Raw genomic sequence first — 72,089 nt, 5'->3', positions numbered from 1 at the left:
CCAAATTTGTGAGAGGGTTAAGGGGTAGCCAAGAATTAAATAACGATGTTATGAGTACCCCTTTCAAAAATCAAAACTAAATGGGAAAATCAGCTACTGTACTTGGTTCATAGATCAGTGTGTGTGTGTGTGTGTGTGTGTGTGTGTGTGTGTGTGTGTGTGTGTGTGTGTGTGTGTGTGTTGTACCCTCGGGGCGATCTTTTTTGTTTATATTGCTATGTTATTGACAGATGGCATCAAGCAAGTATAATAGGATGTATTACTCTCTCTATAGCCAGACGCGTTAATTCGGTGAGGGGTGGCCAACAAATTTCCTTCATGTCGCCCTGTCCCCTGTCAGTTCGCCACCCCCTCCCCCCCAAAAAAAAAAAAAAAAAAAAAAACTTACACCTCCCTCTCTCATATTCCTCTACTTCATCCCTCTATCTCCTCCTCGATCTCCTCCTACCTCTAGCCTTCACCTCACTCACATACACTCGCCTAGTTAGTCTCTTACTCTCCACCTTCTCCACATGACCAAACCACCTTGGTGTATTTCTCCTAACGCTTTCCATGAAGGATACTGACGAATAATAGCCACGTCTGAAGATAGATTTATGCTGTATGCGAATCGTCACAGTTGCTGTCATTATGAAGCTGGGATGAAGTAGTGAGGGATATGAGGGAGGGGGTGTTAGCTGGAGGGAGGGCAGCGAAATGGTAGGGGGACAGGGCGACATCAAGGCAATGTGTTTGAGGTCATCCCTTACGGGATTAACGACTCTGGCTATAGATAGATTGACAGACAGATAGATAAAAAAATAGAGTTATATCCTGCAAATAACTTTCGAGTGCTAATGAACTCCATTGGAAGAAACGGCATTTTTCAAAACCAAAACACCACAGTAGTATTAAACATTACTACTACTACTAGTACTACTACTACTACTACTTCTACTGCTGCTACTACTACTACTTCTACTACTACTACTACTACTACTACTACTACTATTATTATTATTATTATTATTATTAGTTATTATTATTATTATTTTTATTTTTGTTGTTGTTTTTATTATTTATTTATTATTATCATTATTATTATTATTATTATTATTATAATATAGAGGTTGGGGGAGTGGACTTTCTGACCACCATTTGGTGGTGGTCAAAATCAAAGTCCAAATGAAATGGAGAAATAGATGAAGGGAAGGACAGGAAGTAGTTCATACAAGGAGGCTGGAAAAGTTAAAAGAAGATGGAAAAAAGGCAGAATATAAGAGGAAAGTGGAGAAGCGATTGAGTAAATATGGAGTGGAGCAGATGGGGCATGTGGAAGGTGTGTGCAAGATATTCACAGATGAAATCCGCGCAGCAAGTGAGGTGGTGCGTGGAGTGAAGAGAAGACGAAAGGGGGTGCGTGGACCAGCATGGTGGAATGAAGAGGTGAGACAGGTTGTTGCACAGATGATGAAAGCATATAGTGAGTGGATGAGAAACAGGGGAATGGAAGAAGCTGGGAGACGGAAGAAGGAGTCATATTTACCCCGACCCGTACCCACAACGTACGATGCACGTTGCAACTTTTTTCACGCTCAGTCCCCACAATGTACAATGAATGTTTTGCTATTGCAAGGTCCGTCGATTGCACATTTTTCTAATTTCGCGCGTGATTTTTGGTACGTTTACACGGGACACTTTCCTCTACCCGGTGCCAGGCGGGGAAATGCCTTACTCCTCGTTTCCTCCCCCTCTACCTCGCACACTATTGTCTTGGCAACTCATCTGTTACCAGTGACCTGGCCAGTAAAGACATGTCGCGCCTATATGGAGGACAAAGTTAAAGGAACAAACGATGAGAAGTGATGAGCAGGTAATGTCGCCAAAAAAGATGGGGTTTGGTGAGTGAAACAACGCATATATCTCCTATATTACTGTGTGAAAACCAATATACTCTTGTACTACACAGAAATTCGTACCAAATAAAAAAATAAATACAGTTTATAAGGGGTTTGGAACAGTTACCCCTCCCATAGAACTCGTTTTCTCAGGAGCCAGATGCCATCGAAAACTTAGGCAGGTGAGGGTACTCTTACTTGTAGCGGTATTAAAGAATCAGGTGAGAGATTTCTCTATGAATTTTCGATGTTTCTCATAAAAACCTGAGGTTTGAGCACAAAAAAAAAAAAAAAAAAAGTTGTCGGGTTTTGGGAGTGGGTTGGATAATAAAGTGGTCAGTACGGGGCGGACTAGAGAGGAAGAGAGAGGTGAAAAGATTAGTAGAAGAGATTAAGAAGAGAGTGGATGAGAAATTTGGAAGGAATTGGAGTGTAAAGTGGAGGGAATGTAAGAAAATGTTCTGGAAAGAGATAAATAGAGTTAGACGGGGTGCCAGGGAAGTTAGTTGGGAGTGAAAGACAAAAATGGTAGATTACTAGCGAAGAAAGGAGAAATAGTGAACCGATGGATAGAACACTTTACGGAATTGTTCAACACAGAGAATGAAAGTGAAACAAGTATAAGTGGCTGGGGAATGGCTGGGAAAAGGAGGGATGTGAGGAGAGAGAAAGAAATCAGTAGGATGGAAATTGTGGAAGCAATGAAGAAAGGTAAAATGGGGAAAGCTTTGTGCTGAAGCAAGGGGAGGAGATAGTGGTAGAATGGATGTGGAAGATGTGCAGAATGGCCTGGGAGGAAGGTAGAGTCCCAGAGGATTGGAAGTCAGGTATAATTCTTCCCCTGTACAAAGGAAAAGGGGAAAATGAAGTGTGTGGTAATCACAGGGGCATTTGTCTTCTTAGTGTATGTGTAATGCTAGGTGTTTTAGGGTCGGCCTCCTGTCCTTAGAGCACTTAGTGAGTGAGTAGCTGGGTTCTCTTTCTAGACCAGAGCTTAGACAAATAAGAGAGAGGCAGTACACAAAAACTTAAGGCAACACCTTACATGTGTATTACTAAATTTAACACAGGAACGAGCAGAAGTCACAAATATGAACAAGCTGGACAATTATAATTCAAGGGCTGCAGATATGGAATACTAGTATCACACAGGATACTGTACAGGACCAGGTTGGTTAGGGGGAACGACACTTGAGCTAGACCCTTATGTTGGTGGGAGAGTTTAGATTTCCTAGGCCGGTGGTGGTGGATGTCTTGATTTCTCAGGGTAGCATTAATATTTTACTCTGGGCCTAAGTGTGACCTTATCGAGACGTGCCGTCACTGTTGCATAGAGTGTTCACTGTACCTTGGCGTGTAGATCACTTTTACATTACTCTACTATGTACCCAGGTGGAGCTGGCGGTACTGGAACTTCAACTCAGGGGCCTATTTATGATCTTCACTGTTACAGCGGCACTGTACACTATGGTAGGCCCGTCCTTCACTGTCTTATTATTGCACTATCTTTTCCACCACTTTCTTTTATGCTCTAACCACCGACCCACTTTACTCTGTCACTCCTACACTGTCTGTATGCTGCATGTGTTCACTTTCACTCACTGTCAGGTTGGACGTGTCACAGCCAGGTGCAGGGGCGGCGGCGGAGTCTCAGCCTCTCTACTGATGGAGCTGGGATCCGTCAGGGGTGGCTAGGTCCCGGGGGCGGGGGACAGCACGTAGGCGTGTCCTCTCTCATCTGGGGCTGCTGGGGGCGTAGGGGCGCGAGGCTTCTGGGCTCGGGGTGGGAGTCTGGCCCTCTGGGCTGGGGCCGAACAGTTACCTGAACTTCTGAGTCAAGTGCCTGACGGAGGATGAGGATCTCTGGCATCTGGGTGCAGGAAGGTCCCGCCCGGGAGTCTGAGGGGCGGTCGGGAGGCTGCTGTCCCCGCAGGTCGGGTACGCTATCAGGAGTGAATTGCGGCGTTGGCTGGCATCGGGGTCCATCAGGGGCATCTCCACCGGCTGTAGGGAGAAGAGCCCGGTGGTGGTCACAGGGCCTCTCCAATACTCCTCCGGGCTGGGGGCCCCCTCCAAGTCGTGGGTAGGTGGACTGGGGTCAGCACCTGACGAAGGAGTGGCTTCAGGCCGTCTCTGGCGGTAGGGCCCTGCTACTGGCCGTGGCTGTCTCGGGACACCTTTGGGGTGGCTACCGGCTGCTTCTTGCAGGAGGGTAGAGGCCGACTCTCCGGGGGCACCATCAGAGTGGCTTCCGGCTGTCTCCTGACGAAGGCAGGAGCGGCTACCGGCCGTCTCCTGATTGGCCTCTGGAGCGGCTTCAGACTGTCTCCTGTAGGAGGGTGAGCAGCTGCAGGCCGTCTCTCCGAGGGGCACCTTCCGAGTGGCTTCAGGCCATCTCCGGATGAAGGTGGAAGCGGCTTCAGGCTGTCTCTTAGTTTCCTCCAGAGCGGCTTCTGGCAGTCTCCTGTAAGAGGGTGAGCGGCTATCGGCCGTCTCAGGGGTGCTGTTAGGAACTTGAGAAACAGTTCCACCCCTGTCTGATCGAGGGTCGGTTCGCCCGCAAGGTAGTTACGGTTTCCTGCTATGGTGAAGTCGGGCGAGTTGCGAGTCATAGGGGAGCGTGGCCCAGGGGGACTTACATCCCTTTCGCACGGAGCTGGACTGCATGCTGTCTACCTCTCCATGGGCTCTTTCTGGGGATGTTGTGTTGTTTCCAGAGCCCAAACCCGGCATTTTAATGTAACAGGAAAAGTATATGGTAGGATACTTATTTGACAGAGTCAGAGAAATAACAGAGAAGTTAGCTGGAGAACAGGGAGGTGTTAGGAAGGGAAGACGTTGTGTAGACCAGATAATCATTCTTAGATCTTTAGTGGAAAAGTTGAAGTTGTATGCTTCCTTCATGGATTTGGAGAAAGCATATGACAGGGTGGATAGACAAGGATTTTGGAAAGTATTAAGATGGAAAGTATTAAGATGGGAAGTTGCTGACGGTCGTGAAGAGTATGTATGAGGGTGCTATGGCTGCAGTGCGTGTGGATATCAATCTGAGTGAATTTTTCTATTTGAAGATTGGATTGAAAGAAGGATATGTCAACTCTTCATAGTTATTCAATCTGTATATGGATGGGGTTATGAGAGAGATACAAGGTAGGGCAGTGGATGTTGGAGCGGCCCTAGTGAGAGAGGGCCGTGTTTGGAAACTTCCTGTACTATTGTTTACAGATGATACTGTGTTGTTAAGTGAAGATGAAGGGGAGCTGCAAGGCTTGGTGGATGAGTTTGGGATAGTGTGTAAGAAACGGAATCTAAAGGTGAATGTAGCGAAAAGTAAAGCTATGGTCTTCGAGAGAACTGAAGTCAGTGAATGTACAGTGAGGTTGGATCAGGAGGAAATGGAGAATATTTGTGTTTAAGTACTTGGGCAGTGTGATGAGTAAGGATGGAAGTTTAGAGGGTGCAGTGCTGGAAAGGATACAACAGGGAAGAAAGGTGCTGGTTCCTTGAAAGCAGTGATTAGAAACAGGGAAGTGAGCATGGAAGTGAAAAACCTGCTACATGACTATTGTGATACCAGCTCTAACGTATGGAAGTGAAGCTTGGACCTTGTTGGAGGGACAAAAGTCAAGAGTGAGAGTAGTGGAAATGAGTTATTTGAGAGAAGCCTGTGGAGTCACATGGAGACAGACAAATAAGGAAGTGAAGGAGTGTTGTGGTGTGGATGTGGATGTGATAGGAAGCATTAAGAGAAACATACTGAGGTGGTTTGGCCATGTGGAGAGGATGGAAAGTGAGAGACTGACGAGGAGAGTGTATGTGAGTGAGGTGGAAGGGGGGAGAGGAAGGGGGAGGCCAAGGATGAGATGTAGGGATGGAGTGGAGAGGTATATGAGAGAGGGGTGTGTGAGCTGGGAGCTGGGCAATTAAATGGGGGGGGGGACAGGGCGACATGGAGGCGATTTGTTTGTGGTCACCCCTTATGAGATTAAGGCTTCTGGCAATAGATAGATAGGGAAGTGAGCATAGAAGTGAAAAGGCTACTACATGACAGTATTGTGATACCAACTCTAACGTATAGAATTGAAGCTTGGACCTTGTTGGAGGGACAGAAGTCAAGAGTGAGAGCAGTGGAAATGAGATATTTGAGAGGAGCATGTGGAGTCACAAGGAGAGACAGACTGACAAATGAAGAAGTGAAGGAGCGTTGTAGTGTGGACGTGGCTGTGATAAGATGCGTTAGGAGAAACACAGTGAAGTGCTTTGGCCCTGTGGAGAGGATGGAGAGTGAGAGACCGACGAGGAGAGTGTATGTGAATGAGGGGGAGGGGAGGGCAAGGATGGGATGGAGGGATGGAGTGGAGAGATATATGAAAGAGGGGGGTTTGAGCTGGGAGAGGGGCAATGATTTGGGTGGGGACAGGGCAACATGAAGGCTACTTGTTTGTGGCCACACCTCATGGGATTAAAGCATCTGGCAATAGATAGATAAATAAATTATTATTAGTAATACTTCGGCATCCCAATGGGGAGTTATATTATTCTTGGCAATATTATTATTATTAATACTTCCCACATCTCTGTGGGACATTTTCTTGTTTTTGGCAGTGATAATATTATTTTTTACATATTTTAAAATTCCAATATTTCAAAGGCTATTTAGCTTAGAGATGTAAAATTAGGTCAACCTAGTCGCACAGCTGTGCGTTTCCTTTGACCAATATGGTGGCAATCAGTCAGCCAGATCTCCGAATATTATCCGGAACACAGAAAAGTAAGTCAGCCATTCAATCTCAAGAATATTTTATTTATTTTATTTTTTTCAAAAACAGAACAGATGAAGGAAAAACAAATAAATAAAAAAATCCATACATCAGATTACAGAAGAACTCCATTCATAACAAATCTGTAATAGTTGGACTTGAATAGCCGTTCGTTTAAGTCTGAGGGAAAACCACTCTATGGAAGCGAGTTCCAAAGGGAAGTAGTATAGGGAATAAAGGAATTCTGATACGCAGAAGTTCTGCAATATGGCAGTGAGGCAGTCCATTCATGAGTACTACCAGATGCCCGTGTAGCACGGGGGAAGGCATGGAGAGGTGGCACAATGGATGCAAGTTCCTCTGATCATTTGTCATGAAAGTATCTGTGCAATAATGTAAGGGATGCACCATTCCTTCTAACTTGTAGGGGAAGTAGTTCATTTGTAATAGTTGGGTTATTAATAATTCTAACAGCTTTGTTCTGATTTATTTCCAGTTAAAGTGCAACCTCTACATATCCATTCCACAAGGGTGAGCTATATTCTACCTGAGAGTGCATATGACTTGTAAATTATAGTTAACTGCTCGTCAATAAAGAAGTTACAGACTCTGTACAATAATTCAGGTTTCATTGAAGCGGATTTGGCAAGTGATCTAACATGAAAGATCCTGTTGTGGGCACTGTTAAGTGAAACACCAAAATTTCAATACTTCTAGAGATTTCAATATTAGTAGCACTGAAGATAATATAGGAGTCAGGCAATATCTGCATATTAACAAACTGTATATATAATTGGTTTTACACGCATTAAATGAGACAGAGTTATTTTGTTCCCATTCAGTGATCTTAGATAAATTTTGCTTTATGGAGATTGCTGTACTTAGTTGTGAGTTAGAGATACTGAACTTTGTGAATAATTGTTTAAATGTAAATTAACTGTGAAGTGTTGAGTCGTCTGCATATGAATGAATGAGATTATAGGTGGCAGATAAGACATGATTAATATGAACTAGGAATAGGGTTGGAGCCAAAACTGATCCGTGTGGCACGCCTGCATTAATCAGGTAGAAATTGGAATATACATCATCTACTTTTATCTTTTTCTTGCTGAAATATGAGGAACTCAAAGAAATAAAAGATAATAGGCCATAACAAGGGAGTTTGGGAGCTAGGATGCTTAAACCTTATGGCAATATGGCCGTAAGTCGGATGCAGTGAAGAAAAGAGTATGACTGCAATCGACTTATTATTCTCTGGGACCACCTGAGGTTAAAAATTGGGACTTCTGGATAATCCGGACGTCACCTAGTTTTCCGTGAAGGTTTAAAACTAGAACCACCAAATTTGGTGGTCTTATAGACTGTGGTAAACTAAGGTGACATGCACAAGATCACTGACCTTGAAATCAAGGTCCCTTAATAACTTGGCTTCTAGCAAAGAATGGCTGTGGGAAGATATTCTGTAACAAAATTGTCTTTGGTAAATTTTACGGTTTTCTAGTTACTCTTATTAAACCTTTCCATATCCCTGTGGGAAGTTTTCTTTTTTTGTCATTATTATTATTATTATTATTATTATTATTGATATTATTATTATTATTATTATTATTATTATTACTCGCTGAGAGGCCACCCCTACTTGATGTCGTCGCTTCTTATCTTCAGAAATGAGTCATAACTCGGGAACCGGTGGACCAAGTGGACTGGAAATTATTTTATTCTTTAAGTTAGAGCATTTTTAATAGTTTCGCACATCACTCTTCTCTCTTGTGTCGTGATGACAATTTCAACACCGGACCAAGAACGAAACCACCCTCTGCACTAAAAGCAAATACTTAATTTGAAACAAATGACCAGAAATTAGTCGTAACTCGAGAACAGTTGGCCCGATTGGCCTGGAAATTGTTTTATTCTTCATGTTAGAGCATTTTAACGGTACCTTGCTCTAACAAGACTTTGCGTTACATGTGCCACTTTTACTGTGTTACGGTAACAAACCCAAAAACATACAAAAACTGGATCATTGTAATATAGATTATTATTATTATTATTATTATTAATTGTTTTTATTATTACTACTACTAGTAGTAGTGGTATTGTAGTAGTCCCCTGGATAAATAGTAAAGAAGGTGCTTTGAACTATGGAGAGCCACTACGAATACGAACCTCAAACTGATTCCTGTCTTAGCAACATCCAGTCAGTCCCTTAGCTTACCTGATGTTGATCATGAAGCCACAAACGATTCGTAAAGTGACGACCGATGTTTCAATACTGCTTAGGGCCACTTTGAGATTGGGAGCTGCACAGGACAATACATACCCTGCATCAATAGATAAATAAATAAATAATAAATAAATAGGTAAAATGGTGAATAGGTAAATAAATAATTAGGTGAATAAATTAACAAGTAAAGAAATGCTGGTGGCATTCTATTTACCCTTCACTTCATGGTAAAGTTGAGAGTGGATACAGGACATCACATGTCCTGCTTCAGGATAAAAATCTAAGTAACTATTTAACAGACTAAATAAATAAATAGAACTGAAGAAGGTATTATATATGCCCTTGTTCTGAGTGCCTTCACTGTGATGTGTTTTCCACTCTAGGCCTAATATTGCTCAAGATCACTCAGAAAGTCAGTGCGGCATGACCAACTGAACAAAATTATTTATATCCCAAGTGTTTAATCACTTCTCTCCCACAACGTGGTGCTGGAGGGAAGCGCCTTCACATGGTAGCACCGTTACATCCCCGCGCCTTAACTGCCTGGTTACACAAATGTCCCCGAGGTACCTTCCCACACCCCCAATCCCCCAAAGAAAAAAGGGTGATGGATTGAAGAAGGGTAACTTGGGCCTCCAGTCGACCGAGTTTATGTTCAGATGAGCCTGGGGTTTCTGCTATTACAACTACTACTACTACCACCACCACTATGAATACTGTTACTACTACTGCTACTACTACTACAATTACTACTACTACTACTACTGCTGCTGCTGCTGCTGTCGCTGCTGCTGCTGTTGCTGCTGCTGCTGCTGCTTCTACTACTACTACTATTACTACTACTACTATTACTACTACTACTACTACTACCACTATCATACTCATACTGTTTTTAATCTTAGTTGGCCAGGTTTTCGTTCTTTTGCTGCTGATTTCACGTAGCTGTATGGCAGAAAGTGACAATGCTACCACTCTGCATACTATCCACAGAGTACTTTTCTATATAACTTATAACTTAGTGTCAGTCTGTTCTTACAACTCAGCTTTCAAGATCGAGAAATGAGAACTTCAGGCCAAGTTAGAATAAAAAGTGTCCACTACTACTACTACTACTACTACTACTAGTATTACGACTACTGCTACTACTACTACCACTACTGCTGCTGCTGCTGCTGCCGCCGTTGCCGCTGCTACTACGACCTACAAATAATTCAGCTTTGGAGGGAGTTTTTGAACTAAAGGAGTTAGCTATAGTTTGCACAACACATTCACTACCAGAAGGCTATACCATGCTGAATAAGAGAGTCTAATGTGAAGAAAAAAACAAGAGACATCGGGATGCAGGGGTTAGCCTGCGAACACCCTATATATTAAACTGCACATACATTTAACGTATTTAGTGACTATCAGTTCCACAGATTTACTGCGGAAGTACTACAAATTTCCTCAGCACTAGTATTTCTCCTCTTGAAAATATACTTGCGACAGTAACGGAAAACAATCTCTCTTTACCTCTCTATAGCCAGACGCCTTCATCCTGTAGAGGGTAGGAACAAACAAATCGCCTCCCTGTCGTCCTGTCCCCTGATATTTCGCTGTCCTCCCCCGAACTTACTCTTCCCCAACTTGTATACCTCTCTACTCCAGCCCATCATTTCATTCTCGGTTTCCCTCCCCCTCTGCTCTTTTCTCATATACCTCTCTATCCCTCCATGTCATCCTCCGTCTTCCCCTCCCGCTCTCTCCCTCCACCTCACTCGGATACATTCTATTGGTTAGTTTTTCACTCTCCATCCCCTGCACCTGGCCGAACCACATAAATGTACGTATTTCTCCTGACGCTTTCTATCACATCCACATCCACTCCACAACGTTCCTTCGCTTCCACATGTGTCATTCCGTCTCTCCATGTAACTCCACATAGTCTCAGATAACTCAAAACAGTCACCGGCTAATAATTACACTTTAATTTTTCAACCACTCCCATATTTGCCTTATCAATTATTTTGGAGTATCATGCACGAAATACAACAAGGGTTCACGAAGGAGGAAATATAAGGAATGATCCAGTTAGTAGCTACCATTCACAGTTTCTCCCAGCTTTCCTATCACTATTTCCTCGTATTACTCCTCTTTCCTCTTCAGGTGGCTTTACACTGAGTGACAAGCCTAATAGCTACAAGAATCCTTATGGCTTGTCACTCCATGTAAAGCCAATTCAAGGAAGCACTTCATTAAGTGTGAGGATAGTGGGCATCCTCACCTACCACCATCATTTTTTCTCATTATCATTATTCGCCTGGCCTCCTTTTCATACCTAGAGATGGGATGAGTTAAGGTTCACAGAGTAAGAAAAAGGAAACCACGATAAATGGGAGAACTATCAGGAACATGCCCAGTGAAATGAACCAGACACTCATTCACTCATATCACGAACTGGACAAAGTAGAGTCAGAACAAGCTTCTCTTAGCCTTACCAAAGGAGACACCTGCCCACGCATTAAGAACAGACAACAGCACGAAGACCCCAAACTTTGCAGGTACCGGGTCGAAGCCAACGAGGAAGTAGATGGCAATGGAGGTAAAACAGGTCAGTAAAGTGTAGACGGGAGCTTGAACCAGTGAGTGGGCGAGGAAGTAGGCTGATGGGCGGTACATGCCATTCTGGTGCTCTCTCAGGAATAGATGTCGTTCAGTGGCGAAGCTCTGGGAGAACATCAGAAGTTAACCCCTTTTCACGTAATTTTCACTCTATATTTTTTACATTCAATCAATTTTATTTGGCATAAGGGAGATTTTTAAAACTACCAGGAGTTAAAGACAGCTTCCATTAACACCTTTGCTATAGTTTGGTCACCCTATCTAGTTATTTACCTATGGCCAGACGCCTCAGTCCCGTACAGGGTGGCCACAAACAAATATCCTCCATGTCTCTTTGTTCCCGGTATTTTGGCTGTCCTACATCCAACTTACACCTCCTGTCTCTCATATACCTCTCTACTCCATCCCGTTATATCATTCTTTGTCTTCAACTGCACCTCACTCATATACACTCTCCCAGTTAGTCTCTCACCCGTTCACCTTAACTTTATCGTAGCCGTCGCTGAGCGTTTCTAAAAAAATGTTAGACTGTAGGGACTTTAAGAGGGGAAAATGTTCAAGTTCATCTTGCACTGGACGGAAGGAGAAGGATAAAGATGAGTCTAGGGTTTGATTGCAGATTTATTCTCAAGAGGAAGATATTTTCACGAAAGCAGTACTAAGGCGAGAGCGGTTTAAGTTAGCTAACTCCGTACTCTCTGTTCGTCCCTCTTCCACGGTGCCTCTTCTCTCTCCTAACCCCTTCTGCCCTGTCTCTCTAATATCCCCTGTATATGACTGGTTGGGTCATATGTGAGGGCACGTGTGGAGGAACTTTCCACACTTGTGGAGTTTTCCATCTGGTGTCATACTGTGCTGTGTGCGGAATTCCCTAACTAGAATGTGCACTGCTGTTTCCTCCAGGTCTCTCGAGCTTAGCCTTTCTTCAAACCTCTATGGTACAGTTTAACAGTACATATGTCACTAGGTATTATGTAGTGTGTTATGATATTTAGTGTTGTGACATCACGCGGTCACGCCTAGCTGGTGTACCTCTGACAGCAGGTATTAATAATTTACATATCCTGTCATAATCTATCAATACTGTATATGCTATTCATCATAATATAGTACAGACACAGAAATATTGTAAAATCATAAAACATTGTATGGAGTAAACATATGTAATAAAAACTGAACATAGAACATTGCATTGTAGTGATAATGTATTTTTTTTTAATGCGAAGAAGAAGGAACCAAAGGCCAGGAGCCCGCAATTATTGTTCCTTCCAAGAGAAAAACAAAATAGAAGAGAGAGCCAAATTCAAGATCCGAACATTTCGAGAAGCCTGGACACACTGCGTTTGAAAGACTGGAGATCATAGGAAACAGGGAATACACACAGAGGGAGACAGTTCCAGTGTTGACCCGTTGAATAAATGAAGGACTGGGAGTAACGGTTAATTCTTGCATTAGAGAGTTGGACAGAAAAGGGATGAGAGTTTGCTGCTAGACAGGTGCTACGCGCCCATCATAGAGGTGGAGGAATGCATGCAAACAGTTTAGAGGAGCAGTGACCATTGAAGTAGCGACAGAAAAGAGATAAAGATGCAACAGTGCGACGAAGAGACAGAGGTTGAAGGATGTCAGTAATAGGAGAAGAGTTAATGAGACGAAAAGCCTTTGACTCCACCCTATTGAGAAGTGCTGTATGTGGGGATCCTCCCCACACATGAGAGTTGTACTCTAAACAAGGGCGGATAAAACCCCTGTATAGAGTCAACAATTGTGCAGGGGTAAAGAAGGAATGGAGTCGGCTTAGCACACTTAATCTCTTGGAAGCAGATTTGACAAAAGATGTAATATGATCTTTCCAAGATAAGTCGCGAGTAAATGAAACCCCAGACATATTCAAGGATGATGCAGGATTAAGCTGAGTATTATTAAACATTAGTGGGTATACCTGTGGAAGATTTTGTCGGGTTGATAGGTGTAAAAACTGAGTCTTTGATGCATTAAAAATAACCAGATTATTTTTGCCCCAGTCAGAGATACGAGCCAAGTCAGACATTAGGTGCGCCATAGCCTCATCCCTTGTTTGTTGAAGTAGCTGGTGAGATGGACGTTGCGGGAACCAAATGGAAAGGTGAAGAGTGGAATCATCAGCTTATGAGTGGATAGGGTTAGATGTACAGCATAGAAGGTCATTGATGAATAAAAGGAAGAGAGTTGGTGATAGGACAGAGCCCTGAGGAATACCATTGTTGATAGATCTAAGAGAAGAACGATGTCCGTCTACAACAGCGGCTATAGAACGACCAGAAAGGAAGCTAGAGATGAAAGCACAGATAGAAGGACAGAAACCGTAAGAGGGCAGTTTGGAAATTAAAGATTTATGCCAGACTCGATCGAAAGCCTTTGAGATGTCAAGTGCAATTGCTAAGCTTTCCCCAAAGTCCCGAAAGGAGGATGACCAGAAGTCTGAAAGGTAGGTGAGAAGATCGCCACTGGAGAGTCCCTGACGGAACTCATACTGACGATCAGAAAGAAGGTTGTTATAGGAAAGATGCTTTAAAATTTTTCTATTAAGATTTGACTAGAGAACTTTTGAGATACAGGATGTAAAAGCAATTGGACGATAGTTAGAGGGTGGGGAATGGTCACCCTTCTTTGGGACTGGCTGAATGAGAGCAAACTTCCAAAAGAAGGAAAGGTACAAGTTGACAGACAAAGGCAAATGAGTTTGCCTAGGCAGGGTGTAAGCACAGAAGCACAATTCTTGAGAACAGGGGGGACTCCATCAGGCTCATATGCCTTATTAGTATTGAGGCCTGTGATGGCAGAAAATGCATCAGCTGAAGAAATTTTAATGTCAGCTACGAGGAAGTCAGAGGGGGGAAGTGATGGAGGAACAGCACTGGAATTGTCTAAGGTGGAACTGGAGGAGAAAGTCTGAGCAAAAAGATCTGCTTTATCTGTAGAAGACATAGCTACAGAGCCATCAGAGTAGAAAAGAAGAGGTAAGGATCATGAGGTAAAGTTGTTAGAAAGGTTTTTGGCACAGTGCCAGAAGGAGCGGGAAGAATTCGAGTTGGAGAGTTGAGAGCATTTAGTATGGATGAAATTATTTTTAGAAGAGCGAAGAACAGACTTTGCATGATTCCGGGCAGAAACGTATAAAAGATGTGATTTAGGGTCGGGTTGGCTCCGGTACCTTTTATAGGCCCTCTCCTTGTTGCGGACAGCATTAGATCAGGTGTGATTAACCCGAGACGTCTCATCGACGTATGGGTACGTTGCAACATTTTGCATTTGCCAGTTCCGTCGACGTACTGGTAAGTTTTGCAATTGCTAGGTCCCTAATTTGCACAATTTCAAATTTTTGCACGTGATTTTTCGTACGTATACACGAAACACCTTCCTCTATTCCTCTACAAGATGCCAAGCAGGGACAATGCCTTACACATAACCTCCCCCCCCATGCCATTGTCTAGGCAATTCACCTGTTACCAGTGGCCTGGCCAATAAAGACATTCAGGGCCAGAGTGATTCCCCAATCGATGACAATGTGGAGGACAAAGTTTACATAGCATTACAGGAAGACACAGTCAGAAATGATGATCAGGTAATGTGGCAAAAGAAGGTCAGGAATGGTGATGAGTTAGTGAGTGAAACAATGCTTATAATGCCTATATTACTGTTTGAAAACCAATATACTCTCATACTACATATAAATTTGTACCAAATAAATAAATAAAAACCGTTTAGGAGTGGTGTAGAATAGTTATCCTCCCATAGAACTCGTTTTCTTTGCAGCCAGTCTGATAGAAAACCCTGTAAGGTAAGGAGGTACTTCTACCTGTATCGAGTATTTTAAACCTCAGGTGAGCGATTTCTCTATGAATTTTCGATGTTTCTCGCCAAAAGTGGAGGTTTTAACTAAAAAAAAAATTCCCAATAATGGTCGGGACTGGGGAGTGTCGGAGGTGCGAAAGTGGTCGGGACGTGATGGGTTAAACCAGGGCTTTCTTGCATTAGTCAGAGGATATGAAAAAGGAATGTATGCTTCCATGCCAGAGAGAATAACCTCCGTAATGTGCAAGGCACACCTAGATGGCTCCCGGCCATGGAAGCAATAATCATTCCAGGTAAAATCAAAGAAGCAATGCCTGAGGGCCTCCCAATCCGCAGCTCCAATGTGCCACAGGTGACATTTTTTTTGGAGGGTCCACAGGGCGTACCAGAGCGATAGGACAGGTAAAGGTAATAAGGTTGTGATCAGAGGAGCCCAACGGAGAGAAGAGATTAACAGTGTAAGCAGAATGATTAGTTGTATGGAAAAGGTCAAGTATGTAGGACCTCTCTCCAAGGTGGGCAGGGATACGGGTAGGGTGCTGCTCTAGGTCACAAATGATAGAAAAGGTGTAGGCTTGTTCACCACGTGAATCAGTGAAAGGAGAGGAGAGCCAAAGGTGGTGATGAACATTGAAATCTCCTAAAATGGAGATTTCAGAGAAAGGAGAAATGGATAGAATGTGTTCCATCATAGAAGTAAGATAGTCAAACAATATTTGATAGTCCAAAGAATTAGGAGATAAGTAAACAGTGCAGATATATTTAGTCAGAGAATGACAGGAAAGCCGAAGCCAGAGTGTAGAGAATTCAGAAGAATCGAGTTCAGGAACACGAGAGGAAGATAAGTCGTTGCGTATATATACACAACAGCCACCTTTGGCTTTGAAATGAGTATAGAGAAAGTAGGAGGATACAGAAAAGGGTCTGCTGTCAGTTGCCTCAGACAGCTGAGTCTCAGTTAGAAAAAGAAGGTGAGGGTTAGAGAAGGAAAGGTGGTGCTCAACAGAGCGAAAGTTAGAGGAACTGCAACGAATGTTGCAGAAATGAAGAAGAAGAGAGTCAGACAGTGGTTCCAGGTAGCTCGAGTCGTCACCGAGAGAGGGGGGGAAGTTGGGGACTTTTATGGTTCCCCCTGGGGACTCCGAGGCCACGTGTTTTGTTGCAATAATTTCTTTTAATTTTGGAAAAGGAAGTGTGGTATGTACTGTGCATGTAGTCTGGCATTGATAGTTAGAGAAACTGTTATTGGAGGGCATGCTGGCCTACTCTTTGTGTTGCTGAGACACTGATAAAGTTCAGCAAAGGGGGATGGTCGGGACCTAGTCCCAAGGGCTGATGAAACGGGAGCTCCAGCTCTCCTTGTCATCTGCTTTCCATCCACCTTGAGAGTATAATGGCAGTACCATGCCACGACTATAGTAAGAACCAATCATATGTAATATAGCTATTAACTGTCTATCTAATATATATAAATACATACATATATATATATATATATATATATATATATATATATATATATATATATATATATATATATATATATATATATATATACATACAGTATATATATATATATATATATATATATATATATATATATATATATATATATATATATATATATATATATATATATATATATATATATATATATATATATATATATATATATATATATATATATATATTATATTTATATATATATATATATATATATATATATATATATATATATATATATATATATATATATATATATATATACAGTATATATATATATATATATATATATATATATATATATATATATATATATATATATATATATATATATATATATATATATATATATATATATATATATATATATATATATATATATTTATATTTATATTTATATATACACAGTATATATATATATATATATATATATATATATATATATATATATATATATATATATATATATATATTAGAACTGAATATACTGAGAGCAAGAAGCACGTAAAAAGACTAGTGAAGAGGGAAAAGAAGGAGGTAAATGATGATCCAGGAAGAAAAATGAATGCAAACTACTCTGAAAATAGGAAGTAATTCTGGAAAGAGGTGCCAAAATGTAGAAGTGAAAGAAGAAAGAAATGTGATGGAGTAAAGGATGTAGGTGGTAGATTATTAACCAATGGGGATGAAATAAGGACCAGATGGAAAGAATATTTTCAAAAACTGATGAATAGGAATATAGAGACCAGAGTGGCTGTAAACATAACTGGTTTTGGGGGTGTGCAGAAAAGGAATGCAGTACCAGAAGATGTGACACTCGCACAGGCTGTGACGCGGCTGAAAAATGGGAAAGCAGCTGGGGTTGATGAGGTGTATGCAGAGATGCTTAACCCCTCAATGGCTGCCGGCGTCAAATTACGTTTAGCCGATAAATGGCCGCAGGCGTCATTGAACATGGCCTATAAAAAACTGCAAAAATTTTTGGAAAGTGAACGAACGTTCTCAGCGTCTTCAGACTGACCTACATAACACTCTCATACACCTCATCAAGCAGTTCAGAGCCTGCTGCTGTGATGAGTTGATTTTCGAATTTTTCACTCCTGGCCATATCTAAACAAGTACAACTACACCCATCATCTCGATACCCTGATTAATACAAATCAGTCTGAATTATGGTACAAATAATTACCTCATACTCAGTGATAGTGCATGAAACAGTCACAGCATTTACTCGTCAATGTGCAATTACCCTTACTCCTGATGTCAAGTGCAGTTGTAAGTGTCGTAGTAAAGGGAAAATATTATAATTGATGGAAGAAGTGAGTACAGAAAAATGAAGAGATATTTCCTTTCCCACACACCTACGGGGACATAATGGCACTACGAAATGGGCAGAAAACCTATTGGGGAGCCATATGGAGAGGGTGATGACTCATCCTCATGACGGTGAGTAAGGAGAAGTCTGGAAACAAGTGGAATTTACCAAATTCCATCCAAGGCCACACGGGCAGTGTTACAATCACCATTCCAGTCAGTGCTGCCAACGCTAACTACAGAGGCCAAGGCCATGGCCAGTGGCGCACGGTTGGATCCGCCTCACCAAGTGTGAAAAACCACTTGTCTATAACTCATTCTTACTCATCGACGTGACCACCTAGAGACCTCAGGATACCTTCATCAGAAAGGGAAAGAGGTGTGAGCCTCATGAGCTTTTAATTGCCTCTCTAGTTATTATACTGTGGCAGATATTAGGGTCTGAAGTAAGGGTATTTTTGCCAAAATCTCGGAAATCCCCCATAAGGAGGAGTGGGCGACAGCCTGGAACCCCTGACGGCTGGGGTTAATATTATATGTTACCCCATCGTTTTCCTCAGTTTTTTTTTTTTTGTATATATAATTTACAATATTTACATATTATACACATTTCACTTAGGGGGTCTCACTTGAATGTTTCCTCTTACTTCCGTAAATACTGACTCCAAGTTTGCAATCCTTGCTTGCATTCTGTGCATAGCCAATAATAATATGCTAAATACAATGGAGGAGATTATAAAGAGAACTAGAGCTGGGCTGTACATATAATATGGACTGACCATATTTATACTCAATTCTTTCCAGGTCTTCAATGTTTGATTGATTAATTGCATAGTTTCAAACTTAGGTGAAGTCAGCTTAATATAGGTGCTTATGCTTATATCCATCAAAACTTTTTATGATGGCAGTGATGCATGTGTAAAGGTTAATGGGCATCTAAGTGAATGGTTCACCATCGGTGTGAGCATGGAACAAAGTCGTGTGATGTCCCCATGGTTGTTCAATATATATATATATATATATATATATATAAATATATATATATATATATATATATATATATATATATATATATATATATATATATATACAGTATATATATATATATGGATTGGGTAATAATAGTAAAAACATGAGTAATGGAGAGGGGGATGGCGTTGGTAATGAACGGTTGTATGCTGATGATTCAGTACTAGCTGCAAATACTGAACAAAAACTTGGTAGACTAGTGCAGAGTTTTGCAGATGTCTGTGAGCATCGTGCCTTTAAATCTAATGTAGAAAAGGGAAAATTGATGGTTATTGAGAGAGAGGGTGGCTGTCAGTGCTATGTTACGGTGAATGGAGAGAGACTGGAATTGGTGAGAGTTCAAATGCGTGAGTACAGTGATAGAAAAGAGAGGCAAATGTGAAAAAGAAGTGGAAGGCAGAGTGACACAAGAAAGGAAAACAGCTGGTGCAGTGAAGGCCTTGGTAGGAAATAGAGGCTTGAGTGCTGCAGCTGCATGAGGCTTATATGAAGGAGTGTAAGTGCCAACTTTAACATACGGATGTGAGGTGTGGCAAGAAAGTGAAATGTCAAGGGTGAGAGCAGTGGAGATGTGACTTCTGGGGAATGTATGCTGAGTACAGAGTGGATAGGATACGAAATAATGTGATTCGTGAAAGATGTGAAAGTCTGTGGATACCAGAATCAAAGAGAGTGTACTGAAATGGTATGGTCATATGGATAACAATAGAGTGGTGAAAAAGGTATATCTGAGTGAATATCAAGAAGGGAGGAGGCGAGGTAGGCCAAGGAGAAGGTGGAGGAATATGGTGAATGACTGTGTGAGGAAGAGAAGTTTGGAAGTCGGTGAGGCTAGAGGACTGACAAGAGATCGGAATGGGTGGATGGATATTGTGAGAAGCGCATGATTAGGGATTTGACACACCTTTTTAATGAGACAGCACCTAGAATAACTCTATCAGATACGTTTATGTGAAGCTACAGTACGTGGTGAATGTTCTTGGCGTATCAGGTAGAGTCTGGATTCCATGGGCTTGAATGTTGAGCAAATGGAAGCATGACCCATTGGACCGGGTAAATTTCCCCTGTCCTAGGATGGGAAAGGAGGAATGATGATGAATGATATTTAAATCCAGTTTAGGTAGTGGTTGGAAGTGTGTATGTGAGTGATTTGCCTGACCCATCCCTGCTGATTTCTCACCAGTGACCCCCACCCCCAATCCTGGCAGATTTTCGAAAATTTTTTGGCTCAAACCTCCGCTTTATGAGAAACATTGGAAAATTAAAAAAACAAAAAATTGCTTACCTGAACTTATGTGTGCTATACAGTTGTGCCTCCAAACACCTGGCAGTTTTCTCTGGGCACGTGCTGCTGTTGTCATGTTTTCTATGATAGGGGTAACTATTGTAAACCACTCAGAATAGGTACATATTCGTTCATTTGGTATGAATTTATATGTAATACAAGAATATATTGGTTTCCACACAATGATATGGGCGATATAAGTGTTGTTTCACTCACTGAACACATCAACATACTGCACCTTCCTTGCTGACGGTACCTTATCATCACTGTTGCTTGTTTCTTCCTCCGGTGCCATGTAATCTTTGTCCTCCACATCGTCATCGATTGGGGAATCACTCTTGCCTGTGAAGGCATCAATGGTGGCTTGAATTTCGTCGTCAGAGAGACCACAGCGTGACTTGTCTTTACTGGTTGGGTCACTGCTAACAGGTGAGTTCCTGAGACAGTGGCATGTGGGGTCATGCAGGGTCAGGCAGTGTCGCTGCCTGGCAGCTGGTAGAGGAAGGTCTCCCACATATGCATACAAAAAATCACCAGCGAAACTTGAATAATGCACAAATGACGGACCTCGCAATTGCAGAATGTACCAGTACGTCGTCAGGATTCAGTGTGAAAAAAAATTGTGATGTACCCATACGTCACTGGAACGCCGCGAGTTAAGGATGGTGTAGTGATTGTTTGTAGCTAAGGTGGACAAAGATGGTGTAAGTAAAGCACAAAAGTCAAGTGCGATGAATAGTCCTGATGCTCAAGTATGAGATGGTGGTGTATCTGGACAAATTATGATAGCGGATGTGCAATGAGTGAAGTAGAAAAACTGTGAATCCCCAATGTGCTGATGGTGGGTGAGTTTATATGGGGCAAATTTGAAGTTGCAGAGCTGGTGAATGTCATGATTTCTTATGATGGCCATTTCACAAGGGACTGTTCCAGTTGGATGAAACGTGAAAAGTATGCAGGACAAAGATGAACAGGATGTAAGGATGTACAACACTTGCATTCAAACATTAATTCCCTAGCAAAAGTGACAGTGTCTTGTCTCTTGGAGACCACGATGAGTTCTGTGTCAGTACGTGTTGATGCTGATGGTGACCAAGGTGTCATTATTCTTAGAAAGAAAAGAGGATATTTGATAGACTGTGAACAGATTATCTGTTATGAATGGTACGCAAACTATTACTGATGTTGGTGTTTGAGTCACTTTTATGTATGGATAATATCACATGAGATTTCTGTTCTGAAGCAAAGGCTTCAAACCATGTTTATGTATGCATTGACTGATTATTTGATGTGGATCGTGAAGTGAGAGTAAGTTAATGATAATCTTGTCATTACCAGCATTTGCAATACCTTTCATCAAAGCTTGATAACGGGCCCTGGTGTTGTCCAACTGGAGTCTTATGTCATTATGTTCCATGACTACTGAGCAGTGTTGAAAAAGTGTCATGTTTCCTTCCATTGCATTTACTTTGTCCACACTCTGGTGAGTTATCCTTTCTTCCTTTCTGAGATTTTTCACAGTCGTCATTACTGCCGAGTTTTGTCAACCAGAGTCTGTTTATATGTTACCACTGAGCTATCGTATTAGATTTGTTTATTTCTTGATGATCGTTTTCCTTAGAAAATCTGAAAATATTCCCTAGAATTGCATCACCCAGGTCGAACAAACCACGCGTCTCACGTGTATGTGTGATGTTGTTCATGTCCTTAAGTGCCTCCGTTCCTCGAGATGGGATATCTTGGATCATGATGAGGATGGTCATTTTTGCATGTTCTAATTTCTGTTTTGCTAACTTCATGAATTCAGTCACCTCCTTTGTGTTGAGGGCTTCTGAAACAGAACTTCTTATCATTGCTTCCAATGTCCTCAGTAGCTTAGTATTATTCTATAACAATACCGGTAATTTGTAAAAGATGCCAGGACTAATTTCAATACTCATGATATCTTTCAAAATTGCTGTCGAGTCCGTTGGGGTTATAAGGCATCACTACCTTATTATATGTTGAGGGTCTAAGTGAGCTGATGCTCTTGCTATATAGATGAGAATCCAGGGTACATGTCCTCTCATCGTTACCTCCCGGAAAAAAAAAATCTATTAATTACCTAATCCAGTCATGCTCAGGTCGATGATAGTGATGATGTGCATTACAAACTGGCTCTTGAAGAACAATAACTTTGCTCGTTGTTTCACTTATAGAGGGAATTGAAATCGATACCTACTGTAGATCATGTAAATGCTGTATTGTGGCATTTGTACCAACAGTTGCACATATTTTTGTTTGTTTCTTATGCGATCTTAGTCTATTTCTGTATGTATTGAGTTCTACCTTATTTTCATCGTTTGTGTTCAGTTTTTCGGTGGTGTCCGAGCTTACATAATTGCTGGCTAAATTCCTTGAGACCCTTTTAAAAAGATGAACATGAATTTGCTTTTCTTCGCCACTCGACAGTGACTTAATTTTCTTTAATGCAAAGAAGAAGGAACCAAAGGCCAGAAGCCTGCAAACCGTTCCTTCCAAGAAAAAAAAATACAAAAGAGCCAAATTCAAGATCTGTTCATTTCGAGATGCCTGGACACACTGCTTTTAAAAGATAGGAGAACATAGGAAGTAACAAATGGAGATAGAGGGAGACAGTTCCACAGATGATCTGTTGCTTAAATGAAGGACTGAGAGTAATGGTTAAGTCTTGCATTTGAGAGTTGGACAGCAAAGGGATGAGAGTATGTTGCTAGACGGGTGCTATGCATCCGTCATAGAGGTGGAGGAATGCAAGCAGATAGTTCAGAGGAGCAATTACAAGTGAAGTAGTGACAGAAAAGAGATAAAGATGCAACAGTGCGGCAAAGAGACAGAGGTTCAAGGGAGCCAGTAAGAGTAGGAGTGTTAATGAGACGAAAAGCCTTTGACTCCATCTTATTGAGAAGAGCGTATGTGGGGAGCCACCCCACACATGAGAGTTGTACTCTACACAGGGGCGAATAAATCCCGTGTATAAAGTCAACAACTGTGCAGTGGTAAAGAAGGTGTGGAGTCGGCTTAGCACACCTAATCTCTTGGAAGCAGATATTACAAGAGATATAATATGATCTTTCCAAGATAGGTCCCGAGTGAATGAAACCCCAAGCATGTTCAAGGATGATGCTGGATTGAGCTGGATATTATTAAACATTAGTGGGTACTCCTGTGGAAGATTTTGCTGGGTTGATGCATTAAAAACAAGATTATTTTTACCCCAGTCAGATATATGAGCCAAGTCAGACATTACGTGTGTCATAGCCTCATCCCTTGTTTCTTGAAGTAACTGCTGAGATGGATGTTGCGGGAACCAAATGGAAAGGTGAAGGATGGAATCATCAGCATACGAGTGGATAGAGTTAGATGTACAGCTCAGAAGGTCATTGATGAATAAAAGAGAGTTGGTGATAGGACAGAGCCCTGAGGAACACCACTGTTGATAGATCTGGGAGAAGAACGATGACCGTCTATAACAGCGGCTATAGAATGACCAGAGAGGAAACTATAGATGACGGCACAGATGGAAGAACAGAAATAGTAAGAGGGCAGTTTGGAAGTTAAAGATTTATGCCAGATTCGATCGAAAGCCTCTTAGATGTCAAGTGCAATGGCAAAGCTTTCGCCAAAGTCCCGAAAGGAGGATGACCAGGAATCTGAAAGGTAGGTGAGAAGATCGCCAGTGGAGCATCCCTGACGGAACCCATACTGACGATCAGAAAGGAGGTTGTGATAGGGAAGATGCTTTATTTTTTTTTTGTTAAGAAGTTGACTTGAAAACGTTTGAGATGCATGATGTTAAAGCAATTGGACGATAGTTAGTTGGTTGGGAATGGTAACCCTTCTTTGGGACTGGCTGAATGAGAGCAAACTTCTAGCAACAAGGAAAGGTATAAGTTGAAAGACAAAGGCGAAAGAGATTACCTAGGCAGGGTGTAAGCACAGGCTGTAAGAACATGTGGATCAGTGAAAGGAGAGGAGGGCCAAAGGTTGTGGTGAACGATGAAATCTTCTTGAATGGAGATTCTGAGAAAGGAGAAATGGATAGAATATATTCCACCATCGAAGTAAGATAGTCAAAGAATTTTTGATAGTAGAACTGGTAAATAAGTAAGCAGCGCAGATGTTTTTAGTCAGAGAATGACAGGAAAGCCAAAGACAGAGAGTAGAGAATTCAGTAGAAACAAGTTCAGGAACACGAAAGGAAGGTAAGTCGTTGCATACATATAGCCTACACAACAGCCACCTTTGGCTTTGAAATGAGTATAGAGAAAGTAGGAGGATACAGAAAAGGATTTGCTGTCAGTTGCCTCAGATAGCTGAGTCTCGGTAAGGAAGAAAAGGTGAGGTTTAAAGGAGGAGAGGTGGTGCTCAACAGAGCGAAAGTTAGAGAAAAGGCCACGAATACTGCAGAAGTGAAAAAGTGTCAAAGAGTGGTTACATGCAGCTCGTTAAGTCGTCACCGCGAGAGGGGTGGATGGTGGGGTCATTTATGTTCCTCCCCTGGGGACTCTGAGACCTGATTGAATAATGCCATATATATATATATATATATATATATATATATATATATATATATATATATATATATATATATATATATATAATATAAATGGCATTATTCAATCAGGTCTCAGAGTCCCCAGGGGAGGAACATAAATGACCCCACCATCACAGTAAACTAGATAAAGCATTCAGAGCTTTTTTCCTGTCAGTCATGACAAATTAGGTCATGTGTATACAGTAACCATATTACTGTTTTAGGAGTGTCAGAATAATGTTTTGAAATATGCTTTGTTTTCATATTTCCTCAAAATTGCCCATTTTCATATCCTAATTTGACCATGTGGGCAGTTAACTATCATTTTCATATTTTTACCTTGTATTCTTATGTATCTGATGATGATCTGACAAAAATTTGGTGTTGTTGCTGAGCTTTCTTCTGGAGTTATGAATTTTTAAAGAATGAGCTATCATGCTCTTGTCATATAAATTCAACCAAAACAAATATTACATAGTTCACAGTTTCAGAATCGGCACATAGTCTTATTTCAGTAAGAGGAACATATGACTCCTTCAAAAATTAATTCAAAATAGTGAAAATAAACATTTTCTTTAAGGTAGGCAATTTTATTGTCAAAAACATATCAAAGCATTATCACCAGTAATGGACAAATTATCAGAGCAAGAACTTCCTTTTAGGACATAAACTATCACTGTAAATAGTTTAAGATTCACAGTGACAGTAGTCAATACGTTCATTGTGACAGGTCAGCATTTCACCAAACAGGTTTTAATATTACAATGTTAAAATTTTTTGGTAATACCTTAATTCTATACTTTATCATTTTGAAGGGCATCGTGGCATCAGTATCACAAATAACACAATGAATTGCATGGAATATATTGCAAAAACACACTTAACTGGACATGGCAGTACTCAAGAGTTATTGATTTTGTACAGATTTTGGGAAGAGAGTGTGAATTTTGTTCAGATAAATGGAAACTAACTGTGTAGTTGCGAGCCTTACGACCTTGAGCACTAGGTGCACTGATGTCACACATGATATGTTGTAATGGTACCCACCATTCGTCTTTTCGAGACCTTGCAGGCCATGAGAGTAGATTATTTTTAGATTGTTTCATGAAGGAAACAAGAATATCAGAATGTTCATCTGAGCAGTCTTTGATATTTCCCACATACCAGTTGGCATCATAAATGCATGCTACATATTTGCCTGGTTGATAATCTTCCCAGTTTAGTGTGATCTATTCTTCATTGTCACTGCCTAAATTGACAACAGTGTAGACATCATCAAGGGAAACTCTCCTCATTTCAATCTTATTTCCCAGACAGGGAATAAAACTGTTGGGTGACCTTACACCTGTAATGCCGAGGAATTTTTATCCCACCGTTGTTGGTCATCAGTGTAAAGCCAGATATTTTGTCCCACCGGTTGACACCAGTGCAATGGTCGGAAATTGGATTTCCCACCGTTGTTGGTTCTGTTTAACTTACTCGTTGATAATACAAATGGTACTCAACTTAGTCTCCCCTCAATGACTGATAAAATATTCACCTCAGTAAAACAAAGGGGGGGTTAGGACTTCGACTTTGAATGATAAAGGTTAATTGTTTAACAGATAGTTTTGGTAGCGTTTGTAGTTTTGGCTGAGTCGAGAATAAGTCAGTACCACGTGTGTTAGTCGTTCCCAAAGCGAAGGAATCTTGAACTGGAAGGGGAGTGAGTTATGCGTGAGAGGACATAATTCCCTTGGTTGGGTATCAAAATTACATATACTCTACTTTAATAATTCTATACTTGTTAATCAACAGACATTTTTGAATTATACTTGTTAATCATATGTAAAAGGGTTGTAAATTAAGCCATAGCTTGGGCAAAAGTCATACAATACTGTTACCAAGCGAAACAGTTTAAATATTCAACAGTGATTTCTGAGGTTATCATACCACACTCTTTATTATCGGTTATTCTTGGGCTCGTCAATAGCCTCAAGACTGGGACATTTATTGGCATGAATTGTCTTTTCGGGCTGGCATAGCCTCGAACCAAAAATAATCACTCGTGTTCTATTTCGTCTGGGCAGTATAAACTCAACATACAAGTCACTAATAATTCACAGTCACTATTAATTCATAATCATTAATAATTCATAATCATCATTAATGCATAATCACCAATAATTCATAATCACTCGGGCTTGTTTAGCCTCGAGGAACAACTCAAAAATCACATTTTTCTCACAACCACTAAGTTCCCTTCAACGCTCCCAATATTCCTATGGTGGTACCAATCTTAAGTGGCGGTTTGGGTGGGGCACGAACCTCTGTACAGTGTTGCCACGTGTTCCATACCCGCTAAGTGAACGGGTCAGATATATGTAATAGGCATCACAATAAGATAAACACATAAGAATATAATGGTAACGTGTGTATTATAATATATGAAAGAACAGTAAACCAATTATGCGTAAAATATTTATACGGCAATACAGAAACGTGGCATAATTATTTTACAGTGTTGCTTAAAAAAGAGTAGTCACTTTTATTGGCTGTTACCGTATTTCTGGGGTTGGTAATAATGTCAAAATTATGATTATAAGATAATATGCAGGATTATAAGCAAAAATATGCCAGTTTCTTATTTAAAAAAAAATATATACATTAAACCTTCGTGAGCGGCAACACTCACACACACCCAGTCCCACCTGGTCATCTGTGTGGGATAGAGGAATAGGCCTGTTTGGGGACACCTCTTAAAAAAAAAAACGCGCCAAGACTTTAACCTCCTGGGTGGTGTGGAAATAAAGTCAAATTTACAATATGTACATTATAACGTAAAAGAAAATAACCAAAATGTATCCTAAAATACCACAGACGAGAGAGAGAGAGAGAGAGAGAGAGAGAGAGAGAGAGAGAGAGAGGGGGGGGGGAAGGCAGACCAGGGGCAGTGTTGAGTGCAGCTTAGTGAGAGATGGAGGAAGGGAGGGAAGGAAGGAGGGAGAGAGTGACTGAATGAAAACAAATCATGGCGCCACAACAACGAGGTCATCTGGCGCCATATGTAAAACAATAATATTTTTAAACATAATTAGATATAATAAAAACAAAATAAAGAAATGAAAGCACAAGTTTATAAGTCACTCATAAAAGAAACAAAATTCCCAAGGGTGAAGCACATCTCCCCCAGGAGAGAGAGAGAGAGAGAGAGAGAGAGAGAGAGAGAGAGAGAGAGAGAGAGAGAAGGCAGGCAAGGGGCAGTGTTGAGTGCATTGTCAAGCTGAGGGAAAGATGAAGGGAGGGAAGGAAGGAGGGCGAGAATGATTGAATGAAAAGGCGCCGTAACACCAAGGTCATCTGGCGTCATAAGTAAACCAATAATATAATAAAAAACAAAATAAAGAAATGAAACACAAGTTTATAAGACATAAAAGAAACAAAATTCCCTAGGGTGATGCACATCCCCCAAGGAGAGAGAGAGAGAGAGAGAGAGAGAGAGAGAGAGAGAGAGAGAGCGAGAGCGAGGGGCATCGCGAATATGGAAAACGTGGCACCACTGTACAGAGGTTCGTGCCCCACCCAAACCGCCACTTTAGAATGGTACGACCATAACATATTAATATAAGAGAAAGAAAACGGTTGATGAGTTTGAATTCGCCTTTCCGTTACATGATCACATTAACTTTCAAACTTTTGTACCTTATCTACTATAAAAAAAAAAAAAAAAAGGTTCACCTGATTGATTCATAATACAATTTCTATTACATTCAGTTTATAAACTATTCATGGCTAGTGGAAGTGTGTGTGTACGACAAGTCTATGGGCAATATCACATGATGGCCTCGTGCACACCCCCGACGTCACGGTGTCTGTGAACTGAATCAACGTCTGTTATCAGCCATGTCTGAGTAGCGAATGTCTACGTTAAGCTTTTAACAACATTACTTCATATGGTTCACGACAAGTAAAGATTAAACAAGCAAGGGGGGAAGAAAGCAGGAATGTGTACAGCTCACCTGAATCAACGTCTGTTATCAACCATGTCTAAGTAGCGAAAGTGGCATTGTCGGGCATGTACGGACGCTACTCCTAGATCAAATGAGACTGTGTTTTTGAGATATGGTGGGTTTTAATTCTCTTCACTATTTATATAGTAGTGTACACATGACGTTAGGACTTTTGATTGAATTGGGGAAAATTTGGGATTCAATCCTTACTACATTTAAATACTGAATTTACTGCCATCCCGCCTTGAGTTTGGGGTAGCTTATGCCATCTAGTGACGGCTAAGGCAAGTGGGACTATTTGATCCTCACAAATTACATTATTTTGGCCTTTTTTGACTATTAATCTTACATATTTGGGTTCTAGCAGCTTCATTAGTAAGCATTTCACAACAATGATACGGAAAGAATTGCATACCCATTATTATTCTGTTTAAGGTTTAAACTTGGCGCCCGGCAACGACGCACAAGCAAGGGGAAGGTTGCACGCATCTGTTATTCATTACTCTACCAGATGGATGAACTCCCATAGCTCAACACTCACAGTTACACCACCTATGCATAGATACAGAGATGTATACATATAAAAATAAAGTTATCCCTACATCGATCATTAACACATGAACTACTACTTAGGACAGGAACTTATAGAGTAGTATTCAGATTACACCCTATCTAACTTAGAAATTACAGTACCTCTAAACATATACATGAATACTAAATTTGTGGCACTACACACCAACTATTGTTTTACAGGTGTTAAACCGTTCAGCCAATTTGAATTTGACAAAATTTTCTTGTACGTGATCTTACACACCTTTACAACATATCATGTGTGATATCAGTGCACCTAGTGCTCAAGATAATAGGGCTCACAACTATACAGTTAGTTTCCATTTATCTGAACAAAATTCACACTCTCTTCCCAAAATCTGTGCAATATCAATAACTCTTGAGTACTGCCATGTCCAGTTAAGTGTGTTTTTGCAATATATTCCATGCAATTCATTGTGTTATTTGTGATACTGATGCCACGATGTCCTTCAAAATGATGAAGTATAGAGTTAAGGTATTACCAAAAATTTGTAACATTGTAATATTAAAACCTATGTGGCGAAATGCTGACATGTCACTATGAGAGTACTGAATACTGTCACTGTGAATCTAATACTATTTACAGGGATAGTTTATGTCCTGAAAAGAAAAAGTTCTTGCTCTGATAATTTGTCCATTACTGGTGATAGTGCTTCGATATGTTTTTGACAATCAATAAAATTGCCCAACTTAAAGAAAATGTTTATTTTCACTATTTTGAATTAATTTATGAAGAGGTAGTATGTTCCTCTTACTGAAATAAAACTATGTGGCAATTCTGTGAACTATGTAATATTTGTTTTGGTTGAATTTGTACGACAAGAGCATGACAGCTCATTCTTTTAAAAATCACAACTCCTGAAGGAAGCTCAGCGACAAAACCAAATATTTGTCAGATCATCTTCAGATATATAAGAATACAAGGTAAAAATATGAAAATGATAGTTAATTGCCCACATGGTCAAATGAGGATATGAAAATGGGAATTTTTGAGGAAACATGAAAACAAAGCATATTTCAAAACATTATTCTGACACTCCTATAACAGTAATGAATATGGCAACTGTATACACATGGCCTAATATGTCATTAGTGACAGGAAAAAAAGCTCTGAGTCTTTATCTAGCATACTGTTTGAGTGAAAAGCTCTCAAAGGGGGTGTCATTTTGAATTTTTGGCCATTTTCAGAGCCTTGCTCGAGGAAACGTACATAAGATACACCTGATCTGGTCACATTCTTTTTTTAAATTCTACTGAAAACGTTAGCATTACCCACAGAGTTTCAATGCTGTACATGCCATAGCAAAGGAGCTATGTAGGGAGTTGGACCAAATGGCTCGTGTGGCAAAATGCATAAAATTAAATAAGTTTCAAAGGGTTATAGTTTCAAAACTACTAGAGATACAGATCTAATATTTTGGATTTCACCATATGTTTGCTATAGGAGCACCTGTGATTTTTTTGTAGGAAAATCTGAGAGGGAGACCTGGAAAATTTTTCTCAAACTGGGTGATTTGATATGGAATGACCCTTACCCATGCCACTGTTTCTGCTGTCTTATCCTTAATTAGGACCAAAATCGCATATCTTGAGAAATGGTCTGTAGCAACAAAGAGATATTGATTATTACCGTAGGATAAGGGTAACCTAAGCAAGTCAACCGCGACAATGTCCCATGGTTGGTTAGGAACAGGATATTGCCCTATAGATGCAGGTTTTAACATGTAGCCTTTGTGTCTCACTCATGACTCGCATTTGTCTATGTGACTGTGCATGTTTTTGAGTAATGATGGCCAGTAGTATAACATCCGGGCTTATCTGACTCTCCTATCCTTGCCAGGATGTTCTGCATGTGGACTATCGTGTATTGTCTTTAATATGGGAGGTATCATTTCATTAGGTAACACTAGTTGTCTGTTATTTATTCTATGATTTTGTTGTCCTGGGTTGATCCTATATAAGGCATTGTCGACTATTGTGATTTGTTCGAGTGGTATATGTAGCTTGGGTAATCGTATATCCTCGCCACTCTCCAACTTGTATATAACTTTAGTCCACGTTGGATCAAGTCTCTATGCTTTCGAGATTTCATCATTGTTGGGGATTTTTTCCATCAGACCTAATGTTGCGACATGAATTGTTGCCGGGTTTCTAGATAATGCGTCCATGACTAAATTGATTTTAGCTTGTATGTAGTGAATATGTACGTTATAATTTTGAAGCATACATTTCCATCTTGCTCTCCTCCCAGAGATGAACTTTTCTTGAAACATGCCCACGAGTGGTTTATGATCAGTGAATAGCTGAATTTCGTAACCATATACCAAATCTCGAAACTTTTTGTAATCCAAAGCCACCATAAGTGTCTCTATGTCTGTAGTGCAGTAATTTTTCTCTGCACCTTTTGTTCATCTGCTAGCTAATGCAAGTGGTTGATTTTTTCCATGCTTATCTTCTTGCATCAGTACGGCCCCTAATCTTTTAATCCTTTGTGATTTTCGGCCCTCCGCCGATTGTATCTGCGCCAGATTCAGCTAAGTGCACAGAGAGCGTGCCGTCGCGCAGTGATATTTGTACTTAATCAGCCACTGTACATTAACTTTTTATGGTAGACTAATGAATGTGGTACCATTTTAAAGCTAAATAGTTACTCTTTGTCGTAGTATGGTTGAAAAAGGTAAATACATAGCTGAATGGGCAATAGGATGAGTAGAAGTCGGCCGAAAAGGAAACATCGCACACCCTTCTGTAGAAAAATATGTATAAAAAAAAAGTATTAGACTTACGTGAATTTTGATAGCACCACGTCAATCTACAGTAAATTCTCTTTCTATTGATATATAGGTTATGGCAATTTATGTTAGTTTTCAGGGAGAATAGCTGAAGCCGTCGTGCTGGCAAATATCCATGTTGGTAATACCAATATTATTCATGGTATAAACCTATTTATTATGCATATCTATCTGATGTACTCGTCACAAACAAGTAGTTGGAAAAGGATAAACAGGACACGGTATGTGGAACAAGGCCAGACAGAAAATGGAAAAATGCAGAAAAAAAAATATTGTTTTGTATGACTCAAATTCGAGTCATTAGAATCTCAATGGTTGGATTTATGATAACGCAAAATCGCATCCTCGGAATCTCAGTGGGTTAAGAGATGTATTTGTGGTGGCTGAATCGGTAGAGAGGCGGCCTGTAGTCCTAATGGACCCAGGATCGAATCCCGGCTGGGGCAGGGAACAGTTTAAGGATTTGAATTTCCTAAAAAAACAGACTTACCTGATCTACCAGATGACCCGCCGACATGTTGTAAAAATACCCCCGCTAATACCAATGCACCAATCCTGTATGAGAAAACCCTAGCATGTATTCAATATGGACGGTGGGTGTTAGCGCCGAAATGGTGACATGTAGAGGTGTGCGGTATATAGGAGGACTACTGGGCCTTGAAAGCAGGCTGTGAAGTCTATGCCCAGAGTCGGACACATAAAAAAAAATCATAAATGGTTTTGTGAATTAGGATAGGCCAAGCAAAGTGCAAGTGTAAGTTTATCATTTAATTCATTAAATGCTAGTTAATGTTCCTCTCCCCACTGAAATACTACTTTTTTTCAGTAGGTGGAATAATGATTCTGCTGTGCGAAAATGTTGTATGAATTATCTGTAGTATCTAGCTAGTCCTAAATATTGTCTTACTTCATCCACATTTGTGGATTCAAGGAAATCCCTTACTGTTTGTATTTTCTCATCTGAGGTGTTGGATTCCTTCTGCATTGACTCTGTGGCTTATGAATTTTATTTCCTTAAAGAAAAACTTGCATTTAGAAAGCTTAATTTTCAAACCAGGATTGGCTGACTTGTGTAGGAGCTGGTCTAATTTCAGTAAATGTTCATCTGTTGTGTGTGTGTTGCAATTATGATGTCGTCCAAGTATGCAAAGATACCATTTCTTAACATTCCTCATAGTACACTATTCATTAGTTGTTGGAATGTGCCTGGAGCTGTCCTTAACTCCATCGGCATTCTGTTAATGGCCTGTATTTGTAGATAAAAGCAGTGTATTTGCGCGACTCATTATCAAGCTCGATCTGAAAATAGCCACTAAGCAAATCGATTGTGAAAAATGCATTATTTTCTGGTCCAATATTTTGCAAGACGTCACTTAACAATGGCATAGGAAGCCGGTCTGGGGTTGTGTGTTGGTTTCATTTACGGTAATCGACCACCGCATGCATTTCACTGTTTCGTTTGGGCACGATTTATAATGGTATATTCCACGGGGAGAGTGATGGCTTAGTAAGAGCCGTTTACCCCATTTTTAACATTACATCAACATACTGATATGCCAAGGTACGTTGTGAGTGTGCTACTCTATATGCTGGTACATATGTGTTAAATTAGGTTAGTACACCCTAATAATTGTTCTCCAGGTAATGCTACAGTTCATTGGTGTTTTTGTAATAAATCTATTTAATCATTTTCCACATCAGAATTTCATGAGTGAATCACATTCTCCTTTATGCACTCTCTGTCCATCTATTTCATCTTACTTGATGTTCCACTTATCGTTATTCCACGTATAAGAGCAGGACAAGTCTCTAAAATGCATATACAAGTTCCCCTTTTGATCTGCACTGCTCCATTCATCTGATTATTTGGGAACACGTGAGTTTCTTCTTGCTGTTTACTCGCTTGTGGTTACTTGATCGTAGAGTTGTAGACTTCTTGAGATGTTCGTGGTTTCTAGTACAGTGTTTTATTGTAGTTTCTTGCTCTATGGTGCGAACTTGTGGTTGATCTTGGTTACCGTCTCACGAGCTTGTAGTTTACATGGAGAATCATAATTATCTTGTTTTGATTGTAGCACTGATTCTTCAATTGTTCATTAATTGTTGATAGAGACGTTCATCAACTTTGTTTACTGTTGTTGTTTATCGTTGTAGCGGTTCAGGAGTCTTCTACTGCATAGGTGTATGTCACGGGGTTTTTATGTATATGCAATATTAAAGAATAATATTCAATAATACTTGAGAACAGGACAAAGAACTGACTTGTGAAAATCAAGCAATGATTACTTTATGCCGGCTTACTTTGCCAATTCTCTGAAGACGAGAATTTATAAACTTTCACAACAGTACACAGCAGAGACTAATCACTCACACGTTCAGTTTATTAGTACTGTTGGCCTCTGGAGAAAGTGACTCCACCCCTGACAATCAATAACTAATGCTATTAATGATAAACAGATTCTTGCTGGTGCAATTAACTCCTGGTTGCACAACGGATTAATACAAAAGGACTGGCCTAAGTACCAGTTATGAATAATGCAAAGAGTTTATGCAAACTAGGAGATATAAGTGAAATAAGCTTAATGGAGATATAACACACGAGTTTACATTACATTAAGCTCAAGAAAAAGAACTGTTAACTTTACTGATTACAATGAAATAAATTTACGTTACATTTCAAAATGAATTCAGAATAAGGAGATCGCACTCACTCGCTCACTCAAAAGCTAACTCTTAAACCTAAGAAAAATAAAAAAGAATTACTGGTCGGAAAAGTGGACAAAGCAGATGACTGGGCATTGTTGCTGAGGAAGGACGCTGCACACGCTGAGCCTCTCGCCAATCACGCTAGGTGGGAATTCAATGGCGGTGGCGGGAACTAGGCATCGTTGCTGAGGAAGAACGTTGCCACACACACTACCTGCTTCAACTTCTCTCAAATCTTGACTGATTCAAATCGTGAGAGAGAGGCAAGTGTCGAGCCCCTCTTGCTAACGACTAGAATGAGCGAAACACGCCCCTAACAAAGCACTCAGCGGAGGTGCTAAAGTCGCGCACAAAGATGATCACTTATGACACAGTGAAAAATTGTTCTGAAAACACTCCTGATCAGGTGAATACGTGGCGGTTGACTGAGTGATAAATACTGGGATTCCACTAGAATTCGCAGTTTCCCACCAAAGTTTAATGTCACAAGCTTATTTAAATATAAAATCGCTCCGACTCGTGACACTATGCCCCATGAAAATAATTTTTTTTTTCTTCAGAAAAAAAAAATTTCAATATACATACATAGAAATCCTAACTCAGTCACACAAGATTCACACTGTGGTGTGTGTGTGCTATCCTGCTACAGGAGAAAGTCACAGTCGCCAGTGAGCAAAAAAAAAAAAAACTGGTATTTACATTAACAGAAGCAAGCTTGAGGAAAAAAGTCTGTGACGACTATGAAAAATCCTGTACTCAGGTCAAATTGAGCGAAAAGTCCGCTACATTTACATTAACAACTAATTGTTATGTAGCGTGATGTACGTAATACACGGTGTAGGTGTGACAGTTGTGGTGTAACTGTACCTATGTGTAAAATTACATAATGCAAGTCAATAGTAAATGATGACGACGAGGCAGAAGAGAAGAGGCGGCAGCATGCGTCAGGGATGATTAGCTGTTCTGCACTGGAATGCTGCACCCGCCAGTTGCACCTGCGAAAGGAATCAAGTGGAGCATCAAAAGTGTCATTTCTCTCTCTCTGCCTAGCAATCAGTACTTATGTTACAAAAAGTACACTATTTACATTTTTAACCAGGAAACGTAGTCAAGGCGTTTCTGCAGGACATCAAACGCTGACCCAGTTTACTGGATAAACCCTAAACTTAATTAGCGAAAACACTGGGCATTTCCACAGTACATCAAATGCTGCAATTCGCTAAATTAATCAGGGAACGTGGTCAAGAACGAAAAGACTGGGCGTTTCTGCAGGACATCAAATGCTGCAATTCACTAGGGACCCAGTTTACTGATTAAACCCTATACTTACAATTAACGACAGGAAGCTGAGAATTGCTACGCAATCTCGGGCAGGTCATGTTTTAACACCCACCGTGGGTGTGAACACTCATGTGGATATTGTGCATTCTCCAGGAATCCTCAGAGAGGCCCACAGCTCGAGACATTCCACAAGGTAATTCATACACATCCTCGGACTGTCTCTGCTGGGTTCTTGAACTTCCCCCTTAACTTATGGTACATACATATGTACAGGCCAGGGACATACTGTGTCCTGTGGGGCCAATGGGCGAGACGTCAGGTCTGCACCCACTTCACCACTGCCCCGTCTCTCAACTGACTCGGAGATTACGGGTGTGGTTTCAAACAGCACAGGAAGGACATGTCCCTGATTAGTGGTACGTGGACACACTTTGCAGGAACGCACAAAACTATCTATCTCTCGTCCCATCCCTGGCCAGAAGAAGTCAGCTCAGATAAGGCCTTGGGTCTTCCTTTTGCCCATGTGACCTGAGGCTGAACAATGACCTCATTCTAACACTGCTTGGCAGTACTTAGCGGGAACGATGAACTGCAATCAAACCTCTCCCTCGAGTGTTCATGACTCATGGTAGAGCCGTCCTTGTTTGTGAAGGAACTTGGCTTGACCTCCCCATGAATACTTGATCACTCTATCCTTTTGTTTCTTACGCACGGCAGCAAGTGTCGGGTCACAATGTTGTTCTTGAACAGCTTGGCTACACATCAGATCTTGCGGCGATTCAATGGTCACTGGGGTGACACAGTTCGGAGCTTCAGGCATGGCTCGTGTTACTGTAGCCGTAGTCTGAGCAGCGTCATCTTCAGTGCAACTATCCTTGGCACCGGGAATATTGCCTATAATAAGGTCAAACAAAGGTTCTGGCATAACAACTGCGACTGTCGTACCAGTGTAAAATGGAGATGCCACCTGGATAAGTGCCTCAGCAAACAATCTCACTGATCCATCAATAAGGTTAGCTTGGATCTGTCGACCTGTGTACTGCTCAGGCCGAACTAGGCTCTGCTTGACAGAGCAACCTGAGGAACCATTGTCTCTCAGTACCTTCACAGGAATGGCTCCCACAAACCCTGGCTGAACAAGGAAGGCACTGTCACCTGTGGGAGGGCCTGTGGAGGAAGCAGCTAGCCACTGATTAGGCTGCTGAATAAATGATGCAGCAAACATGGTGCCCTGAGAATTTGATACCTGGGGTTGTACTCACTGCCTGGGGAGATGGAGCATTGGCCATCTGTGGAGGGGGGTTCACTATCGCTGAGGGACTAGTGAACTGTGGGGAAGTACCCATACTGGGAGGGACGACACCGCCGCTGCTGCTGAGGAACGAAGGCTGCTTTCGCCTCCTGCCTCTGATACACTGGGGCTGGTGCTGAAAAGGTTTGTCCCATTGGTCGATTGCGTGGCTGATACTGGTGCTGGTTAGGGTACCTGTTGTACCTCTTCCACTCAGGCTTCTGAGTGTTTTGCCCCTGGTCCTTCCACTGCGGTTTTGGACCTTGGCCATTATTATGAGAACGGCCTTGTTGCTGGGGTTCAGTCTGAGATTTATCAGCCTTCCTGTTCCAGGTATGCTGCTTGTGAGTTTGATACCTGTATGCAGTGAAGAATGCATCAGCCTTCTTCACCATTTGCCTGGCATCTCTAACCTGGCAGATCTTAAGCTGAGCCATAAGTTCAGTAGGCCATGACTTTTCTTGCCACATGCACAGCATAAGGTCGATTATCCCCTCACACGTAGAAGGAGTTTCATCTTTCTCCATCCACTCATCTAAGTAAGCAGTAAGCCGGTCAAGAAACTGAACGGCAGTCTCTTTTTCCTGTAAACGCGCCCTCATGAACTGACTCTTGGCATCGTCAACTGTGAGACCATACGCTTTGAAAAGTGCGGCCTTCATCATCTCATACGTGAGATTGGCTCCACGAATTCTGTGGAGAATATTGAGGGCAGGGCCTTCAAGCAGGCTAAGAAACTGAAGCCGCTTAGCTGCATCATCCAGCTGGTAAAGCTGAGCCATGCCTTCAAAACAAGCTATGTATGGCTCGATTCGCTCACCTTCCTTGTTTGGGGGAAGCTTGATGTGTGGGGTCGCCAGAATATGTGCAGGGATAGCGCTCGTGGAGCTTGGGCCAGCTGCACCAGATGTGTCTGAAGCCAAGGAATCTCACTTGAGCTTCAACATTTCAGTTTCATGTTTTTCGCATGCTTCTCGCTTGGCACGTTCGTGTTCTCGTTCTCTCTCTCGTTGTTCACGCTCGTATTCGCGATGTTCTCGCTCGTATGCGCGTTCTTTCTCGCGTTCCTCACGCTGAATTCGACGCTCTTCACGAGCATCATTCTCGCGTGCTACTCGTAATTAAACCGAGAGAGGACAAAGTCCTTTATTTTCTCTGGGTCAGTAAGCCCCAAATCTTTAGCTTCCTGTACATAGACGCTGGTAGACATGATGCTAACTCAATCTAAGTAAACTAGCGACTCAGTACTGACTGCAATGTTGCAAAGAAAGATGCCAATAATCAAGAATAAAGAATATAGGCACAGGTTAGTGGTGACCAGTTTTATCTAATTAAACTGGTAAAGAAAGAAAATTTAACAAACAGCTGACTGTGAAAACTATTACGTAAATTAATAGAACTGAATCAATAATCACCAGTAAGATAGTGCCTATAGACATTAATGATAAATACCTAAGTATGAGTGAGTCAGTATTATCTCATGAATAGCTTTAGCGCTAGGAGTTAATATCCCGGAATGAGGTCGCCAACTGTGACAGGGTTTTTAAGCATATGCAATATTAAAGAATAATATTCAATAATACTTAGAGGACAGGACAAAGAATTGACTTGTGAAAATCAAGCAATGATTACTTTATGCCGGCTTACTTCGCCGATTCTCTAAGGATGAGAATTTATAAACTTTCTCAACAGTACAAAACAGAGACTAATCACTCACACGTGCTGTTTATTAGTACTGTTGGCCTCTGGAGAAAGTGACTCCATCCCTGACAATCAATAACTACCGTAATGCTATTAACCCGCCCCATCCCGACCACTTTTCCACCACTGACTCCCCCCAATCCCGACCATTTTTGGAATTTTTTTTTTTTGGCTCAAACCTCCGCTTTCGGTGAGAAACATCGAAAATTCATAGAGAAATCGCTCACCTGAAGTTTAAAATACTCGATACAGGTAGGAGTACCTCCTTACCTTACTGGGTTTTCTAACAGGCTGGCACCAAAGAAAACGAGTTCTATGGGAGGATAACTATTCCACACCACTCATAAATGATATTTATTTATTTACTTGGTACGAATTTACATGTAGTACGAAGGTATATTGGTTTTCAAGGAGTAATATAGGCATTATAAGTGTTGTTTCACTCACTAACTCATCACCATACCTGACCTTTTTTTACCACATTACCTGATCATCATTTCTGACTGTTTCTTCCTCTAATGCTATGTAAGGTTTGTCCTCCACATTGTCATTGATTGGGGAATCACTCTGGCCCTGAATTTCATACCATTGCATGACATGGCTTTACTGGCCAGGTCACTGATAACAGGTGAATTGCTGAGACAATGGCTTGCAGGGGGGGGAGGAGGTCATGCTGAGTAAGGCAATGTCCCTGCCTGGCATCTTGTAGAGGAATGTGTCACGTGTATATGTACCAAAAATCACTCGCAAAAATTGAAAATTGTGCAAATTAGGGACCTTGCACTTGATTTGCATTTATGTACGTTGACAGGATTGGCAGTGACAAAACGTGTGGACGTTAAAGAACGTCGACGGGACGCCGTGGGTTAATGATAAACAGATTCTTGCTGGTGCAATTAACTCCTGGTTGCTCAACGGATTTTAAGCTTAATACAAAAGGACTGGCCTAAGTACCAGTTATGAATAATGCAAAAGCATTTATGCAAAGTAGGAGCTATAAGTGAAATAAGCTTTTTGGAGAAATAAAACACGAGTTTACATTACATTAAGCTCAAGAAAAAGAACTGTTAAATTTATTGATTACAATGAAATAAATTTACATTACATTTCAAAATGAATTCAAAATAAGATCACACTCACTTGCTCACTCAAAAGCTAACTCTTAAACCTAGGAAAAAACGAAAAGAAATACTGGTCAGAAAAGTGGACAAAGCGGATGACTGGGCGTCGTTGCTGAGGAAGGATGATGCCACACACACTACCTGCTTCCACGGCGCTCAAATCTTGACTGACTCAAATCGTGAGAGAGAGGCAAGTGTCGAGCCGCACTTGCTAATGGCTAGAATGAGCGAAACACGCCCATAACAAAGCACTCAGTGGAGGTGCTAAAGTCCCGCACAAAGACGATCACTTGTGACAGTGAAAAATTATTCTGAAAACACTCCCGATCGGGTGAATAGGTGGCGGTTGACTGAGTGATAAATACTGGGATTCCACTAGAATTCACGGTTTCCCACCAAAGTTTAATGCCACGAGCTTATTTAAATATAAAATCGCGCCGACTCGTGACAGTGTAGTTTGACTGATGATTGTTACTTGTAGATGTGGCTTGTTTTGTGGCAGTTGTAGTTACTTTTAGTTTATCGTGAATCGTAGAACCGAAGCTCGTATCTGAGAAAAATACTTGTCGTAGCTGAATGTTGAAAATATCGTGATGCTTAAATAGATTGTACTGTGGTTCATTGGTTCGCTGTTTGCCCCCAGTGTCGATTTCCGTAGTCGTTGATAGACGTAGGTAGATTTGGAGGTTGGTTGTAATTGTACATCGTCGAATCACCACCAGTTGCCTAAAAAGTTGTGGGGCGTCATATGGCTCGAACTTGTCGCTGTTCTTGATTTCTGTCTTGTTAATGTAGATTAAATTGTAGAACTGTTGTCGTGCTTTGTAGAATTACTGCCATAAAATAATATTGTAGCCAGCACCAAGCGTTTCCCCCCCCCAAAAAAAAAAAAAAATGTTAGAGTGTAGGGATTTTAAGAGGTGAGAATGTTCAAGTTGGTCTTGTCGTGGATGGAGAGGAGAAAGATAAAGATGAGTCTGGGGTTTGATTGCAGTTTTATTCTCAAGAAGTTATCTTCACAAGAGCAGTACGAAGGTGAGAATGGTTTATGCTAGCTACTCTGTGCCCTCTGTTCCTGCCTCTTCCGCTTAGCTTCTTCTGTCTCTTTACCTCTTCTGCTCTGTTTCTCCAAAATCCCCTGTATGTGACTGGTTGGATAATGTGTTGAGGGCACAGTTGGAGGAACTTTCCACACTTGTGGAGTTTTCCATCCGGCGTCATACTGTGCTGTGTGCGAAAATCCCTATCTAGAATGTGCGTTGCTGTTTCCTCCAGGTCTCTCTAGTTTAGGCATGACTTTCTTCAAACCTCTACATTACATATTAACAGCATATATGTCACTAGCTTTTCTGTAGTGTGTAATGATATTATGGTGTCCTGACAACTTGACAAAAAAATTTCATCCTTTGGCAGCATACTTTTCGTACCTCAGTGGCAGAAAAAGACACCACTATGATATTACTTCCTTTCCATGGCACTTCTTTGTGATAGGAGCATTGATAAGAGTTAGGCTATTTCTCGTAATGCAGTGCCAGAGAGACAATTGCTACGGTTCTGCTTCCCTTGCTTAACACTTCTTTGTGACTACGACCGTATTCATAGCTAATCTAGTGCAACAATTCAATCAGAAACATTTTTCATAAAGCACTCATTTAAAACCCTACGGTTACGTCAAGATTTACAAATACCACCAGCCTAAGAGAAGGAGTGTTGTAGTTTCAGATGCCTACAACTGTAAACTTAAAGATGCGATTGATGTGTGCATTGGTCGGCGAGTGTGGGTGTTTGTGTGTACTTGAAGGGCTTTTGTGTATAAGTGAATGTTAGTGTTAATGATACCATTAGTGGTCTTTTTCAGAGGCACTGTCACTTCTGTGGTGATATCAGGATCTGAAGTAGCTTGTTTGATTTCAGGCTCATCTCTTGTATCAGAGGGTGATATGGCATTTCTACTGAATTAAGGCTACAGGGTATCATGGGAGAATTTGTACTTCACAGTGTAACACTGCAAAATGGTTGGCTCGAGATGAGTCAGAACAGTGAGATTACTGAGAAGTAGGCTCTTAGGAGAGCCATGACTCTGAGATGTGCCAAAGAGAGGGTCTAAATCCTCCCTTAGGGTGTTTATTGGACTACTTTCAAATGAACATTGACTTTGAGCAAGGACAATTAAGGAGCTTCCCAATTGGTCATCCAATCATTTTGGCTAGGTTGGGTCTAGTCCCACAAGAAAAGGCTCAGCACTGCCGCACTTTTGTCATCCACTTAAACAAATTAAGGTGTCATGGTAGATTAACGTTAGGTTAGGCCTAAGCTGGTTATGTATAGGTTGGTTTAATGTTAAAACACGGCTTTTCTGAAGATTTTTTGGTTTGATTAGCTGAATTATTTCATGTATTCCCAAGCGAGGGTGCGACGTTGCCAAATCATTCCCTGCTGAACTTGTTCCAGCGTTGTCAATATGACTGGATGACTTAAGTGTACTCGAAGAAAAAAACCGTGTCCCAGCCTGGCACGAGCTGTTCTTCCTCTGTTCGGGCTACCATCGCCACTGTTAGACTCATCACTGATTAAGAAAGAAGAGATGTCACTTGAGCAGCTGCATTACAAGCCACAGCAATAGAAACGGGGACTTCTGTGTCCTTGTCGACCCTGGACTTGCCTGCCACCCGGAGAAAACTGTCTTGGATGAGGTGTTCGACGAGGGTACGGACAATGGGGCATGTTTCAACATGGAAATTTGGGGTGGGATAGAGACATTGCGTAAAGCTTGAATTCTTTATGGGATGTATGTAGCCCTAAACGTTAGAGAACATACTTGCAGCTCTCCCACCCAAAATTTTCATTGTCGTAAAGGATCATTTCCATGTCTCACTATATGGCTGACGATCACTGTTGCACTGAGATAGTGGTGCATGATATCTCCATGGCTGTTCAGGACATACATCAGTGAGGTTATAGAAGAGGAGAGAAAATTAGTGTCACGGAAACAGTGTTGATGCAGCAGGTGGTGAAGAGAAAAGATTGGAGTAGTGAAAATCTGATGTGTGCCAGTGATATTGTACCGCTTGTTAACAGTAAACTTGGTCTTTGGAGTTTGTTGGTCACAATGTTTCAGAAAATATTTAAATTAGCTAATGGGTTCTGCGATAACTGGTAAAAGAAATATAGTACTGACTTACATGTAGTGTGGTAGGTGGTAGCGACCATCATCCACTCACTTGATGTAGTGCTGCTTACTTCTTTCTTAGCTTTAATCATTCTTTTTCTGTGCCTGTCCTCGCCTCTTCCTATTTTTCCCATCTTTCCTGTCACTTCTTATTATTTTTCTTTCTTTTACAGGTGGCCTTACATTGAGTGACAAGCCAAATGGTTTTCTGTAAGCCAAGAAACCATTTACAACGCTGGGTGGTAACCATATAACCAAACCATATGTGCTCCCAATGTGTCAAAAAGTGGGTTGGTGGAGGGTTAGTGCCCCTCAACGTAAAACAAATAACTCAAAGTCAAATGGCCAACCCTTACGGGATTATGGCGTCTGGCAATAGATAGACAGATAGATAGACTTACGTGTATAACTGTACTAAGGTTCTGCATGGCGGTGTTGGTGATGAAGACGTAGATGAGGCCGCTTATGTTCACTACCCCTTGGTCGGTTGTCTCCTGACCTCCGTAAAGCATTAAGAGCATCACCGTCAACACCTGAGAGAGAGAGAGAGAGAGAGAGAGAGAGAGAGAGAGAGAGAGAGAGAGAGAGAGAGAGAGAGAGAGAGAGAGATTAAATAAACAAGTACAGTCCCCACAGTGGAGTTAAGTGGTAGGTTTTAGGGTCTTATTAACCGATTCTAACCAGTTTATATGATAATCCTTTATAACGGTTAATTCCACTCTCCGATCGCTTTGCTTTCCATAATCGATTATATAATTTTCCACTCAAACTGATAATGTTAGATATAATCATTTATTATTGACTACAAAAGGTCTCCCTGAATCTAACAAAATCGTCTGGATGTAAGAAGAGACATCCAGTAAAGCATATCATTGGACTAAACGGGTAAAGGAGAATGAGGAAAAATAAGTGTACTGAATAGTTATGCCGAAATTCTTTAATTTTCTCTACTAATTTCATTGTATAATATTTCTTCACTAATGCAAAACCAAAAAATACAGAAAGTACCTTCATGTCTTTATGAAGAACAGGACGATATCGGGCACCAGTCATTGCCAAAAAGTCAAATACCAGTTATTAACGAAATCGCGTACAGGCATTTACGAAATCAAGCACCAGGCATTTACGAAATCAAGCACCAGTCCAGATTAACTGTGCGAAAACAAGCACATAATCATCATCATCATCATCATCATCATTCAGTCCTCTTTTCTCATTCCACGGCGGGGTGAGATAGGGTCCAGAAAGCCAGAAGAGAGAGAGAGAGAGAGAGAGAGAGAGAGAGAGAGAGAGAGAGAGAGAGAGAGAGAGAGAGAGAGAGAGAGAGACTAACAAAATTTTGCCCAGTTGAATGAGCCACAACCACCACCCCTTCAAAAAGAAAAAAAAGTAAAAAAAAAAATGTTAAATAAATCTAGTGGTGTTGCAGCCGTGTTACCTACCGCCTTGAATGGCGCATAGTGCGGTGGGGTGAACGAGGGGAAGACATAATATGCCTTCCTTTTCTCTCTTTGTGTTCTATAACCATGGAGTGCTGGAGCCGAACGCCTTAAAGTGGTGACACTGATATGGCTGGGCGATGAAGCTGCCCGGTTACACTAATGTCCCTCAATTCCCTCCCTATCCCACAACAGGAGGATGGTGGATTGCAGAAGAAGGGCAACTTTGGCATGAAGTCCACTGGATTTACTTTAAGATAAACCTGGGGCTGCACCTACTAGTACTACTACAGTATTTATTCTTTTATTGAGGACATGAGTTGATCTCTCTATTCCTTCACTGTGTAACAAACTTACCCCAATTTATGGCTTATGTTGATTTTTACGCTATTTCTGATCAATGTCAATGCGTAGATTCCGAATATGGTATTTGTTTTTGTGTAAATCTAGAGTTACAGGAATTTTCAACAACATATGTGTCGTACAAGGACAGAAACTGCAACTTGTTACCATTTCGAGAATGTTGAGAATATCAAAGAATATATATACTTCCGGGTGTATATTATGAATGTAACTAGAAAATGAGCAAACAGTAACATCACAAGGAATGCAGGGCACATAGTATCTAGAAATGCACATTTGATTTTGACTTTCTTCTGTAACTGTGATGACAATCACTCAACAATCCCCAAACGTAATCGCCCATCATCGCCTCGTTCTAACTGCCTTGATATCTAGTTTCCTTCAGCAGAATGTTCTGGTGGAACCATTCGCCATGCTCATCGCTGACTGCACCCAAGTTGCTTTTGAAGAAATCAAGGTGGGAATGCAGACTGACATTCTGCATCCACGCCGTTGGAGTGCACCGATCAGGTCATCGACGAACTGTGCGGAATCTGGGCTCCTCCGGTTGCCAAGGAAACCTTCCACAACTTCCACAACCCCACTGAAAGCACTTGAAGTGTGCTCTTCATCATCGGTCATTTTTCCTTGGAGTTCACAACTTGCAAGCATTCTTCGAACTTGCGGCCCGGTGAATATGCCAGCCATCACATTTGCCACACTCAGTTTGGGAAACACTGATCAGATATGCAAAAACGCATTGCCATCCTTGTCGATGGCTTCCATGAACTGTTTCACAAGACCAAGTTTTATGTGTAGCAGCAGTAGCAATACCTTCTCTCTGGAGATCAGTGGAGCTCTCAGAACGTTGCACGAGCCTGGTATGAGACTCTTTCTCTGAGAGGCCAGTCTTTCCTCACGAAATGTTCTTCATTGCTCCGGCTGTCCCACAAGCATAAAAAAATGAGTACTTTGTACAACCGCCTTGCATTCCAAGTAGGAACGAAATCATTTTGAAATCTCCGCAAACCTCCCAATTGTGATCTGAGTACTTGAGCTTTGTCAAAGCTTCACATTCTCATAGCCTTCTTTCATTTCCACAGAATGTGCAGTTGGAATTGATGGGGGTTCGTTGCCATTAAACAAAAGTACAGCTCTTAGGCCCTTCACAGAACTGTTTATGAAAAGGTGCAACTCTGAGGCCTTGTAATTCACTCCCATGCCTTGAAACAAACCCTTAAAATCAAAACAATAACACAACAAGGTTTCTTCACAAAATTTGAAGAAGGATGCAAACTTGCTGTGGCAGTTCCTATAACTCAACTTGAAACTGGGATGCAGCAAGTTCCATTCCCTTAGGCGTGACTCCAGCAGCTCAGCACTGGACTTGGTGAGTCCTAAATCTCGGACCAAGTCGTCCAGTTCTTGCTGATTGGGAAAGTGTGAAGTGTCTCAGGAACATTCTCTAACATAAGATTCATCATCACTTTCCCCTCCATCATCAACGATGTCCTCATGGTCAGAGACAACTTCCTTGTCTGCAGGAGGGACAGGAATTGCCAGCTCATAGTTGTGAGGCACTGGAGAGATCGAAGAAGGCAGTTTTGGATATACAATGTTCTTTCTGCCCTTAATGCTCTGCGCACCACTTATATCAACCATGCAAAAATAACAATCATCGTCGTGATTCGAAGGCTCTCGCCACACTCTGAGAACTGTGAAAGGCATCATCTTTCTTGCTCCTAGTAGCCAAGCTTCAAGCGCAGAATGACAGCTACCACAAGTGTCGTGCAGAGCCCAATTCTTATCTTGATCGCCCATTACCACGCCAAAATAGACTTTGTATGCACGAGCAAATATAGTATCAAGGTGTATTTTGTGTTTCATCATCTTTGGTCCAATATATTGTTACGTCCCCATCCCACACTGCCACAGGCTTCAACACCAGTAGATCAGTATAGGAAGGGCGATGCCCAGTGAGTTATTTTTCCCAGAGACAGCCTTACTGTGTACAATACACCAGATCAGTTCAGGCGTGGTGAATTAACACTGGCTTATAAAATTCACTGTCTTTATTTTCCAAATAATTACACTTAATGCTTACATACTTCACTCCACTGTTTTCAGAAGTACCGGAGATAATCATCACTAACTGCAATTACACTTAATGCTTGCCAACAACACTTCATTGTTTGCACAAATACCGATGATATACAAACTTCACTGACACTGCACTACACTCAAACTGAACTGAAAGCCTGTTGAATCTCCTCTAGTTGCTTCCCCATGCTTATATAAGCATCCTATATCTAGAGTTTTCTACACTTCTCCATAGTTCTAGTGTATTCCCGAGAGAGCGACGATTACAACAGTTACCAACTCGGAGACATCCAAAATATGCCAGAGTTTTCTTACATTGTGTAACACTCTAAATTATTTAGTATACAGATTTAAATTAAGTTCATGATTTAACAATCACATAAATAAAACATTATAGAAAAAAGTAGCACAAAAATTAATGTACAACTTACAAAGTAAATCCAGTCACAAACAGCAGGCTAACTGGGAACTCTGACTTGTAACAGAAGTATGGAATTACAAGAAACAACAGGAATTCTCTCGCACTGCATAACTGGTAAATTCCGCTTCTCAACACTATCCCCTCCCTAGTCCTTTTGTTGTCCCGACAAAAGTACACAATATATACAACATATATAAACATAACATCTAATACCCTGGGGGTAGAGAGTTTTTTCAAGAATACTCCCCCAGTATCCCTGCTTGTCGTAAAAGGCGACTAAAAGGGTTGGCGGAGGGTTAGTGCCCCTCCCCGGAAAACAACTAACTAAAAAAACAAACAAGAAGCCTCGGACAAGGACTGACCTAACGATGACGGCCCAGGACCGGACAAAGGACTTGGTAATGGCTACATGGAATGTAGGAGGAGCGAATGATGAGGTGAAAGAGAGAGAGATTGTCCAGGTGCTTGAGGGTGCGAAAGTGGATGTATGTGGAATAACTGAAACAAAATGGAGAGGAGAAAGTGTGAGAGAATGGGAGTATGGATGGGGTATATGTGCAGGAGTAGGTGAGAATGAGAGGGCAAAGGAAGGAGTATGTATAGTTGTGAGTAAAAGATGGAAGAAGAGCATAAGACAGTATGGATCAGTTGGGTCAAGGATTGTGTGGGTAAAGTTGAAAGTTGGAATACAAATGTGGGCGATTGTGTGTGTGTATGCACCAACGCAAGATCGTGCTTGCAGGGTGAGAGAAGAGTTCTGGACAAATGTGGAAGTGTGCATGGAAAAGTTTGGAAGGAATGAGAGAGTGTTTTTGATCTGTGATATGAATGGTAAAGTAGGGAATGTGAAGGTGGATGGAATAGTTGGTGAGTGGGGTGTGCCTGCTGAGATAGATGAGAATGGCAGTGCGTTAGTGGACATTTGTGCTGGGAGGGGGTTGGTGATAGCCAATACCCTCTTCAGGCATAAAATGATCCACAGGTATACATGGCGAGTGATGAGAAGGGTGGGTGGTGAACTGAATGAAAGGAAGGCAATGATTGATTATGTGTGTGTGGATGAAAGGATGCGAAGATGTGTAATGGATGCAAGAGCTTATAGAGGTTGGGGGAGTGGACTTTCTGACCACTACTTGGTGGTGGCCAGAATCAGGATCCAAGTAAGATGGAGGAATAGAAGAAGGGAAAGACGAGAGGAAGGAGTAGTTGCAAGGAGAGTGGAAAGGTTACAAGAGGATGAGAAAAAGGCAGGGTATAAGAGAGAAGTGGAGGAACGATTGGGCAAATATGAATTAGAACAGATGGGGGACGTGGAAGGTGTGTGCAGGATATTTACAGAAGAAATATGTGCAGCATGTGATGTGGTGTGTGGGAGGAAGAGAAGATGGAGGGGGGTGCAAGGAACAGCGTGGTGGACTGAAGAGGTGAGACAGGCTGTGGCACAAAAAGAAGAAAGCATACATTGAATGGATGAGAAATAGGGGCGTGGAAGAAGTTGATAGGCGGAAGAGAGAGTTATATGTAGAAAGAAAGAGAGAGGTGAAAAGATTAGTAAGAGAGAGTAAGAAGAGAGTGGATGAGGAATTTGGAAGGAATTTGAGTGTAAAGTGGAGGGACTGTAAGAAAATGTTCTGGAAAGAGGTGAAGAGAGTAAGACAGGGTGGAAGTGAAGTTAACAGGGGAGTGAAAGATAAAAATGGTAGATTACTAGTGGAGAAAGGAGAAAAAGTGAGCAGATGGAGAGAACACTTTAAGGAATTGTTGAACATAGAGGATGGAAGTAATGCGAGTATAAGTGGCTGGGGAATGGCTGGGAGAAGGAGGGAAGTGAGAAGACAGGAAGAAATCAGTAGGATAGAAGTTGTGGAAGCAATGAAGAAAGTTAAATTGGGGAAAGCCCCAGGAATTGATGGAGTGTGTGGTGAAATGCTGAAGCATGGGGGAGAGATAGTAGTAGAATGGATGTGGAAGATGTGCAGATTGGCCTGGGAGGAAGGTAGAATCCCGGAGGATTGGAAGTCAGGTATAATTATTCCCATGTGCAAAGGAAAAGGGGAAAAAGAAGAGTGTGGTAATCTTAGGGGCATTTGTCTTCTTAGTATAATAGGAAAAGTGTATGGTAGGATACTTATTGACAGAGTTAGAGAAAGAACAGAGGAATTAGTTGGAGAAGAACAGGGAGGCTTTAGGAAGGGAAGAGGTTGTGTAGATCAGATATTCATTCTTAGATCTTTAGTGGAAAAGTTTCTAGAGAAGGGAAAGAAGTTGTATGCGGCTTTCATGGATTTGGAGAAAGCATATGACAGGGTGGATAGACAAGGATTGTGGAAAGTATTAAGAATATATGGAGTAGATGGGAAGTTGTTGAATGCTGTCAAGAGTATGTATGATGGTGCTAAGGCTGCAGTGCATGTAGATGGTGAACTAAGTGAATTTTTCTCTTTGAAGGTTGGTTTGAAACAGGGATGTGTCATGTCTCCATGGTTGTTCAATCTGTACATGGATGGGGTAATAAATGAGGTACAAGGTAGGGTAGTGGATGTTGGAGTGGCCCTGGTGAGAGAGGATAGTGTTTGGAAACTCCCTGTACTGTTGTTTGCAGATGATACTGTGTTGTTGACTGAAGACGAAGGGGAGCTGCAAGGCTTGGTGGATGAGTTTGGGAGAGTGTGTAAGAAACGGAATCTAAAGGTGAATGTAGGGAAGAGTAAAGTGATGGTCTTTGAGACAGGTAAAGTCAGTCAATGTAGAACGATGTTGGATGGTGAGGAATTGGAAAATGTGAGTACATTTAAGTACTTGGGTAGTGTGATGAGTAAGGATGGAGGTTTGGAGGGTGAAGTGCTTGAAAGTGTACAGCAGGGAAGAAAGGTTGCTGGTTCTTTGAAAGCAGTGATAAGAAACAGGGAAGTGAGCAGGGAAGTGAGCATGGAAGTGAAAAAGTTACTACATGAGAGGATTGTGATACGAACTCTAACGTATTGAAGTGAAGCTTGGACGTTGTTGGAAGGACACAAGTCAAGATTGAGAGCAGTGGAAATGAGTTATTTAAGAGGAGCCTGTGGAGTCACTTGGAGAGACAGGCTGACGAATGAGGATATAAAGGAGCATTGTGGTGTGGATGTGGATGTGATAGGAAGCGTTATGAGGAACACACTGAGGTGGTTTGGCCATTGGAGAGGATGGAGGGTGAGACTGACGAAGAGAGTGTATGTGAGTGAGGTGGAGGGGGGGAAGAGGGAGGGGGAGGCTGAGGATGAGATGGAGGGATGGGGTGGAGAGGTATATGAGAGAGGGGTGTGTGAGTTGGGAGCAGGGCAGTGAAATGGCGGGGGACAGGGCGACGTGGAGGGGATTTGTTTGTGGCCACCCCAAACGGGATTGAGGCATCTGGCAATAGATAGATAGATAGATAACATCTAATTTTACACAAAGTAATCCTTCACCTTATCATGTCTTCTCCTATGCCACTTCTGACGATGTCCCTGCTGCTGCACAGAGTCCACTCGTCCTGGAATGTCTTGGTCCTCTTCCTGATGCACTTCTTCTCTTGGGAAACTCACCATCCTATTGTACTTCAGTTCCTTGGTCTTCCTCAACATCTTCAGCTGAGGGAAAGCACGATTCTTCAGAGACGTCCCAGCTGTACTGTAACGTCCCAGCTGTACTGTCCTGGCCCATGGTACTGCAACAGATGGTTCAAGTGTACCACCTTTGGGCAAAACTTCCAGCCTCCCTGAATCCAGTACATTATGTCTGATAGGTGGTCCAACACAGTTTAAGGCCTGTCCCATGGGCTCTGCAGCTTCGGTGACTGTCCCTTCTTCAGCAGAGGATTGTATAACCAAACTTGGTCACCATCCTTGAAGCTCACCTCATTTGCCTTGACATCATACTTGCATTTCATCTCCTCTCCTGAAAATTTAAAGGCTTCTCGCACTTGATGATGTACCTCAGCCAGCCTATCTTGAAGGTGCTTCACATAGCTGGAGGTGTCTGTAGGCAGCTTTTCACCAGGTGGTCTACCCACTAACAAGTCAACAGGTAAGTGTAACTCTTGGCCAAACATCAGTTTTGCAGGTGTGCATCTGGTAGACTCATGGGATGAAGACCAATGTGCTATCAACAATGCAGTTAATTTCTGGTCCCATTCTGTTTGTCCCTCTACACAGTACTTGGCCAGTTCTTGGCTCAGGGTCCTGTTAAATTTCTCCATCATCCCATCTGACTGGCTTTAATGGTGTCGTCCTGGTCTTCATGATTCACAGTAACTTGCAGCTTTCACAGAACACAGTAGACTCGAAGTTTCTACCCTGGTGTGAAGGTACCTCTTGTGGCATCCCAAAACGACAGAAAAACTGGTTAACCAACACCTACGCAACAGTAGCAGCTTTTGATCGGGAATGGCATAGGTTTCCATGGCGACACATATATACTGGTTTCCTCTTTCAGTGAGTCCAACAATGTCCACTGCGACTCTTTCCATTGGTGCACCCACTTGGTACAGCCGAAGATGGGCGCAACCATGTTTCTTGTGTCCCTTCTTGGCACAGCATACATCACAGGACCGATACCACTCTTCAACGTCCTGACACATGCCAGTCCAGCAGAACCTCTGTCACAGGTGACTTAGAGTTTTCTTCACTCCCAGGTGCCCATTATTGATCTGGTTATGAGACTCATCCAAGATCCCAGACCTCATTTTCTTCGAAAACACCAGTTGCCAATACTTGCTGAGGCCATCGGGTGTCTCCCACTGACGCTCCAGTAGTCCGTTGTTCAAACGAATAAGGTCCCACTGACTTCAGTAGCTCTTGGTCGCAGGGCTTAACCTGGAAACTTCTTCTCAAAATGGTCACACTGTACTCTGCTGCAGCCACTCTAGTGCTGGTTGTAAATCTGCATCCTCTTCAGGTCTTCTGCATCTGACACTGGCTCTGTTACAACAGCATGGCGGCACTTCTTGCCAAAATTCCTTTTCCTACAACACTGCTTGCTGACTGTTCTGCCATCTTCTCACACACTGTCAATCAAGGTTTTCTTGCCTTTCCTCAGTGGTGAGTTTTTTTTTGGGGGGAAAAAACTGGCTGTTTGTTGCCTCTTGTCACCAGTCTTTACTAATTACCCTCATCCTTCTCGTCTTCTGCAGCATTCTTCTTGCCATCCTTTTCATTTGGAAAATCATAGCTGAAGTCTCCCACCTCACCACATGTCCAACACCCGTTTGTTGCAATAATAGGTTTCCTTTCACTGTTCAATTCTTGCTCCTTCTTCCATTTGCAACAATCCACATTCGTGTGTCCTGGCTTCTCACAGAACAACAACCTCCTATGACCCTCTCATATTCTCTCTTCCACGCGTAGCAGTCCACTTTCCAATGTCCTAGCTTCTCACAATACCAGCAAGGTCCTCTGATCTTCTCACGTTCCTTCGTCCACTTGTAGCAGTCCTTTATCGTATGTGCTGGCTTTTCACAGCAACTTCCTGCAAATTTTCCCGCTTCATTTACCTGTGCCTCTCTTGCCTTGAATCCTGCACTATGAGTGTCCTTAAAAGTGAATGTACTAGACCTGATGTAGGACTCAAACTCTAGAGCCCTGGCTAATGCTTCTTGCGTGCTTTTGGGTTGTGCCTGCTTCACTTGGACGTTCAACTCTGCATTATCAAGAGCATAGATGAACTGGTCCCTCAGAAGAACAGCCAGCAGGTTAGGTGCTGCACCAGGATGTGCCTTGTATGCCATACTCTCCAGGTCATGAGCAAGCTGCTGTAGGGATTTGCCTCGAGCCCGTACATGGCTCTGGAATCTTGCTCTGTAAACCTCAGCCTGTTATGTGGTCCCATATCCGCACTCCAACACTTCTACTAGGAACTAATAACTCTTCCTATCCTCCACTGACATTTGGTCAAGAATCTCCAGTTCAGCATCCTTGAGTCTTATAGCGAGCTGCACTGCCTTCTGTCTATCATCCCAACCATTCTGATCTGCAAGCAACTCAAACTTCACATGATAAGCTTCCCAAGATACATTGCCATCAAATTCCTAAGGTTTCTTTTTTACTGGACACCCATTTATAGCCATGCACTTGACTGGTTTTGGGCCTAATAACTAGAGCATCATAATTAAGTCCAGGATTTAAATCTCCTACATTGTGATTATTCAACCCAGTAATGCTACCTTCAGATGCGGATTCGTCAAGATCCACCATACACTATCTTTTTTTCATTTTTTCCATATGCTCCCTGTACATTAACCTGAAGCTCAGCAGTGCATTATTTCTCTACAGCCTCAATTCTCTCCCTAATTACCTTCACATGGTCCAGTACATACTTCATCTGGTTATCTACATGCTGTTTGCACTCCATCACCGTTCCCTCACTGATCTTCAGCTGGTTGTCTACATGCTGTCTGCACGCCGTCACATTATTGCTCACCTCACACTTCTGCTGTTGTAGCTCAGTGTATACTTCCTCTTTCAACTGTTGTTGTTCTTCCCTCATTTTCCCCATGAAAACATCTAGCTGTCCTAACATCCTCAGATGTTATTCCTTCTGTTGCTCCTGTAATGTCTCTTAAAGTTGTTTATATCATTCTTTCTGTTCTTCATTGTGTCTGCAATTGTTTTTCGGGTTCTTACTGTCCTTTATTCAGTGCCTGTAGTCCTTCATTCTGTGCTTGTAGTTGTACACTTTGTACCTGTAATTGGACATTCTGTGCCTGTAGGCCTTCACTTTGTGCTTGTAGTTGGACACTTTGTGCTTGCAATAGTTTCTTGATTGCAGTCAGTGATATCTCTTTCTCCTGCCCAGCTCGGGATCTTGTCTGCACACCCGGCTCCATGTCGAAGATTTAACTCACTGCAGCAGTTAATCCCACTCCTGACACCAGAGTTACGTCCCCATCCCACACTGCCACAGGCTCCAGCAGCAGTGGATCAGTATAGGAAGGACGTTGCCTAGGGAGTTGTTCTTCCTAGAGACAGCCTTACTATGTACAGTACCCAAGATCACCTCAGGTGTGGTGAATAAACACTGGCTTCTAAAGTTCACTGTCTTTATTTTCCAAATAATTAAACTTAATGCTTACATACTTCACTTATCTGTTTTCACAAGTACCGGAGATAATCTTTACTAACTGCAAAGTTTGCCGACAGCACTTCACTCTCTTCACAAGTACCGATGATATACAAACTTCACTACACTCAAACTGAACTGAAAACTGACTGAAACTGACTGAAACTCCTTTAGGTTTTCCCCATCCTTATATAAACTTCCTATATTCTACAGTATTTTACACTTCTCCACAGTTCTAGTATAATCCCGAGAGAACAATGATTACAACAGTTACTAGCTCAGAGACATGCAAATCATGCCAGAGTTTTCTTACACTGCATAACACTCTGAATTATTTAGCACTGAAACTTAAATTAAATTACATAATTGAACAGACAATCGCATAAATAAAACAATACAGAGAAAAAGAGTACAACAGTTTATTTACAACTTACAAACTAACTACAGTCACGAACAGCAGAGTAACTGGCAACTCTGATTTGTAAAGGAAGTACGGAATTACGGGAAACATCAGGAATTCTCCAGCACTACCTGACTGGCAAATCCTGCATCTCAACAGTATTCTCCACATACATAACAATGTATCGGCTGACAGCTTGCTAGAATGTCAACTGGTCATTCTGATCAATAGAAACACCTTTGGAAGAGCAATGTGATACTAGCTCATCAAATGAACTGACTTGATTCACTGTGCCTGATGCAATAATGGTCATATCAGAGACATCTGCATGGAAGCAGATGGTGTGTGTTTGTGGGTGTGTGTGACGTGGTAAGTGATACGTCAGCCATTACATCGGTGTGTGGTAACAAGACTGGGAATAAACAATTGCCAATTGTTAACAAAAGCCTGGGGATAGACAAACAAAACATACACCATTGAAATCAGTGTGGAAAACTGAGTCTAGCAAGACCAAAAAAAAAAAAAAAAATTAAATATACAAATTCTTCGTTACATATCGATTTACAATGTGTCTCTTATCCAAGCAAGAGTCCATCCAGTTTTTTTTTTTTTTTTATTGTGCAAGTATTTTTATATCTGCTTTTGCACAGTGAGAGCGAGTGCTATGTCTTCAGCTGGGCGTGTGTGTGTGTGTGTGTGTGTGTGTGTGTGTGTGTAATAACTAAAACTGTTTTGATCTGAATTAGATCAGACTTGATGGATCATGACCACACAGCAAGGTCAACTTAAACAATTTTTATTGTATGTGGACTAAACTTTGTGGATGGGTTCAAACACAAGCAAGGATAAAGAAATTCGATTTTGTTTAAGGTGTCAAAGTCAAGGTCACAAATAAAGGTCAAAGGTCAGGGCCATTAGGCAGAGGCAGCTCAAACAGTTCTGATCTGATCTTAATGAAACGTAGTGGAAGGTTAAAGGGTTGGTAACAATGAAATAGTTCAATATTTGAGAGTCATCTGTTGAAGGTCAAGGTCACAGAGTAAAGTCGAATATTCGACCGATAGAGAAGTTAGTGGTTGCGGATGTGGCGCTCTCTGAGTGCTAATATTTTCTGCTTCCTTGTATAAAGGAAAACTTTACTTAATAATGTCCGTCTCTGTTCTCTCCTGTTGTGAACAAGTATGTTTGTCACATCTATGCTCCCAAAGTGACGGTGAGTGTTGTATTTTGTTTGGCGTGTGTCTGTGTGTGTGTGTCTGTCTGTGATAACTAAATAACTCAAAAAGATTTTATCCGATATTAACAACACGTACTGGTTTAAGGGACAGACATTGAGTAAACCTATTGTTTTTAAAACAACAGTCAGTCGTTAAGGTCACAAGGTAAGGCCAAAGTTTGACCTAGCAAAATCCAATCAAACAGTTTCATCTTATATTAAACAAACTTGGCAGGAAAGGTTCACAGTAAGGGGGAAAAAAAAAAAAAAACGAAATTATTGATTATCGAGAATGGTAAGCCAAGGTCAAGGTCACACTGGAAGGTGAAACTCGACCAATGTGTGTGTGTGTGTGTGTGTGTGTGTGTGTGTGTGTGTGTGTGTGTGTGTGGGCTGAGCCTGCATGAACGTTCCTTTAAAGATAAATTAAAAAAAAAATACAAAAGAGAGCCAAATTCAAGATCCATTCATTTCGAGATGTCTGTACACACTGCGTTTGAAAGACTGGAGATCATAGGAAGTAGGAAATAGAGGGAGACAGTTCCAGAGTTGACCTGTTGCATAAATGAAGGATTAGGAGTAACAGTTAACTCTTGCATTAGAAAGTTGGACAGCAAAGGGATGAGAGTTTGTTCCTAGACAGGTGCTACGTGCCCGTCGTATAGGTGGAGGTGTGTAAGCAGACAGCTCAGAGGAGCAGTGACCATTGAAGCAGCGATAGAAAAGAAATAACGATGCAACAGTGCAGCGAAGAGACAAAGGTTGAAGAGAGCCTGTAAGAGGAGGAGAGATGATGAGACGAATAGCTTTTGACTCCACCCTATTGAGAAGAGCTGTATGTGGGGAGCCTCCCCACAAATGAGAGTTGTACTCTAAACAGGGGCGGAAAAAACCTGTATATAAAGTCAACAACTGTGCAGAGGTAAACAAGGCACGGAGTCGGCTTAGCACACCTAATCTCTTGGAAGCAGATTTTACAAGAGATGCAATATGATCTTCCCTAGATAAGTCCTATGTGAATGAAACCCCAAGCATGTTGAAGGATGATGCAGGATTGAGCTGGATATTATTAAACATTAGTGGGTGCTCTTGTGGAAAGTTTTGATGGGTTGATAGGTGTAAAAACTGAGTCTTTGGTGCATTAAAAACAACTAAATTATTTTTACCCCAATCAGAGATACGAGCCAAGTCAGACATTAGGTGCGCCATAGCCTCATCCCTTGTTTGTTGAAGTAACTGCTGAGATGGACGTTGCAGGAACCGAATGGAAAAGTGCAGGGTGGAATCATCAGTGTACGAGTGGATAGGATTAGATGTACAGCTTAGAAGATCATTCATGAATAAAAGGAAGAGAGTTGGTGATAGGACAGAGTCCTGAGGAGCACCACTGTTGATAGTTCTAGGAGAAGAATGATGGCCATCTACAGCAGCAGCTATAGAACGACTGGAAAGGAAGCTATAGATGAAGACACAGATAGAAGGATAGAAACCGTAAGAGGGCAGTTTGGAAATTAAAGATTTATGCCAGATTCGATCGAAAGCCTTTGAGATTTCAAGTGCAATGGCAAAGCTTTCGCCAGAGTCCCGAGAGGATGATCACCAGGAGTCTGAAAAGTAGGGGAGAAGATCGTCAGTGGAGTGTCCTTGATGGAACCCATACTGACGATCAGAAAGAAGGTTGTTATAGGAAAGATGCTTTTAAATTTTTCTGTTAAGAACAGGCTCGAAAACTTTTGAGACACAGGATGTTAAAGCAATTGGACGATAGTTAGAGGGCTAAGAATGGTCACCCCTCTTTGGGACTGGCTGAATGAGAGCAAACTTACAGCAAGAAGGAAAGGTACAAGTTGAAAGACAAAGGTGAAAGAGTTTACCTAGGCAGGGTTTAAGCACACAAGCACAGTTCTTGAGGACAACAGGAGGGACTCTATCAGGCCCATTTGCCTTACTATTATTGAGGCCAGCAATGGCAGAAAATACATCAGCTGAAGAAATTTTAATGTCAGCCATAAGGAAGTCAGAGGGGGGAAGTGATGGAGGAACAGCACCAAAATCGTCTAAGGTGGAATTTGAGGAGAAAATCTGAGCAAACAGGTCTGCTTTCTCAGTAGAAGAAATAGCTACAGAGCCATCAGAGTAGAGAAGAGAAGGGGAGGATGATGAGGTAAAGTTGTTAGAAAGGTTTTTGGCCAGGTGCCAGAAGGAGCGGGGAGAATTAGAGTTGGAGAGTTGAGAGCAATTAGTATGGATGAAATTATTTTTAGCAGAGCGAAGAACAGACTTGGCACGATTCCGGGCAGAAACTTTAAAAAATGTGATGGGGGGGCGGTTGGCTCCGGTACCTTTTATAGACCCTCTCCTTGTTGCGGACAGCATTAGAACAAGCGTGATTAAACCAAGGCTTTCTTGCATTAGTCAAAAGGATATGAGAAAGGAATGTATGCTTCCATGCCCGAGAGAATAACCTCCATAATGCGCAAGGCACACTGAGATGGCTCCCGGACATGGAAGCAATATTTATTCCATGGAAAATCAAAGAAATACTGCCTGAGGGCCTTCCAATCCGCAGCTCCGAAGTGCCACAGACAATGTTTCTTTGGGGCGGTACCATAGCGATAGGACAGGTTAAAGCAACAAGGTTATGATCGGAGGAGCCCAACATAAAGAAAAGATGAACAGTGTAAGCAGAAGGATAAGTTATAAGGAAGAGGTCAAGTATGTTGGAGCTCTCTCCAAGGCGATCAGGGATACGGATAGAGTGCTGTACAAGCTGCTCTAGGTCATAAGGATGGAAAAGATGAAGGCTTGTTCACTAGGTGGATCAGTGAAAGGAGAGGAGAGCCAAAGGTGGCAGTGAACATTGAAATCTCCTAGAATGGAGATTCCAGAGAAAGGAGAAATGGATAGAATGTGTTCCATCATAGAAGTAAGACAGTCAAAGAATTTTTGATAGTCAGTAGAATTAGGAGATAAGTAAACTGCACAGATATAATTACTCAGAGAATGACAGGAGAGCCAAAGCCAGAGAGTAGAGAATTCAGAAGAATTAAGTTCAGGATCACGAGAGCAAGATCAAAGTCACTGGGCAAAATCAACAGATTTTTTTTTTAAATCTTATCTGAAACAGTATTGTTGGATAGGTTAATGGTTTGGCAAGAATGAAACCAATTTTTAGAGTAATCTGTCAAAAGTCTAGGTCACAGGTCAGGGTCAAATATTCACTCTTTAGACCAGTGGGTGGACGTGGGTGTTGCATTCTGAACGTCCCTTCTTGTTAGAAATTTGCTTTGCATGAATTCAAATTTGCGTGTAGCCTACATTCTCTAAGTATCTATAATTAATAATAACATTATAGTCATCAATCATTATTTTTGTCGATATGCAATTAATATCAGTGCTTGTTCTGGTGTACAACTTTTTTTCTTTGCCTGAAGAGGAATCATGGTAATGACCGAGAGTTTCTGAACGTATTAAATGGTTCCTGGGAAAATTTCTTGGCATTTTTTCTCACACTTCGAAAGTTGAGGTGCCCATGTCTCAGTTCACTCACTGAAATTATATTTATATCTTCAGTCCTCCTGAGTTTGGGAGAGTGTGGAGGGGATGGAATCTAAAGATAGATGGAGTAAAGTTATGGTCTTCGAGAAAAATTAAGTCACTGAATGTACAATGATATTGGATGAGGAGGAAACGGAAAATGTGAGTGCGTTTAAGTACATGGGTAGTTTGATGAGTAAGGATGGAAGTTTAAGGAGTGAAGTGCTTGAAATGGTACAACAAGGAAGAAAGGTTGCTGGTTCTTTGAAAGCAGGGATAAGAAACGGGGAGGTGAGCATGGAAGTAAAAAAGTCGTTGCATGACAGTATCATGATGCCAACTCTAAAGTATGGAAGTGAAGCTTAGACCTTGCTGGAGGGACACAATGAGAGCAGTGGAAATGAGTTATTTAAGAGGAGCATGTGGAGTCACTTGGAGAGAGAGGCTGACAAATAAAGAAGTGACTGAGCTTTGTGGTGTGGATGTGGATGTGACAGGAAGGATTAGGAGAAACACAATGGGGTAGTTTGGCCATGTGGAGAGGACGGGGAGCGAGAGACTGACGAGGAGAGTGTATGTGCATGAGGTGGAGGGGGGAGAGGGAGGGGGAGGCCAAGGATGAGATGAGGGGATGGAGTGGAGAGGTATATGAGAGACGGGGGTGTGAGCTGCGACAGGGCAGTAAAATGGTGAGGAACAGGGCGACATGGAAGCGATTTGTTTGTGGCTACCCCTTACGGGATTATGGCGTCTGTCAGTAGACAGACAGACCTTCAGTCCTGTGACGTAACACTTAAATTGTTCTTGCTATCTTCTGATGAATTTATTTCGCTTCATGATATACTTTTCTAACGCATGAGTTAGATGCCGCCAAAATTTGCCCCGTGAAAACCATAGGGCTGTTTTCTCTCTCCCTCTCTCTCTCTCTCTCTCTCTCTCTCTCTCTGTATATATATATATATATATATATATATATATATATATATATATATATATATATCATCAGCCGTTTGAGTATCCACTGCAGGACCGGCCTATCCCAACCGAAGTCGGGACGATACAGCCAATGTATCTCTACCAAGTGGCTTAGGCTGTCTAGTAGAGACTGCATGTATAGTAGGGTGAGAAGTGCTTGTAAGTGTAATTGTAGTGGTTTTGGATGTGTGTGTAGTCTGTGAACCAAGTGTAATCGGCCCGCGCAAGCCGACTGGGTGCAAGCATACTTTATAGTAAGCGACACTGGTTCAACCACAGCACCCCTTGTGTCTGCCAATGCAGTACGTGGCTGGGTGAAGTTTATTGCCCTTGTGGGGTGCGAACCCTGGTTCACCCGTGTACGAAATGCACACTCTACCACTGTACCACAGAGGCTCCATATATATATATATATATATATATATATATATATATATATATATATATATATATATAACAGATACTTTTTATGGCAAATGCTCAGACGATGTTGAATCCATTGTGCCACCTCTCCATGCCTTCTCCCGTGTTACACTAGCACCTGGGAGCGCTCATGATGGACTGTCACACTGCCGTATTGCAGAACTCCTGCCTGTCAGAATTCTTTCATTCCCCGAAGTGCATTTCCTTGGAACTCGCTTCTCCAGAGTGGTTTTCCCCCAGACTTCAACCTTGGGCTGTTCAGGTTCAACTGTATTTTTTTTTTTTTTTTAATGAATGGAGGACAGCTCTAATCTGTAATATATGTATATGTATATGTGTGTGTGTGTGTGTGTGTGTGTGTGTGTGTGTGTGTGTGTGTGTGTGTGTGTGTGTGTGTGTGTGTTGTCATCGAAACCTTTCTTGCCTCAACAGGAGTGTACGGGTCTGAGGCTAGGCAATTCAGTCCCAGCATTTAAGGCAAAGGTGACCAGCCACGTTGATCACTGATATTATGTGAGCAAAAAATAGAAAAAAAAAATCCTCCAATGACAACCTTTTAAGTCCCATTAGTTGGAGCACCTTACCCTACTAGATCACCAAGCGTCCATCTGGTTATAAGAATATGATAACAATCCAGCTTATTGTACCCTTCTAGGGACAGGCCTACCTTCAGCTTTGTCACTCAGATTGAGAAGCTAAGTAACTCGTTTTAACTTGTCCTCGACAGTGGCACATCGTCGCACTCTATGCTGTCGTTCTTTATTACTATATCTGTCAAGTGAACATCGTGTTTAGAGCCTTCAGATATGTAAAAATAATATAAAAAGAATGTGTTATATACATGTCACAAAAACTTCTACTGAAAAGACAAGTAAATGATCACAAACAAAACACTTTTTCAGCTTGTAGACCTCTGGCGTCCCACCGATGGCAACATATCTCTCACTCAGACTCTTTCGCTCAAGCAATCATTGCTGTTTTAGAAGGGAACGAGTTTTTTTTTCTTTTATGTGTTTAACTCTGGGCATAGGCTTCACAGTCCGTTATCAAGGTCCAGTAGTCCTCCGACGTCCATACACCTGCGCATATGTCACCACTTTGGCTTTAACACCCACCGCCCATATTGAATACACGCTATGGCTGTTTCCTATAGGGCTGGTTGATTAGTACTGGCGGAGGTATTTTTACGACGTGTCGGGGAGTCGTCTGGTTGATCAGTAAAGTCTGCTTTAATGAAATTCAAATCCTTAAACTGTTCCCAGCCCCAGTGAGGATTAGAGTCTGGGTCCATTAGGAATGCAAATCACCTCTCTACTGATTCGGCCACAGTCTCACTTAAAGGGAGGCGAAACTATTGCACCCAGTTTTAAAGAAGTTTCTCTCTTTGAAACTCACAGAGGTTGTGGAATTTATTTTTTGTTACAATGCCTCTTTATGGACAACATTGAAAATTGCAAAATAATCAGTTGGTGCCTCAGCTCATGCAACAATTGGCATGCAAAATCAACCAAAAATTTCAAACTGAGCAACATGATATTTCCGAAGAAAGTCACTAAAATGCCTCCTTATAGCCGAAACTTAAAATCGCCTAATACACAGCTGATGTGTCAGCTGACACAACAGCTGAAATGATAGATCAGCTCAAAATTTCAAGTTGGGCAACATGGTCTTTCATAAGAAAATTGCTCAGAACTCTCCAAGAGCAGATATTCAAACTTACCTTGAAGAAAAACAAACAAACAAACAAACAAAGAGATCCCCCTGCAGTAGGTGTACCACTTGTAGTCTTGTCGGATTAGACACAAGTTATTGACTGCTCCCTCTCTCTCTCTCTCTCTCTCTCTCTCTCTCTCTCTCTCCGTCCTCTTAACCTACATAATTAACGGCAAACAACTATATGAAATAAATACTTCTATGGTGTTCAGCAATGGCTTTTTAAGGGTCTGGCAAATTCAGTGAACACCGATCTAGTTGAATGGCTTCCTGGGTTAAAGGAAACAATCCCGGCTTGTCGTTAAGTGAACAGCCTTCCTGAAAATTTTGCACTGCATAAACTGTGCAGGTGGAGGGGGTCACCACCTACCACACACACACTTCCTTAAACCTGTCCTTCTACGACCGAAAACGACACACCCTATACGCAAAAGGTTGATGTGTTTTTCATTGTCTTTGATGTCAATAAGTGTGAATGTGTGAACCGAGCCTGTATCTGCAAACTTTGTCACTGAGTTGGTATGTCAAGTCTAGGTTTGCTGGGAGAACTATGTTTTGGTTGTCCTCCACTGTCTAGGCTCTTCTTTGGCCAGGCTTTGAGCTACTTCGAGATGTTTGGTTCTTTCGCCACAGAGGGGTCATCATTGCTTTTTGTCTGAGGCACTGGATTAAAGATCTTTCGGTATCATGTTGCACATCTTCAGAGTTGTCCTGATATAATCTTTTCTGCTGTCCCCCTGGGTTGCGGTGTGCTGCAGGGAGTTGGCCATACAGAGCTTGGTGGGGAAGGCTGTGCACAGGCATGCAGAATGGTTTCTGTGCTTGTTGACCTTCCCTGCAGGAGAATTTGTGAGTGAAGGACTTTATCCTTCCATGTGAGTTCTAGGATGCGCTGTAAACATTGGGTGCGAAATAACTCAAGCTGCTAGAAGCAATGCTGGTTGGTAGTCTAGAATTCAGCACCGAATCAGAGGGCAGAGAGGCATACAGCCATATATACTGATACCTAGGTCTTGATTCTCAAGTTGATGTTGTCATAGGCCCAGGATCAAAGATGTCCAAAAAAGGCTGATGTGTGGTTGATTCGAGCAAGGACTTCTGTGTCAATATTATGTTTATCTGTGAACATATTTCCAAGGTAGGTAAAAGTCTTCGGCTCTTCTATATTTTCGCCATTTATCCAAAAATGCAAGAAACTCTACTTGGTTGTTACTCCGTGATATTATTTTTTTTTTCCTTTATTCGTAGCCCTGTTGTATGGTTTACATTAGAGACGATGATGAGACTCTGTTGTAGGGCTTCTGGGGTATTTGTAGGGACAGCAGTAATATTGTAGCTCCAGGAAATGAGCAATTTCAGTCTTTCATTGTGTTTGAAGATGTCTGTGATTAAATAAGTTGCTGTCTGGACACAACTGGATCTTTGTTCCATTATCAGGGTTCATTTCGTGGAGTCTCTAGAAGTTGACTGCAGTGAGATAGATGTTGAAAATGACAGGAGCCAGGACACATCCTCGCCTTACTCCCATGTCCATTTTGAAGAGTTTGGATTTGCATTCAAGTATGGACACGTGTGCATGTATGTTGTTATGTAGACTCTTCAGGATGGCAAGAAATTAATTTGGAAGTTTGAATATTGACAGAGCATTTCATTGAAGTTCTCTGTTGGCAATGTCAGATGCTTTTGCAAGATCTATGAATGCAATACATAAGCCACGATTCTCCCCTTGGCATTTCTCTTGCATCTGTCATGCATTAAAGACCACATCACATGTGCTTCATTCCTTCCGAACTCCACATTGTGTTTCAGGAAGTGTTGGCTCTGTCAGATGTTTTGTCAATCAGGATAATATTATCTTGGCTAGAAATTAGCTAGCACTTACAAGGAGAGGGATGCCTCTACTGTTGTCACAATCTGAGTGGATCCCTTTCTTGTAGATGGGTACAAAATCAGAAGTAAGCCCTTTAGATGGTATTCGTTACTGGTTTCAGATAGTCAGTATGAGTCGTAGAGTCACTGGTGGAGTAACTGGCCACTCTCTTTAACTAGTTCACATGATATGCCATCAGAGCCAGGGCTTTTGTTTTTTAGAGACCGGATAGCCTGAACAGTTTCTTCTTCTTTCTTCAAGTGTAGGTGGGACACTGAGATATGCTGCTTGAGGAAGAGTTAGGATGTTATAAAGGATATTGTGCTCTACTGGGTTTCTTCGATTCGGCAGTGTATTGAGGTGTTGTGCCCATCTTTCTAGGATTCTTTCCTTGTCTTTCAGGAGCTATCCTCTGGCTGATTGCATACTGGCTATGTTGTGTTTGGTTGGCCCATATATGTTTTTTATTGACTTGTTGAACCCATGTTGGTCATTAATATCAGCCAGTCTTTCAGCTCTTTTCTTTGCTCAGTGCGCCATTTGTTCTCCATGTCACACAGTTTTCACTGGGTTTCACTTCTGTGATTGTGGAATTCAGTTTTTAGAATAAAGGACTTATGATTCGCCAACCAGTTGTTATGTGCTCTATTCTTCATTCCAAGATCATAAATGCCCTTAGAATTTTCACCAATCCAGTCTTTACACAGCAAGTGCAGAATTCTACAGTTTCCTACGCAGTGCTTTGAAACAGTGTTTCAATGTTCAGCCACTCTGCACCTAGGTTTGTTGCATTGTTGTTTGGGTTAAGTGGTGGGCAGTGAGAAAGCTTGCCTGTAATAATGCTGAGGATGGTGTTAAAAGTTGTCATATCCTTTATAATACTACAATTTAGTTTGCTGAAGGATGGTTTATGGTGCATTTATGGATGTATGGCTAATTGCAGTTGGGCGAGTATAAGCTTTTGGTCTGAGGGACACTCAGCACCTCTCATTGCACAAGGTAGAACATCTCTTAGGTTTCACTGCCTTAGAATGACAGTCGGTAAGTGCAGAATGACAGTTTGCAATATACCACCAGGTCAATTAAGCACCTCTTAGAGTTAGGCCTCGTATCCACCTCGCCACTGTGGATCTTAAAAGGTGTGAGATTATCACACCTGGTGAACATGCCTACATCTTTTCTATCCTTAATGACCTAGAACAGCTTGTACAGCACCCTAACCATATCCCTAACCATCCTGGAGAGAGCTCCAACATACTTGACCTCTTCTTTACAACTAATCCTTCTGCTTACACTGTTAATCTTTCCTCACCGTTGGGCTCCTCCGATCATTACCTTATTACCTTGGCCTGTCTTATCGCTCCGGTACGGCCTGAGGACCCTCCAAAGAAACGTCGACTGTGGCACTTTGGAGCTGCGAATTGGGAGGCCCTCAGGCAGTACTTCTTTGATTTTAACTGGAAAGATTTTTGCTTCCATCGCAGAGAGCCATCTGAGCGTGCCTTGCGCATTACGGAAGTTATTCTCTCAGGCATGGAAGCATACATTCCCTTTTCATATCCTTTGACTAATGCAAGAAAGCCCTGGTTTAATCACGTTTGTTCTAAAGCTGTTTGCAACAAGGAGAGGACCTATAAAAGGTACCAGAGCCAACCCACCCCTGAATCACATCTTCTTTATGTTTCTGCCCGAAATCGTGCTAAGTTTGTTCTTCACTCTGCTAAAACTAATTTCATCTGTACTCACCATCCACTCACTCGATGTAGTGCTGCTCTCGGGTGTCTGCCCTGTCCTCTCCTCACTGCATTTCTTCCGTCCTCTTCTGTCTTTCTTTCTTTCATTCTTTCCTCATCCTTCTGCCTATGGGTGACTTTACACTCCCTCTTTTGTCTTTCTTTCTTTCATTCTTTCCTCTTCCTTCTTCCTATGGATGACTCTACACTGAGTGACAACCCAAATGGTTTCCTGTACACCAGGAAACCATTTACTACGCTGGGTGGTAACCATATAACCAAATTATGGTACCTGGTGGTTAAGTGGGTAATTACAGCACTCCAATCGGATTCAGCCGGTGAAGGTTTATATCCAAGGGGTGGTTGGGGTTATTGCTCATGTAATGCCACTCAGGGATAAGTGAGGCTGGTCACTCTCATCTTAAGTATCAGGACCAAATTGCCTAGCCCCGGGCTTCTACGCTTCTCATGGGGCAACGTTGAATTGGATGGTGGATGGATGGATGGACTAAATGCTCTCATCTATCCAACTCGAATTCTTCCCACTCCTTCTGGCACCTTGCCAAAAACCTTTCTAACAACTTTACCTCATCATCCTTCCATCTTCTTTTCTACTGTGATGGCTCTGTAGCTATTTCTCCTACTGATAAAGCAGATCTCTTCACTCAGACTTTCTTCTCCAGTTCCACCTCAGATGATTCCGATGCTGTTCCTCCATCACTTACCCCTTCTGACTTCCTCATGGCTGATATAAAAATTTCTGATGTACAGTACTTTCTGCCATGACTGGCCTTAATACTAACAAGGCATATGGGTCTGATGGAGTCCCTCCTGTTGTCCTCAAGAACTATGCTTCGGTGATTACGTTCTACCAAGGTAAACTTCTTCACGTTTGTCTTTCAACTTATACCTTTCCTTCTTGCTGGAAGTTTGCTCTCATTCAGCCACTCCCAAAGAAGGGTGATCATTCCTAACTCTCTAACTATCGTCCAACTGCTTTAACATCCTGTCTCAAAAGTTTTTGAGTCAATTATTAACAGAAAAATTTAAAAGCATCTTTCCTATAACAACCTTCTTTCTGATCGTCAGTATGGGTTCCGTCAGGGACGCTCCATTGACAATCTTCTCACCTACTTTTCAATCTCCTGGTCATCCTCCTTTCGGGACTTTCGCGAAAGCTTTGCCATTCCACTTGAAATCTCAAAGGCTTTCCATCGAGTCTGGCATAAATCTTTAATTTCAAAACAGTCCTCTTACAGTTTTTACCCTTCTATCTGTGCCTAGACATAGATTCCCCCTTCCCTTTCATCTTCGTTTCACTCAAAGCTAACACATCCAACTTTCTTCTCACAAACATTCTCCCAATCTCCTCCCTTTTAGCCTCAATCGTACTACATCCACGCACATTCATAGACCCAATCGTCAGGGTACGGGGATAACTCCATCCCCCATCCCTTTCTCTGGCCTGTCTCTTTTTAGGAACTAAAAAACAGAGGAGGGGGTCCCTAGTCCCCTCACCCCGCCCCTTTTAGTCGGCTTTTACGACACTCAGGGAATACGGTGGCAGTATTCTTCCTAACACAACCTGGCCGCAGAGTAGTAGTACCATCCCATAATGCGGCCAGGTTGTGTCCCCCCCGCCACAGGGGGGGACACAACCTTTCCTTGGGGGAAGCAGCCTGGGTATATAGATAGTATGTAGATCTGTGCCTTCATCTCTAGCTTCCTTTCTGGTCGTTCTGTATCCGCTGTTGTAGACGGCCATCGTTCTTCTCCTAGATCTATCAACAGTGGTGTTCCTCAGGGCTCTGTCCTATCACCAACTCTCTTTTCTTCATCAATGACCTGAGCTGTACATCTAACCCAATCTACTCGTACGCTGATGATTCCACTCTTCACCCTTCCTTCAGTTTCTGCAACGTCCATCTCAGCAGTTATTTCAACAAACAAGGGATGAGGCTATGGCACACCTAATGTCTGACTTGGCTCGTATCTCTGACTGGGGTAAAAATAATCTGGTTGTTTTTCTATCTATTTATCTATTGCCATACGCCTCAATTCCGTTTGGGGTGGCCACAAACAAAAAGCCTCCACGTCACCCTGTCCCCCGCCATTTCACTGCCCTGCTGCCAACTCACACCCCCCTCTCTCATATACCTCTCCACCCCATCCCTCCAACTCATCCTCGGCCTCCCCTTCCCTCTTCCCCCCCTCCACCTCATTCACATACACTCTCTTCGTCAGTCTCACCCTCCATCCTCTCCAATGGCCAAACCACTTCAGTGTGTTCCTCATAACGCTTCCTATCACATCCACATTCACACCACAATGCTTCTTTATATCCTCATTCGTCAGCCTGTCTCTCCATGTGACTCCACAGGCTCCTCTTAAATAACTCATTTCCACTGCTCTCACTCTTGACTTGTGTCTTTCCAATAACATCCAAGCTTCACTTCCATACGTTAGAGTTGGTATCACAATCCTCTCATGTAGTAACTTTTTCACTTCCATGCTCACGTCCCTGTTTCTTATCACTGCTTTCAAAGAACCAGCAACCTTTCTTCCCTGCTGTACCCTTTCAAGCACTTCACCCTCCAAACCTTCATCCTTACTCATCACACTACCCGAGTACTTAAACGTACTCACATTTTCCAATTCCTCACCATCCAACATCGCTCTACATTGACTGACTTCACCTCTCTCAAAGACCATCACTTTACTCTTCCCTACATTCACCTTTAGATTCCGTTTCTTACACACTCTTCCAAACTCATCCACCAAGCCTTGCAGCTCCCCTTCGTCTTCACTCAACAACACAGTAACATCTGCAAACAACAGTACAGGGAGTTTCCAAACACTATACTCTTTCACCAGGGCCACTCCAACATCCACTACACTACCTTGTACCTCTTTTATTACCCCATCCATGTACAGATTGAATAACCATGGAGACATGACACATCCCTGTTTCAAACCAACCTTCAAAGAGAAAAATTCACTTAGTTCACCATCCACACGCACTGCAGCCTTAGCACCATCATACATACTCTTCACAGCATTCAACAACTTCCCATCTACTCCATATATTCTTAATACTTTCCACAATCCTTGTCTATCCACCCTGTCATATGCTTTCTCCAAATCCATGAAAGCTGCATACAACTTCTTTCCTTTCTCTAGAAATTTTTCCACTAAAGATCTAAGAATGAATATCTGATCTACACAACCTCTTCCCTTCCTAAAGCCTCCCTGTTCTTCTCCAAATAATTCCTCTGTTCTTTCTCTAACTCTGTCAATAAGCATCCTACCATACACTTTTCCTATTATACTAAGAAAACAAATGGTCATATGATTACCACACACTTCTTTGTTTTTAATGCATGAACTTCTGGTTGTTTTTAATGCATCAAAGACTCAGTTTTTACACATATGAACCCAACACAATCTTCCACAGGTATACCCACTAATGTTTAATCATATCCAACTCAATCCTGCATCATCATTGAAGATGCTTGGGGTTTCATTCACTCTGGACTTATCTTGGAAATATCATATTATATATATTACATCTCTTGTAAAATCTGCTTCCAAGAGATTAGGTGTGCTAAGCCGCCTCCGTACCTTCTTTTCCCCTGGACAGTTGTTGACTTTATACATGGGTTTTATTCGCCTCTGTGTAGAGTACAACTCTCATGTGTGGGAAGGCTCCCTAGATACAGCTCTTCTCAATAGGGTGGAGTCAAAGGTTTTTTGTCTCATTAACTCTCCTCCTTTTACTGGCTCCCTTCAACTTCTGTCTCTTTGCTGCACTGTTGCATCTTTTCCTCTTTTCTATTGCTACTTCAATGGTCACTGCTTCTCTGATCTGTCCACTTAACCCGCCCCGTCCCGACGACGTATGGGTACGTCACCACGATTTGCATTTGCCAGTCCCGGCGACGTACCAGTACGTCGTGCAATTGCAAGGTACCTAATTTGCACAATTTTCAATTTTCGCACGTGATTTTTCGTATGTATACACGGGACACCTTCCTCTATTCCTGTACAAGATACCAAGCAGGGACAATGCCTTACACTGCATAACCTCCCCCCTCCCCCCCTCACGCCATTGTCTTGGCAAAGGACCTGTTACCAGTGACCTGGCTAGTAAAGTTATTCAGGGCCAGAGTGATTCCCCAATCGATGACAATGTTGAGGACAATGTTTACATAGCATTAGAAGAAGAAACAGCCAGAAATAATGATCAGGTAGTGTGGCAAAAATAGGTCAGGTATGGTGATTAGTTAGTGAGTGAAACAATGCTTATAATGCCTTTATTACTGCTTGAAAACCAATATACTGTCATACTACATATACATTCGTACCAAGTAAATAAATAAATACCGTTTATGAGTGGATAAAATAGTTACCCTCCCATAGAACTCGTTTTCTTTGGTGCCAGCATGTTAGAAAACCCACTCAGGTAAGGAGGAACTCCTACCTGGATTGGGCACTTTAAACCTCAGGTGAGCGATTTCTCTATGAATGTTCGATGTTTCTCACCAAAAGCGAAGGTTTTAGCCAAAAAAAAAAAATTCGAAAATACCTCGGGACTGGGGGATGTCGGAGGTGCAGAAAACCTCGGGACGTGACGGGTTAAAGTACATCCCTCCACCTCTATGATGCGTGTGTAGCACCCGTCTAGCAACAAACTCTCATCCCTTTTCTGTCTAACTCTTTAATACAGGAGTTAACCGATACTCCCAATCCTTCATGCAACAGGTCAACTCTGGAACTGTCTCCCTCTATATTTCCAACTTTCTATGATCTCCAGTCTCTCAAATGCAGTGTGTCCAGGCATCTCCAAATGAAAGGATCTTGAATTTAGCTGTCTTTTGTATTGTTTTTTCCTTTTCCCCCCTTGGAAGGAGAGGTTTGTGCGCTTCTGGCCTCTGGTTTCTTTTTTCTTGCATAAAAAAAACAATGTGATGTTTCCTTTCGAATTTCCACATCTAGACTCACTGCAGTGGGGACACCAGTGAATCTGAGTTGATGCGGCCACAATGGTTGACAAATAAATGTGAACCATTGTGGCTGCAATAACTTGAATTCGCTGGCGCCCCATTTGCAATAGGTCGGGGTGTGGGAATCCGAAAGGAAACCTCACATTACGTGATGCTCTCGCACCTTTTACGACCTGCAGTGGTGAGTTGGCTGAGGCCTCGCTCTTAGTGTTTAATTGAC

This window comes from Coenobita brevimanus, chromosome 78 (genome assembly GCF_032717465.1).
Source record: "Coenobita brevimanus isolate Jiangsu-jjx chromosome 78, ASM3271746v2, whole genome shotgun sequence".
Taxonomy (NCBI): domain Eukaryota; kingdom Metazoa; phylum Arthropoda; class Malacostraca; order Decapoda; family Coenobitidae; genus Coenobita; species Coenobita brevimanus.
Note: the sequence above shows the minus strand (reverse complement) of the source record.